At 46.1% G+C, this 72,089-nt stretch overlaps 1 protein-coding gene across 1 annotated transcript; it reads left to right on the top strand.

The window, feature by feature from the left end:
• The first annotated feature begins 12,824 nt into the window (after positions 1-12,824).
• On the top strand, positions 12,825-61,784 carry LOC124616721. Its single transcript, XM_047145081.1, has 4 exons — positions 12,825-12,920; positions 24,183-24,329; positions 33,796-33,945; positions 61,569-61,784. The coding sequence occupies exons 1-4, from the start codon at positions 12,837-12,839 to the stop codon at positions 61,731-61,733; spliced, it is 546 nt and encodes a 181-aa protein (XP_047001037.1). The 5' UTR covers positions 12,825-12,836; the 3' UTR covers positions 61,734-61,784.
• Positions 61,785-72,089: the final 10,305 nt, after the last annotated feature.

Raw genomic sequence — 72,089 nt, 5'->3', positions numbered from 1 at the left:
CAGGAACAGAGTAAGCCAAGTCCACAACTGCTGTTCCACAGCAGTTTTACACACGGCACCCACCCAGGTTCATGAAATCTCTCCAGATGCGCGCACGTCGAGGAGGCTCGCACCCCTTATCGGTATACAGTACATATGAGAGTATTGCGATGATGTAACAGGCGGTTACGAAGAAGAAATGGTGTGGTTTTATGCATGACGAATTCCCAGATGAACAGAGTTTGAAGCACTTTACGTAAATCAACTGTGCCACCATTTCAGTGGAACTGTTCTAGTTGCTGAGCTCATTACCAAGAAGGAAGAAATTAAATTGAATTTACAGTGAAATCCTGACCCTTAGCTGCTCACAGGGGTTGATAAATATCAACAGGGACAGTTCATATAGATAACGCTTACCGCCCAATGATCTTCTTCAGTGTAGATGCACTCACATTGCTCAAAAGTTTGCGGGAATCGGTAGATTGTCTGCTGCTAGTAATGAGTATAGTGGGCAGGGGCACTACAAATGTAGTGCGTGGACAGCAAGTCGGAAATGTGTGTCTCACGGGGAGCATGCTAGAGATAGTTCCCTGCAGTCCCACTATCCTCTGTGTCCCCGATGGCTCATTCAGAAGAGCGTCTGTCATGTAAGCAGGAGATCCCGGGTTCGCCTCCCAGTCGGAGCACACATCTTCAACTGTCCTCGTTGATATTTATCAATGCCTGTAAGCAGCTAATGGTCTGGATTTCATTGTAGTTTCATTCTTCGAGAGCTGCAAGATCACCAATGGTATCCATTCTTTCTGACATGTCCGGAAGAACAGATACCATCTTCATACATTACCAAGAAGGTATTGGTAAGAGAGAAATGATCATGGAACATAAACAGATGCATTCCTAAGGGAAAGGCACTTAAAACAAGCTATAAGATTTGAGCAGTGCGGCTTCCGACCTTTAGTCATGACGAATGGAATGCTGTTAATATTCCAATGTAAGAAATATATTCCCAGAGCATGACATACATTCTCCCTGGAAGTTTCCCCACGATAAACTATGGTGATAAACTGTAAAGTAATAAAACTACTACCTTGCACACCGAAGAAAACATAAACACTACATGGGTTTCCAGAGGTGTATGACGCCTGCTGTTTACGAAGTTCAAGCCTGATTACTGTTTGGAAATTATGGTATGTTGACAACAGCCCTATAATGATAGTCGACAGCCGAAAATGCATACAAAGGAACAGTGGCATCTTACTATGAAATAAACACCACAGTCAGTAGCATGAGATGTACAGTCTTATCACAGTTTACCACTGCCCCCTTAACCTCCCTCTTACACACACAGTAGTCACAGTAGTCATGGCCCAATGGCTAAATTGGTCATGTGCGGCATAATATTTCCGTTTCGCATTGACGTCACGTGTCTATAATGCCTCCTCTCTCACTATTAAGATGTGTATACGTAGCATCAGTCTATTCTCCTCCTCCAGAACACACAAAGTTATTGATTTTGCTCAATACTCTTTTTATAGTATTTGTCTGTAATTTTATGTATTCTCAGTCAATTTCCGCAATTTTACTCGGCTTTCCTCGAATTTTATCGATTTTATGTCATTTTCCATATTTTTTCACAGTTTTTCATATGTATATGGTCAAATTGCTGACATACCCATTTTATACGAGAATATTTGCCCTCTCCTAATGATCCACTTGCATGCATTTTGAATAGGACGAACGTGAAAAGTGTACTAACAGTCATTTCATGTCTATAAGAAACAGAAGACTCGATTTACATCCAAGATGTGGCAGGCGAAAGGACCACTCCACACACATCTTTATTCGTCTAGAGGAGGGTACTGAAACTCGTTTTTCATCGATGGACGTGTTTCATCACACGAAAGGTAGAAGTCCTCTTCCGACCGTCGTTAGGAGGCGTTTGCTGTTAGCGGTGGGAACTGGATACTGCTCTGAGTCCCACACAGAACACACGGTAATACACGATTAGATCACAGGCCATACCATACAACATATACATCCCAAGATAACAAGGGGAAGAAATGGTTAAATGCGTGAGAAACGGCCTGTGGCAACATCTCCCTCTCTTCCTTTCAACCGATCACCCCATCTACTTTCTACAGTTCTTTAACGAAGATCCATGTCAGTTTGGAGGCAGATAGCTGTCTTTTCCAGGAAAGCATCAAAGACAGCAGTCAGCTTGCATGTATCATTATTACTTCAACAGGCATACAGTAGACTGTTGTTATGAAAACCATACAGCAACTGTTTGTTTAGTCGACACCGCAAGGTTGTGATTGAGGGTGAGTACAGAGAAGCACTGTGTAAATACTGTTTTGAGGGTCTAAAGCACAAAAACATCCGTTCACAAGGTCAAACACGCGATCCATTTTGTAGTTGTATATTGCAGTCATCCCAGATAGTAATTCAACGCTCTTTAGCTAAGGACACTTTATAAAAGTCTATAACGTGGTTGCCGATAGCTTTGGGGTCACACCTGGGCTTGTGATCCACACATATTATTCTACGTTCGACGCTCAACCACGTTAAACATACTATTACAATCGTCCCACTGCTGGTGCCGAAAAAAATAACCGTTTCCCTGGTTCTCGGTGCTTCCATGCGAACTACAATCAGGCAGCAGTAGCTGACCAAGACACAAATAGCAACAGGTAAGTAACCGATATTGTAACTTTTACGAGTTCCCAATCAGGAGCGAATTTTATAATATCATCTGTGTGCTTTAATAGTTTAGTTTTTTGAGTTTCTGCATGTTAGTTTAATATCTAATAGCCATAGTTCCCACGTTTTCGTTTACGTCGGAAAGTAAACCGATTTTGCGACATATTACAAGTTTCCAAACAGGGACGAATTATTTAGTTTCACCTGAGTGCTTCTGTAGTTTGGTTTTTGAATCTCTGCGTATTAATCTAGTTTATTAGACACAGTTCCTGCGTTTTCGTCAGAGTCTGCAGTAGATTTCCGTAGCACGAGTCGATAGTCAGTTTATCAGCATAGTTTAGTTTTCCACGGTCTGTAGTATGGACAAGGACTGCGATTGTTGTGTACCGATGCGAGCCGAGTTTCACACTAATCTTCAGGCTGTGATGGCTTCGGTTACACAGCTTGAGGCTGCAGTGGATGGGCACCACTGTTGTGGGCCGGCCATGGGGATCAAACGGACGTCTAGCACGTCAGAGTCCTCCGATCGGTCCTCACCGATGGCCAACCCAGTTACTGCTCGCACTGAGGCTGACCCTCACCTGTGGTCGAGTGGGAGGTCGCCCTGGTGCGTAGCCGACGGCGAAAGACTTCCCACGCGGCCGCACGTAATGCCTCCCCGGTTTCTTTGACAAACAGGTTCCTGGTGCTGTATGTGGCTGACACTGTCGCTGAGCCAGATGCTGTTCATGTCCTGTCTCAGAGGAAACCTCTCAGCCTGCAAGATCTGGGCAATCACAGAGGGTGGGATTATTGGTAGTTGGGAGCTCCAACGTCAGGCGCGCTATGGGGCCCCTTAGGGACATGGCTGCCAAGAAGGGAATTAAACCAATGTGCACTCTGAGTGCATACCGGGTGGAGTCATTCCAGATGTGGAACGGGTCCTCCCAGATGCCATGAGGAGCACAGGATGCAGCCAACTGCAGGTGGTTGCTCACGTGGGGACCAATGATGTGTGTCACTTTGGATTCTCTCTGATTTCGAGCGGCTTTCAGAAGTGGTAAAGGCTGCCAGTCTTGCTTGCAAGTTGAAAGAATAGCAGGCCATATGCAGCATAGTCTACAGGACCGATTTCGGACCTCTGGTACATAGCCGAGTGGAGGGTCTGTATCAAGGGCTCAGACGGTTCTGCGACCGTGTAGGCTGCAGATTCCGTGACTTGAGCCAAAGGGTGGTTGGGTTTCGGGTTCCGTTGAATAGATCAGGTGTCCACTATATGCAGCAGGCGGCTACACGGGTAGCAGGTGCTGTGTGGCTTAGACTGGGCGGTTTTTTAGGTTAGAGAGTCTCGGGAAAACGCAAAAAGGGCTTCAGTCACAAAGGGTGCAGGCCAAACACAGGAAGAACGTAGATACGGGAACCATTGGTACAACAGTCGTAAATTGTCGTAGCTGTGTTGGGAAAGTACCAGAGCTCCAAGCGGTAATAGAAAGCACTGATGCTCAAATCGTTATAGGCTCTGAAAGATGGCTAAAGCCGGAGATAAAGCTCAGCCGAAATTTTTTGATAAAACCTAATGGTGTTGGGAAAGGATAGGATAAACACGGTTGGCGGTGGCGTGTTTGTTGCTGTTAGAAGTAGTTTATCTTGTCGCGAAATTGAAGTAGGTTGTTCCTGTGTGTTAGTATGAGGAGAGATCATTGTTGGCAACCGGAATAAAATTATAATTGGATCCTTTTACCGACCTCCATATACAGTTGCTGAACGGTTCAAAGAAAACTTGAGTTTGATTTCAAACACGTACCCGACTCATACGATTATAGTTGGTGGTAATTTTAATTTACCCTCGATATGTTGGAGAAAATACGTGTTTAATTCCGGAGATACGCATAAAACATCATCCGAAATTGTGCTAAACGCATTCTCTGAAAATTATTTCGAGCAATTAGTTCATGAGCCCACGCGAATAGTAAACGTTTGTGAAACACACTTGACCTCCTAGCAACAAATAATCCCGAGTTAATAACGAGCATCAAAACCGATATAGAGATTAGTGAACACAGGGTTGTCTTAGCGAGACTGTATATTGTAATCCCCAAATCCTCGAAAACTAAGCGAAAAATATACCTATTCAAAACAGAAGAAAAGAATTCACTTTACGCCTTCCTGAGACACAACCTCAATTCCTTTCAAATTAATAATATAAGTGTAGACCAGATGTGACTTGAATTCAAAAAAATAGTATCGGCAGCAATTAGGGATTTATACCAATTAAATTAACAAACGACGGAGCTGCTCTTCCTTGGTACAATTAACAGAACACTATTGCATGAAACAAACATTCCAAATTCAAACAGCCACAAAATCCCCAAGTTTGGCGATCTTATACAGAAGCTCGAAAATTAGCGCGGACTTCAATGCAAGATGCTTATAACAGTTTCCACAACGAAGCTTTGTCTCGAAACCTGGCAGGAAATCCAGAGAGATTCTGGTCGTATGTGAAGTATGTTAGCGAGAATAAACAATCAATGCCTTCTCTGCGCGACAGCAATGGAGATACTATCGAAGACAGTGCTGCCAATGCAGAGTTACTAAACACAGCCTTCCGAAATGCCTTCACAAAAGAAGACGTAGTAAATACTACAGAATTAGAAGTAAGAATAGCTGCCAACATGAGTAAAGTAGAAGTAAATATCCTCGGAGTAGTGTAGCAACTTAAGTCACTTAACAAAAGGAAGTTTTCTGGTCCAGACTGTATATCAATTAGGTTCCTTTCAGAGTATGCTGATGCATTAGCTCCATACTTGACAATCATATACAACCGTTCGCTCGACGAAAGATCCGTGCCCAAAGACCGCAAGGTTGCAAAGGTCACACCAATATTCAAGATAGGTGGTAGGAGTGATCCATTTAGTTACCGGCCTACATCATTAACGTCGATATGAAGCAGAATTTTGGAACTTATATTGTATTCGAACATTATGAATTACCTCGAAGGAAACTGTCTGCCGGCCGCGGTAGCCAAGCGGTTCTAGGCTCTTCAGTCCGGAACCGCACGTCTGATACGGTCGCAGGTTCGAATCCTGCCTCGGGCATGGATGTGTGTGATGTCCTTAGGTTAGTTAGGTTTAAGTAGCTCTGAGTTCTAGGGGACTGATGACCTCAGATGTTAAGTCCCACAGTGCTCAGAGCCATTTTGAAACCGTCTATTGACACACAGTCAACATGGATTTAGAAAACATCGTTCTTGTGAAACACATTTAGCTCTTTATTCGCATGAAGTGTTGAGTGGTATTGACAACGGATTTCAGACCGATTCCGTATTTCTGGATTTCCGGAATGATTTCGACACTGTACCACACAAGTGGCTTGTAGTAAAATTACGTGCTTATGGAATATCGGATGAGTTATGTGACTGGATTTGTGATTTTCTGTCAGAGGTCACAGTTCGTAGTAATCGACGAAAAGTCATCGAGTAAAACAGAAGCGATTTCTGGCATTCCCCAAGGTAATGCAATAGGCCTTTTGCTGTTCCTTATCTACATAAACGATTTGGGAGACAATCTGAGCAGCCGTCTTCGGTTGTTTGCAGATGACGCTGTCGTTTATCGGCTAATAAAGTCATCAGAAGATCAAAACAAATTTCAAAATGATTAAGAAAAGGTATCTGTATGGTGTAAGAATTGGCAGCTGACCCTAAATAACGAATAGTGTGAGGTCATCCACATGAGTGCTAAAAGGAATTCGTTAAAGTTCGGTTACACGACAAATCAGTCTAATCTCAAAGCCGTAAATTCAACTAAATACCTAGGTATTACAATTATGAACAACTTAAATTGGAAGGAACACTTAGAAAACGTTGAGGGGAAGGCTTACCAAAGACTGCGTTTTATTGGGAGAACACTCAGAAAATGTAACAGATCTAATAAGGAGACTGCCTACACTACGCTTTTCCGTCCTCTTTTAGAATACTGATAAGCGGTGTGGGATCCTTACCAGATAGGACTGACGGAGTACATCGAAAAAGTACAAATAAGGGAAGCACGTTATATAATATCACGAAATATGGGAGAGAGTGTCACTGAAATGATACAGTATTTGGGCTGGACATCATTAAAAGAAAGGTGTTTTTCGTTGCGACGGACTCTTCTCACGAAATTCCAATCACCAACTTTCTCCCCGAAAGCGAATTATTTTGTTGACACCGACCTACATAGGGAGAAACGATCACCACGGTAAAATAAGGGAAATCAGAGCTTGTACGTAAAGATACAGGTGTTCGTTCTATACGAGATTCGAATAATAGAGAATTTTGAAGGTGGTTCGAAGAACCAGGCACTTAAGTGTAATTTGCAGAGTATCCATATAGATGTACGTAGATGCGCATTTCCCATACGCCTCCTGCTGTCACATACTCGTTCCCATGTACAAGAATTGTCCTGGACCGAGCAGAAGACTTCCAAGTTCTCCCTCAATTTCCATGCATTTGGACACATTTTCCCTAAATTTGTATGTATTTTCTGTCATTTTTCGTAATTTTATAGATTTATTGACACTTCTTCTGCACATGCGATAATGACATCACTTCTTGCTCCATATCCTAAAATTGCGTGTAAATTTCGTACAGTTGCCAGCACCTAGCGTAAATTCACTATTTGTCAGGTTGATCGATCTTCAAGCCCTATTCCGGATGCGACATATTGTGGAACCACCTCTGATCATCGCTCTGGATATGCATCCCAACATCAGTCTGGTTAGAACACGTGGCGGATCCACCTTCAAACCCTATCCTGGACGTGGCATGCTATGGATAGCCTTCCCAACATCGCCCTGGATACAACTCATGGCGAATCCACACTCGAACAGTAACAAAAGAGTCATCTGCGATACATGCGCAGACACAAACATCTGTTTGTGTTAGAAATTTGATTACTTGATTCATATAATGTTTGCGTTTGACGCTCAAACGTTGAAAATATGTTGCATTATGAAGAAGGATGATCGTAAGGCGGAGCTGAGGGTTTTAAGTGATCTATTTGGCTCCTGTAAATTGTTAAGCAATTAATTTGATAGGTCAGTACAAATGGCTTATTTCGCTCTGTTTTTGATATCGAAATTGCATCTACTCTCCCTTTGTCTCCAGAATTAGCCCATTGGAACACTGTGTTCTGAGGAGAGATGAAACCCTCCATCTGCATGTTTGCGGAAGTTGATTCACACAGACGAACAGGGAGCAGCCTAGTCTGAAATTTCCTGATCAACAAAATTCCGGCACTTGGTGCTTTGTTTTGGAGCTGTGAGATCAAAGGAGGGTGATATGCATTCCGTAGACAGTGGTATTTAATAAGATGAGGTTAATTAGGACATTGGGCGGTTTTAACCTTCGTGGCGGTGCCCTGACGATAGACACATAAGTGGGAGGCCCCAAACGGTGGCTGCAATACCTTACTTCTTGCCATCCCTTGGTGATTACAGTTATTCCGTCGTAGGGGGTGACGGTGTGGGTTGCAGCTATAAAATCTACCCAAGCTGGAGATTCCTGTCTGATTAAATAAAGATGTTTCAAAGTATTATTGACTTTGATTTGAATTTCGTCTTTTGAGATCCTTCCTGTCCAGAACAGAGTGACTCTTTTTCCCACCAATTTTTTCTGGGAAGGTGAGGGAGGGGGCGAGGGATAGGGGGGTGGGACATCATCTGGTGATGGCACTGTGTACTAGGTCAATCGATCTCTGGATGTCAGCATGTGTGCACACACGAAAATTTTCCAATAAAGCGACACTTACAATCTGCAGCAGTGTAAACGTGTAATAAGCACATGTAGCTACTGGATGTGAGCTTTTCCCACAAATGAAAGACAGATCCAAGTCCTGCAAACTGAATCTTATAAATGAACAGTATAGCCTTTGCTATGTAATTGAACTTCCTGTCATGAGATCCTTCCTCTCCAGCACAGAGCTGCCACTTTCTAGGTGGAGAAGGGTAGGGGGAGGGCTGGGTGGTTTTCCAGAGGTGGTGGTGGGGGTAATTAATTCATCGATTTAAGTAATTAGTCAAGCAAATTGATATCAGAAAAGTGCATGTATTGGTGAGGGGAGTTCCCAAAGTGATGGGGGAACAGTAGGTTGATGACCTGTCTTTCAAAAGGAAGGATTACTCCCAGGGGGTCATAATCCTCTTAGCAGAATCATAGGTTAATTACTTGTCAATCAAAAGGGAAGTATAGGTTTGCCCCTGAATGTGTACTAGCTCCTGGTCTTGGCAATCCGAACTAACAAAACGCCCTGAAATGAACTTTGTCCCACTACTCACCTGATTTTACTGGCACTGGACTTTCTTCTCTCGACTACCGTCGAAAATGAGGTCGATGCACAAGTTGGTCCAAGGAGAATTTAAAACATGACATTCTAGGAGTACGTGCGATGATATCTGTGGAATCTGTTCAGTCTGTGGAGGAGTCCCTGCAGCAGCGAGTGCAGAGTGTATCGCAGGAGACAGAAGATACTTCAAACACTTGATGACTTGAATAGAGTGTAAACGAAGTGTTTGTAATAACGTTCTTTTGTTTTTTGTTTTGTCTTGTTGTTGCTGACGTATTTTTTCAATGCAAGTGTGTATTTTGACATTAGACTTGTGTTGTGAAATTATGGTGTGATAATATACACAGTTGCACTTCCTCTCACACATATCCATTCAATTTCGACGTGCTCTTTCCTTCTGCAGAAACAAGAGCATAACTGTCACGTAATTAACTGATGAGTCATCCTTAAATGCGATGTCAGTTGCCTACCAGTTGGTGTGTCAAATAGCTCTAAGCACTATGGGACTTAACATCTGAAGTCGTCGGTCCCCTAGAACTTAGAACTACTTAAAACTAACCAACCTAAGGACATCACACACATCCATGCCCGAGGCCAGATTCGAACCTGCGAACACTGAGCTGAGAAAAGTCATGGAACACCTTCTGATATCAAGTCGATCCTCGTTTCGCAAGGCATAGACTCAGCTAGTGGTGGAAGTCCCCTGCAGAAGTACTGAGCCATGCTGCCCCATTAGCCGTCCCTAATTGCGAAAGTGTTGACGGTGCCGGATTTTGTACACGAATTGACTTCTAATTTATGTCCCATAGATGTTCAATGGGATTCACGCAGGGCGATGTGTGTGGCCAAGTCATTCGCTCGAATTCTCCACAACGTTCTTCCAACCAACAGCAAACGACTGTGGCCCAGTGACACAGTGCAATTTTTTTTTTTTGGGAATGTGATGGCTGTAAAGGGTCTCCAAGTAACTGAACATAATCATTTCCAGTCAACTCCGTTATGTAGCCATCACCAGCTTGTACAGCGTCTTGTTGACAACTTCGATCCTTGCCTTCGTGAGGTCTGTACCACACTCGAACGCTCCATCGGCTCTTACCAACTGAAACTGGGACTCATCTGGCCAGGCTGCGGTTTGCCAGTCGCCTAGAGTCCAACTGCCCAGGGGAGGCGCTGCAAGTGGTGTCCTGCTGTAAGCAAAGGCAATCGCGTCGGCCGTTTGCTGCCACAGACCGTAACGCCAAATTTCGCCGCACTGCCCTAACGGATACATTGGTGTACGTCCGACATTGGTTTCTGCAACTATTTCACGAAGTGTTGCTTGTCTGTTAGCATTGACAGCTCTACGCAAACGCATCTGCTGTCGGTCGTTAAGTGAAGGCCGCTGGCCAATGCGTTGTTCGTGGTGAGAGGTATTCGGTATTCTCGTCACACTCTTGACACTGTGGATCTCGGAATACTGAATTCCCTAACGATTTCCGAAATGGAATATCCCATGCGTCTAAGCTCCTACTACCATTCCACGTTTGAAGTCTGTTAATTTCCACTGTGCGACCATAATCACGACGGGAACCTTTTCACCTGAATCATATCAGTACAAATGACAGCTTCGGCAGTGCAGTATCCTGTGTACACGATACAACAGCCACATGTGTATGTGAATATCGCTATCTCATGACCCCTGTCACCTCACTGTATCTAAATGTGTCGGGCTGGAATGCACCATCAGCCTGACGACATTTGCGGACAACACGGACTTGTATGTGCATATCACAGCAAAGGCATCGAATGTGCCATTTTTTAGAAATACATCGCAATTAACCCTGCCACTAGAAGAGACTACATGAAGCAAAAATGTATGACCAGTTACTTAAAAGCATGCTGGCCTACCTTTGGAACACAATTCAACAACGATTCTGCGTGCCATGGATTCAACAAGTCTTGATAGGCTTCCAGAGGTTTGTGGCACCAGATGCCCACACAAGGGTCACACACTTGTCGTAATTTGCGGGCAGTTGATTTGTCGGCGCGGAGCTGGCGTCCAATAGCGTCCCCGTTAGTTGGGTTTTATCGGATTCGGTCAAACCGTATATAATGGCCAAGACATCAACGTGAGTTCGTTATTATGCTCCTAAAACCATTGCAGCACGATTCTGGCATTGTGACACAGTCAATTACCCTCCTGGAAGATGCGATCGCTGTTGGGGAAGACATCAAGACTAAGGGGTTGGAAATGGTCCTTAGTAATGTTCACGAAGTCCATAGCTATCATGGTGCCTACGATTATTACCGCGGGTGTCCGCCCCAATAGCTGAATGGTCAGCGCGTTGGAATACCACGCACAGGGGCCCGGGTTCGATTCCCAGCTGGAGTGGGGGATTTTCTCCCCTCAGGGACTGGGTGTTGTGCTGTCCTCATCATCATTTCATCCCCATTGTGGACGCCCAAATCGCCCAATATGTCGGCCGAACTTTCCGCCTGTGAACTGCCGGCCACTGACTCCACACGCTCATTTCCATTACCGCGGGTCCCATGGAAGCCCAGGTGAATATCACCCATAACATAATACCGCGCACATCCGACTGCATCCATGGCGCACTGGATGTTTCGAGCAATAGTCCGCCTGGATGACGGCGTACCTGGACACGACCATCGACCTAGTTTAACAATGAAACAGATTCATCCGACCAGGTGGCAGAGTTCTATTGATATCGTGCCCACTGTAATCGTAATTGACGGTGTCATTGGGTCGACATGTGAACAAGTAGGTGTCCTCTGCTGCAGAATACAGTGTTCGACACTGTGCGCTGAACGGTGAGCTCCAAAACACTTGTGCCTGCGCCAGCACTGTACTCTGCCGTCAGACCTGCCACAGATCGCCGCCAACCCTGATTTAGAGAAGAGGCAGATCTCCGATCATACCGATGAGGTATGGACGGCCAAGTCCTTGTCATCTAGCCGGCCGCGGTGACCGAGCGGTTCTAGTCGCTTCAGTGCGGAACCGCGGGACTGCTACGGTCGCAGGTTGGAGTCCTGCCTCGAGCATCGATGGGTGCCATGTCCTTAGGTTAGTCAGGTTCTAAGTTCTAAGTTCTAGGGGACTGATGACCTCAGATGTTAAGTTACATAGCGCTCAGAGCCATTTGAACCATTTTTGAACCTTGTCACCTACTCGTGGTTTCAGCATTCTTCAACGACTTTCCATAGGTGCTCACGACAGGCCACCAGCTTCGCCGTTTCCGGGATACTCGCCCCGAGACACTGGACCATAACTATGCGGCTTCTGCAAAGTCTCTTAAGTCGCCGGATTTCCGCAAATGCGCCACTTATCACCGCTAGAATGATTCCCAGTTCGTCTCTGCTTCGCTCGTATAGTTCTCTTACCGCGTCACGTGCCCTCAGAGCCACCAGGCAGCATACAGCCTCGCGGTGGCAGTGATACTAATGTTTCGAACCGTCAGTGTATACGTCGTTTCAGAGAACGTCTCCACAGTTCATTCGGGTGGAAGCAGTATTACAGTATATTAAACGTTTCAGGAAATACCTTACGCGAACAGCGCAGCCGAATCGCTTTGTGACAATGTAGAGAGCAGTCAGAGAGACTAGGCAGCACGTGGGGGCGCACAGACAATTATATTTTTTCCCGTGCGAACAGAATAGCTGTGATACGCTACGACGAGTATTAATACCCCGTGCTATCCATTACACATTGTCCGCCGCAGCGTGAGATGCGGCAGCAGATAGCGGCCGCCAGCCGTCAGCCGGAAGCCGCGCCGCTATCTGGGCGGCCATCTGCCGCCCTCCAGCCGTTATAAGCGCGACGCAGCCCCCGACGCCACCCAGCCGCCCGCCGCAACCGCCATGGCCGCCCCCAGACACCTGCCGCTGCCTCTGCTGCTGCCGCTGCTCGCCGCCATCTGCACAGCGGCGCCCAACGCCCAGTCCGTGAGTCACCGCACCACGTGTCGTGGTCTCCCTCATGCCTGATGGCCTCACGCCCCCGGCTGTGCAACTGTTAGGGTTAGGGCTGTAAAATTAACTACTACAGCGAGGTGACACAAGTCGTGGGATAGCGATATGCACACATACAGACTGCGATATTAGTACACAAACTATGATTGGGCCGCAGGTGTCGTTTGTACTCGTGTGATTCACGTGAAAAGTTTTCCGTCGTGACATTGGTCGCACGACGGGAATTAAGAGGATTTGAGAGCGTAATAGTAGTTGGGGCTAGGAGCAGGGGAGATTCACTACGAAACAACGCAATGGCCGACGGCCTTCACTTAACGACCGAGGGAAGCGACGTTTCGTGGAGAAGTCAGTACTAACAGACAAGCAACACTGCGTGAAATAACCGCTGCAATCAATGTGCCACGTACGACGGACGTGCACGTTGGGGCAGTGCGGCAAAGTTTGGTTAAAATGGTTCAAATGGCTCTGAGCACTATGGTACTTAACTGCTGTGGTCATCAGTCCCCTAGAACTTAGAACTACTTAAACCTAACCAACCTAAGGACATCACATACATCCATGCCCGAGGCAGGATTCGAAGCTGCTACAGTAGCGGTCACGCGGTTCCAGACTGTAGCGCCTAGAACCGCACGGCCACTCCGGCCGGCCAAAATTTGGCGTTAATGGGCTACAGTAACGGACGCCCAAGACGAGTGCCTGCTAACAGCACATTATCTGCAGAGCCTCTTCTGGGCTCCTGAACATACCGGTTGGACCCTACACGGCTGGAAAACTGGCCTGAACTCCGAATTTCAGTTCAAATGGTTCAAATGGCTCTGAGCACTATGGGACTTAACATCTGATGTCAGCAGTCTCCTAGAACTTAGAACTACTTAAACCTAACTAACCTAAGGACATCACACACATCCATGTCCGACGCAGGATTCGAACCTGCGATCTTAGCGGTCGCGTGGTTCCAGACTGTAGCGCCTAGAACCGCTCGGCCACCACGGGCGGCTGAATTTCAGTTCGTAGGAGCTGATGGTACGGTTCGAGTGTGGCGCAGACCGCACGAGACCACGAACACAAGCTGTCACCAACGCACCGTGCAAGCTGGTGGTGGCTCTGTAATAGTGTGAGGTGTGTCTACATGGAATGGACTCTGTCCTCCGGTCCAACTGAACTCATCATTGACTGGAAATGGTTATGTTCGGCTACTTGGTGACCATTTGCACCAATCATCATATTCCCAAACAACGGTAGAACTTTTGTGAATGACAGTGTTCCGCGTAACTGTCCCACAATTTTTCGCGACTGGTTTGAAGAACATTTTGAACAGTTCGAGCTAATGATTTGGTCACTCATATCGCCTGACATGAATCCCATCGAACACTTACAGGGCATAATCGAGAGGTCACTTCCTGAACAAAATCCTGCACCGGCAACACTTTCACAATTATGAACAGCTATAGACGCAACATGGCTCACTGTTTCTGCACGGGCCCTAACGAATTGTTGAGTCCATGCCACGTCCACCAGATGCACTACGGCGAGCGAAAGGACGTCTATCACAATACTTGAAAGTATCCCACGATTTTTCACAACTCCGTGTAAAGTTTGCACCGTACAAGTTCGGTCGTTATTCCCGTGACACATAATCGTGAAGTACTCGTTACTTTTGTTACTGCACGTCGTAATGTACAGAGAGACTGAAACATGGTGTTACCGCTGAACAATGAGCGCGCTGCTGTTTGTCGACAAATGAATTGGGTGCCAGGTGACGTGGAGGGAACCGCAGATACACGGGTGCCGGTTGCCTATTTAGCGGTATCACACTTCGCGGTTAAAGATAATTTTCCATATCAGGCTTGAGTTCATAGTTGTTAAGCTAAAGAATGCTATCGGGCGGTAGCCTAACCCTGGTGCGATAAAAAATGCTGATTCTAGTCGCCGTCACATTGAATGTTTATCCAAAAAGCGGTGTTTTTGTACGACTGGTTAAAACCAAGTAAACTACTATTCAACACATACTGCGATCGAATCGTATTATTGGATTCCATTACGAGCTCGACAAAAACTGGAGTTTTACACAATAGGAAAAGGCTGGAGATCTCTGAGCATCAGTTTTACTACGAGACAATTTTTTTCGTGCCATACTCACACGTAATTTTACAAAGCCTGAGAGGGCCCTTCGCATTCACTTTTTCTTAGGAGGGCTTCCGGGACTACACAACACACCGCCCGGCACCACATTCCGGATCACTTTATGCTGCTGACTTCAAGGAGACAGGAATGGTAATGTAGATGTTGTAGCTCTGATACACGTAAACTATCATAATTAGGTCGACGTTTCGTTAGCTTTTTTTTCCAAAATTTCTCTCGGACCCTCCTCTTAGTGAATGTAGTTGTCGTCAGATATAACACTTTTATTTGTTTCCTGGCACTTCTTTGAGAAGAGCCTACAGTTTCCTTCTGTTCTGTTCCATGAGCATCGCACACACAATGAAGGAAAGCGCTAAACCACCATTATTGTGAAATCGTACAAATAGTACAACGAGTTCATAAAATAGGCTAATCTCTTTACTCACGGCAGATCTCAGTTTATTTTCGATAGCAAACTGAAGAGTTTGTAAAAACTGTACATAGGTCGAATAAGTGATGTTGGCGACTTACGCGCAGCGCGCCACGGACGCAGACTGGTGTAGCAGTACTGTGCTGTGCTATGGGAGACATTCTCCTGCGCTTCATGGGGTATGTGGCAGTACTCAAAGACACGCTGACAGCTGCGAGCCATTGCCATCCCTTCACGCTTAATGTCTTCCCCGACGACGATATCATCTTTCAGAAGTATAAATGTACGTGTTTCGGGGCCAGAAAGGTTCTACAGTGGTTTGAGGTGCATTATAGGGAACTCACATGGATGTGTCGGCAACCAAATTCACCTGACGTTAATTCTATGGAACGCATCTCGGTCGCTATCCAGCGTCATCACAGCATAAGCTAGTCAGCAGGCCATTATTTACGCTAAGTGCATGATCTGTGCGTAGACATCTAATGCCACGTACCTCCACAAACCTACCAACAAGCTGGCGGATCCCTCATACACAGAATCGGTGATGCACTTCGTTCTAAAGACGGACAAACAAGCTATGAAGCATGTGGTCATAATGTTTCGTCTCATCAGTGTATTTACGTAATTTTCCTTTTCAGGTGCGACTAAGTATTTTATTTTCACTCGTGTGAATGCATTTTACCTTTCAGTCAGTCTTCTTTCGAGCAGGACACACATATTGTTCACAACACTGATCTCCTCTCTTTTATGTAAATTTGTGCCGCTGGAGTAAGGACCTTTGTTTATCTGCAACGCAGTTGTATGTTCATCTGAAACGTTTGATGGAGTTTGAATTTTTGTCTCATCTCACCTTTTTGCACGTTGATAATGGATTCAACTTCTGTATTGTCTCATGAATCGGCCGGCCGAAGTGGTCGTGCGGTTAAAGGCGCTGCAGTCTGGAACCGCACGACCGCTACGGTCGCAGGTTCGAATCCTGCCTTGGGCATGGATGTTTGTGATATACTTAGGTTAGTTAGGTTTAACTAGTTCTAAGTTCTAGGGGACTAATGACCTCAGCAGTTGAGTCCCATAGTGCTCAGAGCCATTTGAACCATTTTTGTCTCATGAATCAGTCACAATGAATGGCGTAATACTGTCAGCTTTTTCTTTCGACTGAAACAGTCAAATATTGGAGAGAGATGTGCAACAAAATATTTCTTCTTCAGCCCGTGAAATGTATCAATACAGTGCTTGCAGCAAGTTTATTGGCACATGTAAATTTCGTTGAATCCTCATGGTATCAATTAACTAGTCGTCGTTTCACATCTTGTTATGATACCTAGCGTAACGGGAATAATTACAGATATTTCTATTGACTATGTCTTCGGTTTGCTTAGTACTTCCAAGTGCATGTGCCAAGAGCAAGCCACTAACGCTTACTTTCCCCTGAGCAGCAGTTCAGGTGCTCAAGGGTGGACACATGGACGCAAAACAGTTATTCTATACTGACTGGCATAATCCACTTAGCAGCGCAGTTTGGACCGTATAGGAAACATCAGGTCATACACTTTGTGATATATTGCGGGATGACTGTTCGATGCAGGGAAGAATCCAGCCAACACAGTATAAAAATATCTGCACTTACACTACGTTCATAGTTCATATTTCTCTGCTTTTCCGTTCTGTAAAAAGAATTAAAAAGTCCCTTTTTTCGACTAAAGTGTTTTCTTTCCCTATAACTGTTAATTTTACAGCTGTGAAATGTCGAATGATGCTTCATTACACCGTAGCAATCACAAAAATGATAGCACAACGTGGTAAATGAACTCCTGCTCATTTGACAACCTCTCAAACAAATATTTTCTCCCGGTAAATTCGGTGGCAAAATTGGCCGTTTCCTTCCTCGATAACTACCGACTGGCAACACTTTGACGAATTCTGATTGAGGAGTTGTCTTCTCCATGTCTTGTATGTGATGCATTCGCAGTCGGAATAGGTCTAAATGTTGCCAATCGGGAGTTATCGCGGAAAGAATCTCACCAATTTTGTCACCGACTTTAGCGGGGAGAAAAAAGTTTGTTTCAGAGGCAAACAAATGTGTAGAACCATTTTTCTCACATTCGTCTAGTATTCGTATGATTTATATACCGTAATAAACCAGCAGTAAAAATTGAATAGCTGAAGAACTAGCAGTTTTCAAGAAAGAAAACGTTTTACTCAGGAAAAGAGGATTTTAGAGATGTCTAGAAAACGGAAAAACATTTCATTTCCAAAAACATTAAAGCTAGAATCAAATTTTAACTTAATACATGTAACAATGCTGCCTAGCAACAATGTGTAAGACAGTAATTGATATGCTGCTACTTTAGCGATACATAAGGATTCAACGAAATTTTCACCTGTCCTCATATTTACTGCAAGCGCTGAAGTAAACCAAATTTGTTATTGCCAAAGGTACAGTAGTGGAAAATATTGACAGATGAAAGTAGAATACATAAAATCAACAACTTTACTTACTGCCTTCTGTGTTGAAATGTATCCATGAAAACCGATTATAAAGAACTCATTTCTCTGGTTTCTCTCTTCTATTTCTCCATCATGAGTGTCTTTAATGCTTCTCCGTATGTTTTTCAAAATGTCACTTAAAATACTATGAAATGTAGGTTTATTAAAAATAAAAGCATACTAGTTTCATTATAGTTTTTTCAGGTTCTTAGCAACAGGAGAATCTACAGTATTTTCCTTCCGAATCTCTACAGAATACATCAGCACAATTGTGGAAGATGTACTGTCCGCATTTGTTTACAGATTGTCCTCTATTTATTTCACAGTTCCTCGGACGGAAAAAGTTTTGGAATAACCGAAGGAATTTCCGACCAAATAAGTCTTCCAACTGCGATGGTGGTGAAATAAAACGACCTTGTGCATCTGATGCTTTGAATCACAGAGACATCGATGTTGAGAAATTCACACAGTATCTGTGGGTGAGTCATTGCAGTTTCCTTCGGGTAGAGATCACGCCACAACACCACACAGAACGCCACTGGGGCATGGCTTCCGTGGCAGCGTTGCTCGTCAACCACGAGTCGCACCCCAAACTCGAACTGCGAGTACGCGAGCAGGCAGCGCCCTGCAGCCGCGGCGGTCTTGTTGCCGCACACCATCGAGTATAAATGTACACTGAACATCATGACCCCTTACCTAACAGCCGGCATGTCCACGTTTGGCAAGACTAACAGTGGCGGCGCGTCGTTCCATGTACGCAGTGAGGCCTTGGTAGGTCACGGGCGCAAGTTGGCATCACACATGCACACGCAAATCACCTAATTCCCTAATTCTGGGGAGGGGCACAAGGGGCTCTGAGGCCACGTTCAATCACATCCCAGATGTGTGTGATCGGGTTCAGATCTGGCAGGCTGGGAGGCCAGTACCTCAATTGTAACTCGGCGCCGTGTTCCTCGAACCACTCCATTACACTCCAAGGCTTGTAATACAGAGAATTATCTTGATGAAAACCGCCACTGCCGTCTGGAAACATGATCGTCTGCAACCAGTGGACAATACACCATGGCCGTCATGTTGCCTTGCACAAGCTCCACTGGGTCACGCCCACACGGAAGTTGCAGAGGGGATAATGGAGCCCTACCAGCTTGTCTCCCTCCTGCATTACAGGTGTCAAGGAGCTGTTCCCCTGAAAGATGGAGGTTTCGCGCCCTACCGTCGGCTTGATGAGGAAAGTATCGGGAGTCATCGGACCATGCAACGCTCTGCCACTGTGCCACTGCCCAGTGGCAATGGTGACGTGCCCATTTCAGTCGTAGTTGCCGATGGTGTGATGTTAACATTGGCACATGTATGGGTTATCGGCTGCGGAGGCCCATCGTTAGGAGTATTCGGTGCACTGTGTGTTCGGACACACTTGTACTCTGCGCAGCATTAAACTCCGGTGTTAGTTCCGCCACAGTTCCCCGCCTGTCCTGTTTTACAAGTCTGCCCAGGTTACAACGTCCGACATGTGTATTGAGGGGTGACCGCTGAACCCCACGTTCGTCTAGACGTGGTTTCGCCACATGTTGAAGAGACTCACCACACAACTCCTCAACACACGACAAGTCTTGCAGTTTCCGAAATACTCGTTCCGAGCTTCCGGACCATTACAATCTGCCCTCGATCAAACTCAAATAGATCGCCCGCCATCCCCGTTCTGAGCACGGACACCACAGTCACTGCTACAACATGCATATGTCTGACTAGCAGACATTCCTCGCCAGGTGAGGCTGCGGTCGGCTGGACGGGTTTGTATCTTAGTGGGCGGATGGTCTTATTGTTCTGGCTCATCATTGTATGTGGAGTGAGTATTTGAAAGCGCAGAACGAGAATTCCGTCTGCAACAGGTCCTGCAGCTCAAGGACGGCGCGTCTTAGCCCATATACTGCTTACCGTATTTTGAGTATTATTACTTCGCTGCTACAGATAGATCACTTTCAGAACTACTATAAAACTTTGTATACGTGCTTTAGAGATATCCTAGCAATTATACTTATACGGATATGTCCGAAAGAGCAGATACCATATCCATATAAGAATATAGTTCCTGGAAACACTAGCCATAACCTTCTTCTTCTGTGCGGATGCACGCATATTCCCCGAACTCTTACGGGACTTGGAAAGAATGTCTTCCACGAGTAATGAGTGTGTTGGGGTGGGACACTACGATTGTAGTGTGTGGACATACATGGTGAGAATGTGGGTCTCGCTGGAGGCGTGCGCGAGATATTCCCTGCAGTCGCGCTATCCCCTGTGACCTCGGTGGCTCAGATGGAGCCGGCACGGTAACTCAGCGTGTTCGGTCAGAGGGTTAGTAGCCCTCTGTAAGAAAAAAAAAACTGAATTAATGGATCAACGACGAACCGAAACGGGTGTCTTGAGACGTCCGCCCCGAGAAGATACAACGATCAAAAACGAACAGAATGAGGTTAAAAAAAAAAAAAAAGGCCCGCCGTCTTGAACACGCTCTCTTGAAATTTTGTGCTGAATGCTGGCCAAGTGGAAATCAGTTTCATTCTGGGATACGGCAAGCGGAACTTGGAAAATTTAACCAGTGTATATCTCATGTTACCACGCTGTATCAAACCAGTCACCCCCTGCGCATCTGGAACTGGATAATCTCCATTGTATTTACTTTTGGAAGCAGCGTAGAACATGGGATGTCTCCCTCAAAGATTTTGGAAGCATCCTGAGAAAGTTACCTAACAGGTCCACTGAACTGGCCCCACTCTTACAACTGAAAAACACGAACCTTCCCAACAGAACCGGTGAACTGGTTAGGTATCCATCCACTAAATAAAGGAGGCACTAGGACGTTGTCGAGCTTGTTATCGCAAACATCTGTAAGGAAGCTGAGAAAAGAAAATGCCGGTAAAAGAGGACCATTGTGGAGAAGAAAGGATCCGGCAGTCGGTCAGCAGGTGTTGGCGAAGGCTCGCAGGTTGTCAAAGAACCAAATGCGGCAGAACGAGAAACCCTACGATCAAAGCGATCAAAAGGAGCATAGCACAGCACATATCGCACATAAAGTTGTACATAAAGAGGCGACAGGCGTAGGTGGCGAGACATTTGATTTTGTGGACTTGTAAATTTATTTTCGGAATCATCATTGGTATTTCATTTAGTGTTGATTTGTGCGATACTGTTTCTTAGGGTTGTTCTTGTCGCTGCTATTTTTTTTACTTGTATCATGCGGATGTTGCTGTTGATTAGAATGCCTTCACAATCCACTGATGTGTCATCGTCATTACTATGAGGATAAGTGTAGCGGGTTGATTAGAGAGCTTTTTCCGAACGACAGTGGAAAACGAAAGCCTTTTGTGTAGCGTGATGCCTTGCAGCGTGTTTCAGAATATTAAGGATCTGAAAATGTCAGCAGACGATGATTTTAGGAGTTTTGTTTATTGCCAGCTGGTGGTACAGGTGCTGTTGCTGAGGTTTCTTATTTGAGTTGCTGGATAAAGTGTCCTGTCGGTCGTACTACTATAAGTCCAAGAGAAATGTAACGTGAAGGTGAGATGATGCTGCGAATGATTGGACGTGGAAGTTCATAAAGAGAGAACACTCGAAGTTAAATTCTGTAATTGTTTATGAAATAATGATACTTTTTGCAAAAAATCCACGAGTCATAGAATGAACGCTAGCTGTTCCACCAGAAACAGAAAATGTACGTAATATGGATGAGTTTTTCGACGCAGATGGCCATAGGATGTGCTCACACTGAAGTGGCCAAACTCGTATAAGTGGAAGTAAAACGACCCATCATAACTATTATAACGTAATTAACACTGTAGAGGAATAGATGAGGGTAAAGTATGAAAACAGATACGCGTTTTGTCAGTGTCGGAACTAGAGTAAACAATGTATATAAAGTGTCTCGCCAGGTTCATGTCTTGTATATGTTTTATGTATTAATATCCATGTTGTGTGTTGTGCAGGCCTCTGGTAAGTGCTCTGTTAATTTTCTGTACAAAGGTCCGAGGCTGTTATGTGGCCTTACTCAATTTCGGTCTTCAAACTGTAGACTTCAGTTAACCTGTGTTAAATTTTCAACTGTGTAGGTTGTAAAACGTTTCGTGTGGACAGGTGTGTAAAATCTCGTAATTTTAACTAGTTTTGTTTGTAATCTCCCTCTCTGGTGTAGTGGCCTTCAGTCGACCACATGATCTTTGCTCTACGTTCTATGAGTGTAGAAGGCTTACAAAATTCTTGCGTGTGTTATGTTAAGCATGATGACATGTTATTTCCGTATCAATTTTCGTAATTTTATATAGTATTCTTCATTATCTCCATCATTGCTATTGTGGCGTTCAGGCAACCTCGTGGTCCTTAGTCTGTCCGTTGCCACTATAGAACAATTAGAAAATGATTGGATGTGTTGTAATAAGCTTGATCACATACAATTTGCGTGTGAAACTCAATTGATTCCGTATGTTATAATGATATGCAACTGCCAAGTGGAGTCTCATATTTTTGAACCATTTCCTTGTGACTGATGATGTAACTGTGGCCCATGATTGAACCAATGGTAGTCAGTTCATAACTAGATGGTTGTAGCTTTAGTGGAGAATTGCTGAGAATTTGTTTCAGCCGTACGTCAGCTGTTCAGATCTTTCAGTTTGAACCACTTTATCCATGTTTTCTTTTTCTACGCTAGGTATCGACATTAAGTTTGCAGATGCTGCATGCTGAGTACATACGATTTCAGAACCCGTCATCAGCTGTCGTGTCCCGGTATCTGGTGTATGTGAAAGCTGAGTGGTAATCTACCACTGGATGTTTGAGAAAATCAGTGTTTTCTGGTTTTTGAATCCACGGATACTTATCACTTCATGACCACTGACCAGTATCGTGCAAGGTTAAATGAATGAAAGTCTGTCTGTTTGAATTCAGCTTAAGACATCATTTTTATCATAAACGTTACAGCATTTGAAGTTTGATTTTTCTGTGGTACAGCCGACCATTGTGACAGAGCGGTTCTAAACGCTTCAGTCCGGAACCGCGCTGCTGCTACAGTCGCAGTTTCGAATCCTGCCTCGGGCATGGACGTGTGTAATATTTTAGGTTCAGTTAGTTCTAAGTCTCGGGGACTGATGACCTCAGATATTAAGTCGCATAGTGCTTAGAGCCATTTGAACCATCTTAGGTACAATTAAACAGTTCATGTAAATGAAGCCACTTTACATGCTACTTGGCCCAAATCACTTCTTTTCTCATCATGTCCTCCCTGTAAGCAACTTAAAAGCAGTATTTGTGATGATATTATGTGTAGTACAAATGACAGGACACTATTAGCTGTATTAAGAGAATGATAGAAAGTCTCCCACGTTTATGACACCACTTTCACCAATCCTTAAATTCCTCTAATTATTCATGTAGATAAACATCCACATTATCTGTTGAGTCATTAAATAATTCATTAATGTTCATTACACCATTATTTTTTTATGTAGCGAGACACTATGGGAGTTAACTTCTGAGGTCATCAGTCCCCTAGAACTTAGAACTACTTAAACCTAACCAAGCTAAGGACGTCACACACATCCATGCCCGAGGCAGGATTCGAACCTGCGACGTAGCGGTCGCGCGATGGGAGACTGAAGCGCCTAGAACCGCTCGGCCACACTGGTCGGCGAGACATTTGGTTTTTGAGCTAAAAGCTCAGCAGCGTATGTATCGAAAGTGGATCTGGCGTATATAAATGCAAAGAGGGCGATCGTAAGAGTATTTTGCTCGGAAATGTAACGAAATAAAAGTGAGTGTTCATATTCCTCATTTAGGCATTTAGGCGTGTACACTGGTGTCAAGGAAGGTACAGCGACCTTTCACTGCCAACCGATCCATTCTTCTACAGAAGTTCTGTCACAAATTACTTTTCATCCAGGTCATTTCCAAACTTTTCCCTCAGTTACTCGATCAACTATTTCAATCTGCAACATTGTGGTGTAGTAGGATATTTCTAAAACTTCACTTCTCATTTTGTCTGAAACGTTTTGTATCTCGAGTCCTTAATTTTTACACGTAAAGAAATGCGCCACAGCACCTCCTAGAGCGCATACTGTCCGCTTCTGCTGACGGTAGGGCGAAGCGCATTGCTGTGAAACCCGCGGGCTGTACGGCAGCGGCTGGTTAGCAGTGCGGCCACCTGTTGGCAGGGCGCGTACGTGGTGCAGCTGCGGTACGTCGACTCCTGCGGGGACGCCGGCTCGCTGGTCGACTTCGACCTCGGCGTGGAGGAGAGCGACGGCCGGTCCATCCTCGCGGGAACCTTCACCGTGAGCGAGCGCCTCGAGGACATCACCGTACGTATCTCGGCCAGCGGCCTGCGCCACGCCTCCCGCTAATTTTCCTGTTACAATTTACCGACACTATATAATGTTTCTGAACATGCAAATACCAGCGATAAACTCCCTATAAGAAACCTTATTACACGGATAAGACTCACGCCAATACGCAAACATCGTGGACTGAGATGATCTGGACTCTGGAGGAGACAAGTGATCTGAGCACCCAAATAGACCGTAGAGTCTACGGACCTGATCACATTTTAAGATTTTCTGGTCACATTAAAAACTTTGACGTAGTGGTTTCCTTTTGCATCAGTTTTCTTATGCCTGGTTCGACTACTTTCTCTCCTGTGCGCTCCTCTTCATTTGACAGTATTACGGGAAAGTTGGGTAAAGTGGCCACTCCAAGGAAGATGTCGTGTTTCCCTGATGTCATGCCATACAGAAGCAAATGAAATCCGATGGGTGTCCAATATGTAAGTTCCCTTATTTTACAAAAAACCAGTGCACACTATTTATCATTTTCAAATAATTTTATTCATTTTGTACAATGCTTGTGTTACTTTTCTAAACAGTCGCTATCTTTTTGCAAGCATTTTTGGCAACGTGACACAACCTTTTCCAAATCATTGTTTTACCATGTTGGGTCCTGTGCTTATAACCAGCTGTTGATGTGACTTTATCATCAGTGTTGAAGTGCTTGCCTCCAAGATGACCCTTGACTTGGGGGAACATGTGAAAAACTTGGGGAAAGATATGGTGAGTATAGGGGATTCGTTGATACTTCCCAGGATGAACCTTCAGAGCTCCGCCTCGGTCGTTCCACCTGTATAATGTCGAGCTTTCTCATGAAGAAAGAGAACTCTGCGTCACGAAAATTCAGGGCGTTTTCTTTTGATGGCAGCTTAGAGATTTCTACAGACATTACAGTGCCTCGCTACATTCACTTTGGTGTTTCGAGGCAAGTAGTGAAGGATCAAAACCCGCTGACAGTCCCAAAAGATGGTTGCTATAACTTTCTCTACCGACTGTATGACCCTTGCCTTTTCTGGGGCACTCTCGACAGGTTTCTTCCACACCGTGTCCCGAGGTTTCGTCCCAGCAGTAGAATGATGCAGCCAGATCTCATCCCCTTTGAACAGCAGATCTCCCTTTCTCTGATGGATTTCAGAAACATTCTGGCCGAATCCACCCGTTTCCGTTTGTGGACATCACTCAGCAAACGTATCATCCATCTTTCACAGACTTTATGGTACTGAAGATGGCCTGCACTGTGGCACGCCTACCCATAGTAAACCAGCGTGAATGTTGTCAACATTTACCAGTCTAACTCGTCAGCCCTCACATGTCACGAGCACACTTTACTTTGTAGAGAAATAAAATAGGGAAACCTACTTACTCGACAATCTTCGTATAACTCTGTAAATAGTACACATTCCGTAACCATAAAGCAATTGTATTATTATTCAACTCCTTCTTTTGTACTAGAAAGGCGGGCTTAACTGAAAGTAGATCAAAACTGAAGAAATTTCAAAGCGGTAGGAAATTAAGGAGATGGAACATGGATAAGTCAAAAGAACCAGACGCTGATGACAGTGTCAGAGGGAGCATTGGGTACCATTTCACTAGCACAGGGGAAAGGAATACCGCAGAAGACGAATGGTAGCCTTTGAGAGACGAAATAATGAAGGCAGCAGAGGATCAAGTAGGTAAAGAGATAACGCCTAGTGGAAATCGTTGGTATGACAGAAGATGTTGAATTTAATTGATGAAAGGAGAAAAAATAAAAATGCAGCAAATGAATCAGGAGAAAGGGAACACAAACACATAAAAAATGAGATTGACAGGATGTGCAGAATGGCTAAGAAGAAATAGCTAGAGGGCTAATGTATCGACTTAGAAGCGTATTGCACGTGAGGAAGGATCATTACCGCCTACAGGAAAATTAAGGAGGCCTTTGAAGAAGAAAGAAGTAACTATACGAATATCAAGAGCTCTTATGGAAAATCAGTACAAAGCAAAGAAGGGAAAGCTGAAAGGTAGAAGGGATATACAGAAGATCTATAAAAAGGAGATGAACTTGAAAGCAGTATTATAGAAATGGGGGAGCACATACAATGTAAATACTTTAGAATTAAAGTAGACGACTCAACGAAAAGCAGCAGCGTTCAGCTGTCGACAGGTGCACAAAAGAACGACTTAGAGTAAAATACGCATACACATACATACGTGAGAATGCCTCTGTGTGTGAGTCTGTATGTCTGTGTAATATGCTCGAGCTCAGTCAAAGGATAACAGCGAAAGTTAACAAGTCGTCTTTCTTTTGTGTGTGTTTATCAAAAACTCAACGTTTCTGCTTTTCGGTGAGTGGTCTCTTTTTATCCTAAAGTATTTACATTCTGTAACAACGCGGAGAAGACATAAATGAATATGAGATGGGAGATTTGACAAAACGAGAAGAATTTAACAGAGCACAGAAAGACCTATCCCAAACAACGTCCCAGACGACATTCCGTCGAAGCTACAGATTGCGCCGAAAGTACCAGCCGTGAAAAAACTATTCCATCTGGTCTGCAAGATGTATGGGACAGGCGAACTATTTGTTTAACAAATCATGTCAGCAAAATACCTACACGAATTCCTTACAGAAGAATGGAGAAACAGCTAGAAGCAGACCTCGGGGAAGATCAGTCTGGATTCCGGAGAAATGAAGGAACACGCGCAACAATACTGACCATACTAATTGTCTTCGAAGATAGATAAAGGAAAGGCAAACATTTTTATACTTAGAGAAAGTTTTGACAACGTTGACCGGAATACACTGAAATCCTGAAGGTAGCTGGGGCAAAATACAGGAAGTGAAGGCTATTTACAACTTGTAGAGAAAACAGGCGGCGGTTATAAGAGTCGAGGGGCATGCAAGGAAAGCAATAGTTGGGAAGGGATTGAGACAGTGTTGTAGCCTATCCCCAGTGTTATTCAATCTGTACATTAAGCAAGCAGTAAAGAAGACCAAAGAAAAATTTGGAGTAGGAAATACGAAGGAGGGAGAAGCTATAAAATACTTGGTCGTTTGCCAATGAGATAGTCATTCCATCAGAGACAGCAAAGGCGTTGGAAGATCAGATGAACGGAATGGACAGCGTCTAGAAAGGAGCATATAAGACACACATTAAAAATGCAAACCGAGGATATGGATAGTAGTCAAGTTAAATCAAATGATGCTGAGGGAATTGATTAGGAAACGAGACACTAGAAATACTAGATGAGTTTTGCCATTTGGGCAGCAAAATAACTGATGATGGCTTAAATATGGGGGATATAGAATGCAGACTGGTAATGAAAAGATAAATTAGTTAACATGAAATATAGGAGATCTTTTCTGGAGATATTTGTTTGGAGCTTAACCATGTATGGAAGTGAAACGTGGCCTACATAACACGTTAGACAAGTAGACAATAGGGGCTTTAGGAATGTGATGCTACAGGAAATAGCTGAAGATTAGATGGGTAGATGACATTACTAATGAAGAGGTACTGAACAGAAGGGGGAGCCAAAAAATTAGTGGTACAATTTGACTAAAAGAAGGGTTCAGTTGACACGACATATTCTGAGACAACATGGGATCACATATTTAGTAGCGGAGGGAGCTGTGGGAAGTGAAAAGAGGGGGGGGGGGGGGGATGAAAATCGTAGGTGAACACCGTGAGCAGATTGTGAAGGATGTAGGGCGCAGTAGTTACTCAGAGATGAGGCTTGCACAAGACTGAGTATCATGTAGATCTGCATCAAACCAGTCATGGAACTAAAAATCATAATAACAGAAAACCTGCAAAACAACCAAATAGCCCAGTAGGCAAGCTGAAGTTGCCAGAGACAGAAAAAAGGAAAAGACTCAAATGAAGTACGCTTTGGCTTACGTTTGCACGTCTCTTCCAAAACTGTGTTTTCCACTCACTGCCTGCTATCTTTTCTCTTTGTTGATTGGATGTGGTGGATTATCCCACTCAGCAAGCTGAAATGCTATTGGTGTATTTCAGCTGCTAATATCTTCATACATTTGAAGAACATGGCTAAAGAGTATTCGTCTTTCTGTTACTTGAATACAAGTCTGAAGAAGCAAAGATTCTTCTTGTCTTCAATTATGTCAATGCCTTTTATTTTTAAGAACTCTTCTTTTAATCGTGTATCTTGATACACTAAGAGATCAGCTGTTGTAGCAAATTGCATTTCTCGTTTTCCTTACAGCATCCATCGACTCTTGCATAGCTTTGGAATCCCATGATTTCTGTACTGAGTTTCTTAAGTGATATGATGACATGTGATATGATGACATCTTAACATATATGTGTGGTAAGAGAACATTTGTTTTCACCAAGATGTTAATGCTTTAGTATAATTATTTTACGAAATACTTTCGTATTATTGTCAAGTCAGTTATCTCGAAACAAGATAAATACTTTACAACAGGTTGGCCACTACGACCGACTGGACACAATTGCACTAAGGGTTGTGTGAATACGAAATTACGTTCCCTACGCAATTTCATCCGTGGTCTATGGGACGCCGGCAAGGTGGCTCAGCGCGTAAAAAAAAAAAAAAAAAAAAAAAAAAAAAAAAAAAAAAACTGAGTGAATGGATGAACGATGTATTGAACAAGCGTCATGGGACGACCACTAACGAACAAAATGAGATTGGAATAAAAAGATATGGATGGCGTCTTTGATTAATAACCCAGACGTTGTCGTGTTCGGGTTCGAAACTCGCCACCAATTATATTTTGATTAATAATCAGAATTGGCAGCCGAAGACTTCCAGCATAAGAAGTCACCCTCATTCTAGAAGTCACCCTCATTCTAGAAGTCACCCTCATTCTGCCAACGGCCTTGTCGAAGAGGGCGGAAGAGTGGACAGAAGTTCAGGGCACTCCTTTGTCCTAGGGATGAGAATTTGCCCCTGAAAGCAGAAGAACAAGCAGCTGTCAACGGCATGAGGATGCAGAAGACAATGGAAACAACCGCAATAAAGACAAATCTCGTACATCTACAGGACATGGAGCCTGTCACTGAAAAACTGCCATAATGATCTCTCCATTGGCAAAAGGTTCCGGGGCAGTCCCCCATTCGGATATCCAGGAAGGGACTGCCAAATACTGAGGTGGCCATGAGAAAAATATTGAATAACCGACGGAAGGACAACGTTCTACGAGTCGAGGCGTGGAATGTCGGAAGTTTGAATGTGATAGGCACGCTATAAAATCTGAAAAGGGAAATGCAAAGGCTCAATCTAGATATAGTAGGGGTCAGTGAAGTAAAATGGAAAGAAGACAAGGATTTCTGGACAGATGAGTATACGGTAGTATAAACAGCAGCAGGAAATGCTATAACAGGAGTAGAATTCGTTATGAATAGGATGGTATGGCGGAGAGTTTGTTACTGTGAACAGATTAGTGATAGAGTTGCTTTATCAGAATCGACAACAAATCAACACCAACAGCGATAGTTCAGATATACATGCCGACGTCGCAAGCTGAAGATGAAGAGATACAGAAAATATATGAGGATATTGAAGGGGTAATACAGCACTTGAAGGGAGATGAAAAACTAATAGTCATGAAGGACTGGAATGCAGTTGTAGGGGAAGGAGCAGAAGAAAAGGTTACAGAAGAATATGGGCTTGGGGCAAGGATTAAGAGAGGAGAAAGACTAATTGAGTTCTGTACTAAATTTCAGTTAATAATAGCTATTACTCTGTTCAAGAATCACAAGAAGAGGAGGTATACTTGGAAAAGGCCAGATGGAACGGGAAAATTTCTGTTAGATTACTTCATAGTCAGGCAGAGATTCCGAAATCACATACTGGATTGCAAGGCGTACCCAGTAGCAGATATAGACACAGATCACAATGTAGTAGCGAAGAAGAGTAGGCTGAAGGTTAAGAGGTTAGGCAGGAAGAATCAATACGCGAAGAAGTGGGATGCGGAAGTAGTAAGGAATACATGTTGCCGAGGAATGAAATAAGTACGAAGTGTAGGAAAACTAGGACGAAATGGCTGCATGAAAAATGTGAAGAAATTGAGAAAGATATGATGGTCGCAGGGACTGACTCAGCATATAGGAAACGCAAAACAACCTTCGGTGAAATTGAAAACATAGGTGGTAGCATTAAGAGCTCAATGGGAATTCCACTGTTAAATGCAGCGGAGAGATGCGAATAGGTGGAAAGAGTACATTGAAGGCCTCTATGATAGGAAGATTTGTCTGATGTGATAGAAGAAGAAACAGGAGTCGATTTAGAAGAGATACGGGATCCTGTATTAGAATCAGAATTTAAGAGAGCTTTGAAGGACTTACGATGAAATAAGACAGAATGGATAGATAACACTCCATCAGAATTCCTAAAATCCTTAAGGGAAGTGGCAACAAAACGACTACTCACGTTGGCGTGCGGAATGTATGAGTCCGGCAATATACCATGTGAATCTCGGAAAAATATCATCCATAGAATTCCGAAGACAGCAACAGATCACAAGAGCAAGAACTATCGTACAGTCAGCTTAACAGCTCATGCATCCAAGTTGCGCAGAAGAATAACGTAAAGAAGAATTGAAACAGAAAATTGAGAGTGTGTTAGATGACGATCGGTTATGCTTTAGGAAAGGTAAAGGCACCAGAGAAGCACTTCTGAGTTGCGGTTAATAATGGAAGCAAGACTAAAGAAAAATCAGAACACTTTCATACGATTTGTTGACCTCTAAAAGCGTTCGACAATGTAACATGGTGCAAGATGTTCGAAATTCTGAGAAAAATAAGGCTAAGCTGTAGGGAGAGACGGGTAATGTACAATATGTACAAGTGCCAAGAGGAAATAATAAGAGTGGACGATCAAGAACGAAATGTTCGGATTAAAAAGGGTGTAAGACAGGGATGTAGTCTTTCGCCTCTACTGTTCAATCTGTACATCGTAGAAGCAATGATGGAAATAAAAGTTCAGTTGTGGCTAGCGCAGCGACGTAGGGTGTTTGCGACTGAGGGCAGTTATGTCATTTGTCATATGTCATTATAGCTATTAGGATTAGTATGTTTTTCGGTTGGTTAGTACCTGCAAGTAAATGTGGCAAGAGAAAGCCATTAATGCCTATTTTTCCCTGGGGAAGAGTTCAGGTGTTGCAGCGTGGATGTGTGGACGCAAAACGCTGAGTCGATACTGACACGAGTAGGCCACTTAGTGGCGCAGTTACGACAGATCAGGAAACATCAGGTAGTGAATTACGCGACGTCAAGATTGTTAGACAAAAGAAGGAGCAACTAACTCGCTGAAGTGGGTGTATATAAAAGTGCCAATGATCACAGTATCTGGACTTATACTTCTAACATCCTGTACTGTGTGGGAAGACAAATGCCCTCTTCGGCTCTGCTAGACTGTTTCATATATCATAATAGCTACGTGGTTAATGAGCAGTTTTACTTTCAAGGAAGCAAAAGTTCTTCATTTCGTGTAAAAAGTAGACCTCGAATTGCCTTTTTGTAGACTTCATTACATACTAAAAAAATTAATTTCTTTGCACCTACACGTACTCTTGTGCCGTTGCCCTTTCTAAGGTCTGATGATTGTTATAACGTCTAAATAAGCGGAAATGTGACAAAGAAGGCGAATTCTAAAATTTACGTAAAAGACAAATGACTAGGATAACACAACCTCACACAATATCAGACTGACATGTCTACAACAGCCCGTTAGAAGAATTACAAACCTCATATGATATCTGCCTTTCAGAAAGCAGTATGGTCTGACGTTCCCTGAGTTGTAAAAAAATTCTGTAGTTCTTGTAGCATGATGATACAGGAGTCCTGGATATCATCACTGTTTGGTTTTCGGAGTCTAAATATCAGATGTGTTTGCAAGCAAGATTATGGAAGTTCAGGTTCGCCTATTGTGTAAACAAACTCGCCTCAGCACATTTGTGTCATCATCAGTGGGTGTTGTTATTCAGGTCTGTATTATATAAACCACGTTGTAAGTAGTACTAATTGCAGCGAAAATTAGGCGAGAAAATATTTTTTTGCCTGTTACAATTAGTGCCTTATTCTGTAAAATGTTAGGTTATGTAGGACATCCTTGACAATATTGTATAGTTTGACGTCTGCAACGAAAAGATATTTTAGTGAGGTTGGTTGACCACTTAGCAAATCTCTTTATTTTTAAACACAATTTTGCTAGGTGAAAGTATTTAGCAGTTATTTACTGTCTATCTCTTGGTTTCCGTCGTCATCTGCATGGCCATCCGCTCCAGAAATACGCACGGAAAAACGCACATTTTTTTAAATGAATAACTTGCAAGTTCCAATAAATACTATTTGAAACGTAGGTTACATTTTACAGACTTGAATAATATCGCCCGCTGACGATAGGACAAATGTGCCGAAAGATATTTCAGCACAAGCAGTAGTAGTCGTTTGTGTAATAGGTGGATGTGAATATCCGTAATTAAATCCTGGACATGTTCCTGCGTGCTGTCAACAGTGTCAGTAACTGTAATGTATTCATGATACAATAAGTCTGCCCTTGCTCAGATACGTCCCACACAATCATCACCTTCACCAACAACACCCCCACCTCCGCTAACCATCATCATAATCATTATCACCCATTTGGCATTAAATACTGGATAAAAGTATCATTTACAATTCTCGTGCATTAAGATCTTCGATGGTGTAATTTGTCCTGCATGTTTTGCAGTGCCGACTATTGACTACATTTAAATCTCCTTCCCTGTCCTTTCACACGACTTGGACTACAGCAAAGTGCTTCGTCGATGTACCTGTCCTCGGCTTTCCCGGGCACACGCTCTCTTTCTAAGACCTGAAGGGAAACACCAAAGACACGACACATTACCATCTTTAATACGATGCGGGAAGCCACTGGCGTTCAAAACAGCTTCCAGACGTATCGGAATAGATAAATACAGGGCCTATGTGGTTTTTAAATGAAAGTTATAACTTTCATCCTGCAATATTTTGGGAAGTCCAGGTAGTGATGATGGGGGTGGATATCGGTCACGCGCCATTCTCTCCAAGCTAGACCACCGAGCCTCAGTAATATTTAGATCTGGGGACTCTGGTGGCACAATTCATCCTCGTGCTCTCAAAACTAGTGCTGTGTGAACAGGAGCCTCGTGATCTTGGACCACAAATATTGCATCAAGGGCTGTACTTGCAATATAAAGCTTCGATACAGTGAGTCTTGGAACAGCAAACACTCGTGCTATCTCGGTTACGGAAGGACACACCATACGAGCAGCAGAAATTTGCCATTCGGATGCACTTAACTCCAACGCAGTGGACTCACAGCTGCATAGAACACTACTGACACTCACAGCGTGCTGCAGGGCGGCGTGCAGGTGCGGTCGCGCGGCCACACACAGCGGCGCAGCTCGCACGCTCGGCCAGCTTCTGCAGCCTCCGGCGCCGCGCTGTTGCAGGGCACCATCAACTGCAGCATCCGCGGCGACGCGGGCTGGCGGGAGAACGCGGTGAACTACCGGATCCGCGACTGGTGCCACGAGGGCGTCATCCGGCGCATCCTGGCCGCCACCAACCTCACGCTGGAGGAGGAGTGCGCCGTGCCGGCCGTAAGTCCGCTCGCTGCAGGGGACCGTAGCGGTCTGACAGCCCAACGACCAGCGTGCGTCGGAGGAACGCTTTGTGGATGGATGAATGGATGTGAATTTTCCTCTCACGTTTTGTACCTGTGTTTCTGTATAGGGCCAAGCGAGACGGTGATTATAATGTTACTCTGCTGCGGCTGAGAGTAATTTAGATAATAGAGATACACTGGACAGGAGAATCGCTATCACTGGATCACATTTGTTACTGAGAACTTATTCGAAGCGAAATGCGCTATAGATGACTCTGCACTTACCTGACGTGCTAAGCTACGAAATTCAAATCTGCTGCAGAAACAGACGATCTATCACAGTTTCGCGCACTCGGAGTAAAATCCAAAGTATATCTGCCGAACAGAAACCCTAGCAAAAACGGCCAAGGCGCTAAGATATGCTGCGTCAGTGGTCTCCGAGAATCTCTGTCTGAAAACTGAAAACAACTGTTATTTCGTTCCAGTTGGACAGTGGTTTCGAAACTGGCTCTTTATGGTACAACACATTTACTTTAAAACAATTACCTATGTCAGTCACATTTACTTTTGTCCTCAAGGAATTCCGATGCCTCACTTCGTCGCTTTGAAGTGTGCAGTGATCTAAATGAACAACTCACTGTATACGCAAATCTATCTTTCGCTAAATTTGTGAGGATAAGTTTCAAGAAATATTTATAAATCACAAAAGGAAAGTATTCTGCATCTATAATGACTCCTTTTAATGAGACTGAAGAAAAACTCCAAGTAGCATGAACAATACCTTTCTCTCAACATTGTCGTACCATCATAAAAATTACTTTTTTCGCATTCCTTTCACTTTTAAGTGAAATACTTTCTATTAACAGTGGTTGGAGGAAACTAAATATTACACTAAACTGATCTCTGATAAATCACCCTGGACACCGACAGTTGGACATTGTTACACAATGAAATCTTTACACTACAATAATGACTCATCTAGACTTTGCAGAAAAATTAACTCAAGAATATGAAACTTCCTGGCAGATTAAAACTGTGTGTCCGACCGAGACTCGAACTCGTGACCTTTGCCTTTCGCGGGCAAGTGCTCTACCAACTTGTTTTTTTCTTTTTTTTTTGTTTTCTTCATAGTTTTTCATAAACCGAAAATAAAAAGTTAAACTTTTTACTCAAGGGAAGACTTTTTTTTTTTTTTTTTTTTTTTTTTTTTTTTTTTTTTTTTTTTTTTTTTTTTGGACCGGTGGGGGCTCGGGGGGCAAAGCGGGCAGGGGTCGAAACCTGAGGCCTGGCCACAGTGTCCCCCGCACCACCACCGAGCCTGTGGTGCTTAGGGAAGTGGGAGAAACAGGAATCAACAGTAGTGGAAGGCGTTGTTATTTATTTATTTGCATGTGTTTTTGTAATATTCACTAATAGCATGAAATTATGGGAACACATATGCGAAAGATAAAAGAAATATAAATTCTAGGTAAAGAAAAAGAAAGGAAAAAGGAAAAGCAAAAAGAAATAAAATCCGCGCAATCTGCGACGCGCTCTCCCATCCGCGGAGGTCAGAAGTAGAATAGATCGTAGGCGGTTGAAACTTAGACACCGCCGGGGGAGGAGGGGTGGGTGCCCTCTGTGCCAGGCACCCCCCAACTCAGTGGAGGTCTAACAAAGACCGCTCGAAGATAGTTAGCAAATAATGTTCGGTAACGTGGCGTGTTTTCGAGAGCTGCATGGGCTGTTCGTAAATAGGTCCAGAAGTCGAGGCGGGATTTAGGTCCCTCATGAAAGAGATAAGCGACCGCCCACCCTGTGACCCACGTAATGGCATGACATTTGGCGGCGGGAAAATGTCGGTCCTCCGGGTATAGAAACATTCGAGGCTCGACTGTGTCTGGTGGCACCCGGAGATAGCAGGCAATGATTTGCTGCACGAAGCGCCATACATCTTGCGATGAGGCGCATGTCAGACGGTGTTCATCAGTGTCCAGTTGCTGGCAAAGGAGACAAAGAGGGGATTCTGACAAGCCAATGTTGTGCAGGCGCTGCTTCGTGGCAAATTTCCTGTTGACTATGTGATACCACAGCGCCCGGACGTTCGTAGGGAGGAAGGGCTGGTGGACGGTAGTCCACACTATGGGCCACTGGATGGAGGGGTGTTTGGTCTCCATCACATTCCGGGGAACACAGCGCAGCAACAGGCTGTAAAAATCCTTAGTCCTAGGTGGGCGTGTATCTGGGAGACTGGTATGTATATAACTGTAGTCGACGAAAAAGGTCGAAAGATGGGACAAATGAGGCACGATATGGCCGACAGACACTGGTGGTGAGGTGGAAGCTGGTAGGAGGACCTCAAGCAAGCTGCGTGTTAGAGATGTACCCTGGCCCATCCACTGTTTTCTCATGGTACTCATGTACAAGGCTGCAGATCGCATACGGACATTGACGAGCCCGACGCCACCATACCGTGTGGGCAGGGTAAGTGTCTCATAACGGACTTTAAACATTGAACCAGCCGTGAGGTAATAGCCAAAAGCCGCCTGAAGGTTGCGCCCAATTGCAGTTGGCAGAGGGAGAACTTGCGCGATGTGAACCAATTTTGATGCCACATAAAGATTAATAAACGCAACCCTTTGAAGTGTGTCCTGGCGGCGCAAGAGGTTCTGGCGGACGTCGTTGCGGATGACGTGTAACAGGCGACGGAAATTCGTTGCCGCCGTGCGTGTGACCGTGGGGGTAAAGGTAATGCCCAGGTACCGGAAAGTCCGCACAAGCGGCAGTGGTGCCACTTCACCCTCCTGGAGGCCTCGTCCAATGTGCATTGCAGAAGATTTGGCGACATTCATGGCACTGCCAGCGGCAGCCCCAAAACGGGTAATCAAGTCGAGGACATCCCTAATCTCAGAGCCGGAGCGAATGAGAAGGAGGAGGTCATCAGCATATGCCCGACAGCGAAAAGTGTGTTGGCGTAGGGTGAGGCCAGAAAGCTTGGTCGTCAAGCCCCCAATAAGGGGCTCAAGGGCAATAGCATACAGGAGGGTAGAGAGAGGGCACCCCTGCCGTATCGAACGGCAGATAGGTACCGGCCCTGCTATACGTCCATTGACTTGGACTCGTGAACTGGCACTGTCGTAAAGACGCCGGATGACGTCGAGAAACGGAGGGGGGATGCCCATTCGGGCTGCCACCGAAAACAGGAAACGATGACGCACTTTATCGAAGGCGCTGTCGAAGTCTATAGCGACGACCGCTGCCCGGAGCCTGCAGGCCGCCGCTATCGCAATTAAGTCGCGGCATTCCCCTGTGGCAGTCTGTATGTTAATCTGTCCGCCAGGCGTCGTTTGTTCTGGCGAGAGGATATGAGGGAGTGTAGTTCGGAGCCGCATTGCCAGTAAGCGCGCGAAAATCTTGTAATCGGTATTGAGGAGGGTGAGCGGTCTGTAACTCGTGACCATCGAACCACGGGCTGGTTTGTGGACTGGTATAATGATGCCCTCAGCAAAGGCGGGTGGGATTGCTTGGTCAGATGTTATCAGTTCTTGATACATAGTCGTCCACCGTGGGGCCATGAGGTCCCGAAAGGTACGGTAAAACTCAATCGGTAAGCCGTCAATGCCGGGCGATCTGTTGACTGCACCCTTGGCGATTGCGTTGTTGACTTCGTCTAGCGTTACCGCCACTGTCAAAGCATCCGCCTCCGTGTGGGGGAGGGTGCGCGTGACGTAATTCAAAATGGAGTCGTCTGCTGCAGTTTCAGCGTCGTCATCACTATAAGTAGGACGGTAGTGCTCGACGAATGCGCGGACGATGTCATTCTGAGTGGTCACCTGCGTTCCATGAGGCGTTGTCAAAGTGCTGATGATCTGCCGACGACGCCTTCGGTTGTCGGACACTATATCATGCATGGATGGAATTTCTAAACCCGCGTGTTCGTGGCGCCGCGTCCGTATCACGACCCCTTGCAACGTCCGGCGTGCCAGCGCAATTATCTTCGCCTTAGTTCTTTGCCGTTCCAACTGGTTGTCCGGGGTTGGCGGTTGAGCATCCAGATCTCGGAGAATCGCGTAATAGAAGTCAACAGTGGTGCGATGCCAGTCGGCCATGTCCTTCCCGTATCTCATCAGTGTCCTCCGGATCGCCGGCTTGGCGCAGTCCAACCACCATGTCAATGTCGAGCGGTAGCGGGGAAGGCGTCGTTCGCAGGCTGTCCACGTGTCAGTGACTTGTTGGCGACACGCCTGGTCATGCAAGTGTGAGGTATTGAGTTTCCATGGCGCACGGCTGCGCCATACTGATTGCGGCGGAAGGAGGACCGTACAGATGTAAGCGCAATGGTCCGAAAAGGCCAGCGGCCAGCGTTCGGCGCCCCGTATCGCAGATCTAAGAGTTTGTGAGACATATATCCTGTCTAGTCGGCTTGCGGAATGACTTGTAAGAAAGGTATGGCCAGAAAGGTCGCCGTGTTGTACTTCCCAGGTATCGTGAAGCAGGAGGTCTCGCACCACTATACGTAGCTCCTGGCATGTAGTATAGTGGGGAATCTGATCTTTAGGATGCAGAACGCTGTTAAAGTCACCTCCTAGTAGGCAATGGTCATAACGCCCTAAAAACAGGGGAGCGATTTCCTCGGAATAAAACTGGGCTCTTTCATGCCGTCGTTCGGTGCCTGAGGGAGCGTAGACATTAATGATGCGTGTCCCCATGGCAGTGAGTGCCATGCCCCGAGCTGATGGAAGGAAGGCGACATCGGTCACAGAAATCCCGTGGCGGACGTAGATGGCCACCCCGCGGCCCATAGGATCACTCGCGGAGGCGTGGGCGGTATAGCCATTAATATCCGGGAGACTAGCCAAGTGAACTTCCTGCAGAAGGGCGAAATCAATATCCGAAGCCCAGAACATCTCCTGCATAAGGCGGATTTTCACCCTGGAACGGATGTTGTTGGTGTTGATGGTTGCTATCCGGTAGGCCTGGTGTCGGATTGCTGGTGGCTGGTCCACTCCGCCGTCCGCGCAAGGGTGTGGGCGTCGCAGCGGAACGTTATCCCGCTGGGCCGCAGGGGAGTCTGGGGAGAGTATGATTAGTGGTGCGGCCGTGACGGCGCAGGGTCCCGTAACGGCTCCTGCTCCGTGACCCCCTCCTCGTGCCACGCCGTGGAAGCGGAAACTGGTGTATCGACCATTTTGTCTTCAGAAGATGTTGTAATTGTGCGTGGTGTCGTGTCGCCTGTGAGACGTTCATGATTTAGTTCAGCGTCAGCACGGGGCGCAGGCACACCGATAGATGTCTCCGCGCTCATGACGTCTTCGTCAGCAGTAGCGGGTTCTGAGGCTTCGTGCTGGTCGACGGGTACGTCCTCCTCGACTTGTAACGTCTCCTCTTGGTCGGAAACGGTGCGACGTCTTCGCTTGCGACGTTTCGGGGAACGTTGTTTCCTTGTGCGACCCTCCGTGTCCGACGACGGAAGGGAGTCACGTCGTTCTGGCAGAAAGGCCGCTGTAGGAACGATGAGCGAGTCGATCTCCATCGTGTTTCCGAGATCAGGGTCAGCGTCTGGTTGCGTCGGCATCTTCGGAGCGGCGTCAATGGCCGGCCGAGGCGGCGGGTCGTCCGAGGCGCTCTCCGTCAGTGTCTGGTCGGGCTCGTTGGTGGCGTCGTTTGTGGTGACCGGGCGACGTTGCAAAGTGGTAGGAGAAGCCAGAGCAGCGGCATAGGTCACCGGCAGCACTGTAGGTTGCGACGTGGCTGGTTTTTCGGCAGCTGGAAGTTGCGTAATACGCCGTTGTAGGCATTCGGATCTAAGGTGGCCTTCTTTGCCGCACCCGGAACAGGTCCGAGGCTGGCCGTCGTATATAATTATTGCACGGCATCCGCCGATCTGTAAGTAGGACGGGACGTGGCTTCGGAGATCTATGGTGACCTGTCGGACCCCGTTTAGGACAGGATACGTCCGAAACTGTGTCCACTTCTCCGCAGTGTGGCCGTGGACTGTGCCGTATGGGCGTAGTGCCGCGACGACTTCCTCTGCTGGAAGTTCGAATGGCAATTCGAAAATGCGTATCGTTCGCATACCTAAGCCTGCGTGGTCGACGGTTACCTCTCCCACATTGCCATCAGCGTGACAGAAGCGGAGCCCCTGTTTGGTCTCACGTAGTATGCGTTCGCACGCCGCGTCGTTAATGATTTTCACATAGACCGTGCTGCTCACGATGGACAAATGTATGCCTATAATATCGGTCGCCGGGATCTTCACTTCCTCTCGCAGAAAACGCTCCACCTCAAGTGCTTTGGGTCGGGCATAATCGTTGCAGAAAGTAAATCGGAGTGTTGATTTACGGTAACGGTTCGCCATGGATCGTACAGGGTAAGCCGGCACTTAAGCAACGGCCGTCGGAAAGTAAACAAGGCGAGCTCGCGCGCCGCACGAAGTCAACACGTACGCGTCCGCTCTTTTGCCCTGCCGAAGGCAGACTGCCAACTGAGCTACCGAAGCACGACTCACGCCCGGTACTCACAGCTTTACTTCTGCCAGTACCTCGTCTCCTACCTTCCAAACTTTACAGAAGCTCTCCTGCGAACCTTGCAGAAACTAGCACTCCTGAAAGAAAGGATGTTGCGGAGACGTAGCTTAGCCACAGTCTGGGGGATGTTTCCAGAATGAGATTTTCACTCTGCAGCGGAGTGTGCGCTGATATGAAACTTCCTGGCAGATTAAAACTGTGTGCCCGACCGAGACTCGAACTCGGGACCTTTGCCTTTCGCGGGCAAGTGCTCTACCAACTGAGCTACCGAAGCACGACTCACGCCCGGTACTCACAGCTGTACTTCTGCCAGTACCTCGTCTCCTACCTTCTGCCAGGAAGTTTCATATCAGCGCACACTCCGCTGCAGAGTGAAAATCTCATTCTGGAAACATCCCCCAGGCTGTGGCTAAGCCATGTCTCCGCAATATCCTTTCTTTCAGGAGTGCTAGTTCTGCAAGGTTCGCAGGAGAGCTTCTGTAAAGTTTGGAAGGTAGGAGACGAGGTACTGGCAGAAGTAAAGCTGTGAGTACCGGGCGTGAGTCGTGCTTCGGTAGCTCAGTTGGTAGAGCACTTGCCCGCGAAAGACAAAGGTCCCGAGTTCGAGTCTCGGTCGGACACACAGTTTTAATCTGCCAGGAAGTTTCATATCAGCGCACACTCCGCTGCAAAGTGAATATCTCATTCTGGGAACTCAAGAATAGTTACGTTTTCCCAAATCTGTTGTCTCTTAAAGATCATTTCGAATTATCGTTTATCCTTAATCCTCAGTTACAGAGCATGGAGCATCTTGTGATGCCCATATCATTTTATTTGCTATTAAACTTGACCGTGTAGCACCAGACTATGGTAGAAGCATATGAGAATAATGATTGCACAGTATTATTACCAACACTTAGCTATCACACGGTAACTTATAAATGGTAATTATGTAATGGACTATAATGCGGATTGATGGTGAACTAAAACTTGAATAGTCACCATGAGATGACTGAGAAAAGGGAGAAATCTCAAGAGCTTTCAAACACAAATAAATTTTGCAAGTCAACACTCATGATAACGCCTAAATACAAAACTTCTAATACACAGAATAATGTAGAATATTATTGCAGGAAATACTGTGAAACGTTGTAATGTCAATAAAGTTTACAGTAGTATTTGGTTTGTAATGTGATGAAGGCACGAGAACAGTCTGTAATTTTACTAGAAGTATTTTTCATGAAACTATTACTGCATGAGTTTAAGTGAGCTCATTGCTCCGATTGTAATAGTCAAACTCAGTGAAAAAGTGATTAATTACTCTTCATTGTGTTGAAGACACTGTGATGGCTGTAAACTGTACGAACTGAACATAACAATCCATTTTACAATCTGTTTCCAATTATAAAAATGCAGCCTAGAAATATTATGCTTACTGTCATTGCACTGATGTCACGCCCTTTTTAACAGTTGGCTGAATTATCCGGAAAGGCACCTTGCAAATTCTGAATAGTATAAATATTGGCACAATAGCTGTAGTCTTCGGTATGCAGCGATTCTGTCTGTCTCGTTGACAGAGTCTGTGTCAAATGATAAGATGACGTTAATTCATCTTTCAGAACCAAATTATTATTCAGTAACATAAACTGGAGAAAACTTGGCTGCACAATTTAAAATAAATTCTGTCCAAAGTCATCTCGTATGTAATGGCGTCTCTGTTACATCTGATACCAGAACAGGTGTCATATGACATCTGCCCCTACGAACAGAGGCTCCTGGCACTCTCTTGTCCCTGGGGTGTGAAACTGCCCCTAAAGGCGGAAGAATCAGCAATTATCAATGACATGAGGATGCAGAAGTCAATGGAAACCACTGCATTATAGACACATAATGTGTATCCACCACACATGTGGCCTGTAATTGAAAATGTCTCATTATGATCTCCCCATTGGTAAAAGATTCCTGAATAGGCGCCCATTCGCACTTTCGGGAGGGGACAGTCGAGGGGGAGGTGACCATGAGAAAAAGATTGAATAACCGTAGACATGAAAACGTTCTACAAGTCGTCACATGAAATGTCAGACGTTTTAATGTGGCAGAAAAGCTAGAAAATCGGAAAAGGGGAATGCTAAGGCTCAATCTAGATATAGTGGGGGACTGTGAAGCGAACTGGAATGAGACGAAGATTTCTGGTCACATGAGTATGGGGTAGATATCAACAGCAGCAGAAAATGGTATAACGGGAGTAGGATTCGTTATGAATAGGAAGGTAGGGTAGAGAGTGAGTTACTGTCAACAGTTCAGTGACATGGTTGTTCTCATCAGAACTGACAGCAAACAAATCCTACAACGATAGTTCAGGTACACATGCCGATGTCGCAAGCAGAAGATGAAGCGCTAGAGAAATTATATGACGATACAGAAATGGTAATTTAGCAGGTAAAGGGAGGTGAAACTGCAATACTCAGGGGGACTGTAATACATTTGTAGGGGAAGGAGTACGAGAAAGGGTTATGGGAGAATACGGGCTTGGTGCTAGATATGATAGAGAAGAATGACTAATCCAGTTCTTCAATTAATTCCAGTTAGTAACAGCGAATACTGTGTTCAAGAATCACAAGATGAGGAGATATACTTGGATAAACTCGGAAGATACTGGAAGACTTCAGTTATATTACATCATTCTCAGACAAAAATTTCGAAATCAGATACTGGACAGTAAGGCGTGCCCAGGAGCTGTTATATACTCAGATCACAGTTTATTAGTGATGAAGAGTAAACTGAAGTTTAAGAGAATAGTCATGAAGAATCAGTACCCAAGGAACTGGGATAAAGAGGTACTGAGGAATGAAGTGATACACTTGAAGTCCTCTAAGGCTATAGAGAGCGCCTTAAAGAATAGCTCAGTAGGCAGTTCAATAGCAGAGGAATAGACATATCTGAAAACACCAGTCACAGAAGCTAGAAAGGAAAACGTAATAAAAAGAACGAATCTGCGAAGAAACCATGGGAAACAAAAGAAATACTTCAGCTGAACAATTAAAGAAGGAAGTACAAAAATTTTAAGGGAAATTCAGGAATGCAGAAATAAAAGTCGCTGAGGAATGAAATCAATATGAACTGCAAGAAGCTAACAAGAAATGGCTCCGTGAAAAATGTGAAGAAATCGAGAAAGAAATTACTGTCAGAAGGGCTGACTCAACACGTAGAAAAGGCAAACCAACCATCCACGAAATTAAGAACAAGGGTGGTAACATAAGAGGGGAATGAGAGTTCCACTGTTAAATACAGAGGAGAGAGCAGATAGTTGGATAGAGTATATTGAGAACCTTTATGAGTGGGAAGATTTGTCTGATGTGATAGAAGAAGAAGAAGAAGAAGAAGAAGCAAAAGTCGGTTTATAAGAGCTAGAGCATACTGTATTACAAACAGAATTTGAAAGAGCATTGGATAACTTTAGATCAAATAAAGTAGAAGGGACTGATAACATTTCATCAGAATTTCTAAAATCATTGGGGGAAGTTGCAACAAAACACGATGGTGTGTAGAATGCATGAGACTGGCGATATACCAAGTGACTTTCGAAAAAATATTAACCACACAGCAAGAGCTGAATCAGTTTAACAGTTCATGTATCCAAGATGCCGACAAGACTAATGCACAGAAGATTGGAAAAGACAATGAGGATTTATTAGATTACTATCAGTTTGACTTTAGGAATGGTAAACAAGGAGGACTTCAAAAGCTAAGTAGCACTGCAAAAACGGCATTCCTGGATAAGCAGAATCTACTAGTATCAAACATAGGTCTCTATCTGAACAAGAAATTTCTGAGAATGTTCGTTTGGAGCACAGCATTGTATCGTAGTGAAACATGGACTGTGTGACACTCAAAACAGAAGAGAATCGAAGCGTTTGAGGTATGGTGCTACAGCCGAATGCTGAAAATTACGTGGAGTGATAAGGTAAGGAATGAGGATGCTCTCCTCAGAATCGGCAGGAAAGGAACATGTGGGAAACAATGACAAGAAGGAGGGGCAGGATGGTAGGACATCTGTTAAAACGTCAGGGAATAACTTCCATGTTACTAGAGGGAGCTGTATAGGGTAAAAACTGTAGAGGAAAACAGAGCCTGGAATACATCCAGCAAGTAGCTGAGGGCGAGTGAATGTTTGGTTGCAAGTGCCACTCTGAGATGAAGAGGTTGACACATATCCCTAGATACTATAGTCTTCCTCAACAAGAACATCTCACTTACTAATTCTAAGGTAGAAATTTTTTTCTTACATTTATGTGCAATTACACTTTGAGTCATTCAGTGAATGGTTTTATGTTAGCCACATTATGGAGACCTCGTAAGTTGTGAGTCCTTAAAGTTTCCACATCTGCAGCGTTCACATGCGCAATTCGTCGAATTCCTGCTCTATTAGTGAAATTATCGCAGTATGAATGTAGAATTTTAAAAAGGTTTAGTTTGTCTGTCTCAGGAGAACCGTCAAATTTGCCTAATATAATTTCTTGTGTCTTAGCATACTCTTCACTTTCATAATGAGATGCCTTTACATTACTCATCTTAATACAGAAGGACTTATACGAAGTTTGTGAGTTGAGTGGAGAAAGAAACTTTAAACAATTCTCGTCCTCCTCTTCCTTTGAAATTCAATCCTCAAACTTCAAACACACTAAGATACCATTAATTGGCAGTTTTCTCTTCGTACTACTGAAGTTTGAAATCGCTTTATGTTTACTCAATAAATCAACACCCAAAGTTGTTTCTATAGTAAGTAGTGGGAATATTATAGAATTTCCCGAAAACTCATGTCCTTGCCACGCAAAATAGCCGAGTTTGGTTCCTCACATCAGCCCTCTTTCCTGTAATTACCTTCTTACGTTGCAGTGGTAATCTCAGACAGACAGCTACTTTCTCACATTTACTGAATACACATCACTAATACCATAAAAGGGACTCGCTGAATCTAGAACGCAGGTAACAATATCTTTCAAACCTGGACGGTGATGATAAGGTGAGCTGAAGTGTTCTGCTTATTGTCATTCTCCTCTAAATGGACTATATTTGCTCTGATGGATGAACTGTTTGCTATGTAGGCGAACATGTCGGTTGCCGGCTGCATCACACCTCACTGTTATGACGCATCGTCTCGATCCTATTATTAAGCAGGTCTGTTGATCTCAGTAACACTCGCATTCCGATCTGCACTAAACTTCTTTGATCTCTCCAGTTTCGATTAGATCTTTAGTCATAATTATTACGGATGAAATGATTTTCGTATTCGTATCTTCTTCGATTCCACAAGCCGCGTTCAATATCTCTGTCTCGGTAATCGCAATTGTGAAAGCTACCCCTGGAAGTCCAATCGTTTTCTCGGAATAAATGGTGTCCCACTGAATGACTCCTATCTTCCTAATTGCTGTTAAACTGACCTCTCTAATTCCAGTGGTGAGGCTGATCACTCTATGGGCAGTAATTTTGTCTGAGGTTAACATAGTTGTTGATGAACGAGGTGGCTGTTCATCGTTATCGAATTCTAGCTTTCACAACAAACCTTTAAATGCTTCCGCGTCGTTCTTGCAATGACCCGCCAAAACTATGTATCTGAGTCGAACTGGTAATTGCGTCAGAAAAATTCGTATTAGTTTCTTACGCATCATGTGCTCGAAAAAGCACGCAGAACTTGAGAAGTCAGACTTTATAAAGTTCTTAATTCTTGACTCATTAAGTAACTTTTCTGTAACGTATACCTACGTTTAAACCGAGATTTAAAGCGCAAAGCATTTGAAATTGTAAATTTAAGTTGTACAAGATTTGTTTTTACGACTCCAGAGTGTTGTTTAAATACTTCTTGTTGATTTAATTGCACTAAATAAATCCTGCAGTATTTTACATTTTATCACACAAAATCTCTTATTTTTGTGCTTCTTTTTATATAGTACACATAAACGAACTGTTTGAGGTCTCAATTTCACATTCTGAAAAGTTATAGTCTCCCTGTGTCAAGTAAATTTTCAGGGTAAATTTTCATATAAAAGTAAATTCCAGAGTTTAAGCTTGTACATCAAAGTTTCGCTGCATAGATACAAAGTCTGCAAAATTGGCATTCAGTGCTGGCATCTACACTTTTCTTTGTCAACACACAGAACGCATGTCATTTTAAGTAACATGTGACGTGTTTTATTGGAGAAGTGCAAATGTCACCATCACAACTGTCACTAAGTTCCTTCTTTGTGTGATCCTCTGCTAGTCGAACTGTGATCCCTGGCTTCTGAAAAACTGTGTCCTTTTTATCTGTTTCTGATACCTTCCTCCATCCAACGACAAACAATTCCGCTACACTTAGGATCGTTGACATTGGCGCATTCCTACGAACACATTTTGTACCATACTGAAGAAAACAGGTATTTAGTTCACGACGCACGGTCTAGAAGACTCCAACATGTCTCAGTATGACGTGTCAACAACAAAAAAAAGAAGGCGATAATGCAACCAACAAAAAAACATTGGAGGGTTGGCGATTTAAGGAAGGTGGGGAGGATATAGAAGCATTCTGCGGGAAATGACCTTAGAGAACGAGTTCGAAAGTTTTCTCGCGGCCTGAGAGACCACACCTCGTGAGTTAAGGGTTGAGCATAATAACGCTGTAGTTACGCGGTAATGTGTTGTCTCTGACCAGTAAGATGACAAGGATGCGTAACAAAAACGTTCTCCAGCTTACGCATGTATTCTTGCGGCTGATTCTGCCTTGAGATAATTGCACATAAATTCTAATTTCTGACCAACAGGTCATATAGGGGGAAGGGAATAATCAAATTGTAGGAACCACTCCATTGAGTGAATCTCGTTCCCAACATTTCAGAAAATTTTAAATTTCCTAATACTGAGAAAATGTTTGTTATCAAAACCATAATTATTGTGTGAGCATGTATTTTTCCTCGCACTACAGGTTGTTTCCCAGCTCTCTTGTGTGTGAAAACAGTCACGATGACGGATGAACTCTTCCCACCTGCTACGTCTTTGCTTGCTCATCAGTATTTCTAAAATGAAAATTGTCTCGCCTATTGACATGACCCGCTTCATTGATTTTCTTTCCGATATGACAAAGCTATTAATGAGTATTCTTAACTTCTTGTTTATGATGCTGGTTAATGGGCATTTGACCTTGTTCGGAACAGAGCAACGATTGAAATTCTTCCGAATCGAGAAAAGGGACTGTTTGACTATCATCAGTTGTTTATTGGAATTGCGACCTTTGAACATATATTCAAGCCTGGGCTCTATTTACGTTAGACTTCAAATCATCACACATCTCTTTCCTAATCTGAATGGATAATTCGCTAAAATTAACCAAAAGTTTATCTCTGAAATTTTTATTACTCACTTCAAGCCTCCTAGAAATGTTTTCGTCCTGTGTTTTATTAGTTTCTTTACTCTTTACAACTTCTTTATTACTTCCTTCCTTCCTTTTAACAATATGCTCTTCCAGTTTTTTGTTATATTCCTTAACAACTTTCACATGTTTAATGAACTATGACGCACAGCATCAGAATTTAAAAGAAAAGAGTTTACATGAGTCGCTGTAAGATTGGGAATGATCCTCCCTGTCAATTTTAACATTACTTTACATTGGTGTTTTAACAAATAAAAATAAAATAATATATAATAATAATTAATTTGTAATAATACTAATTACTGTTTGTTTTGGTTGGATAAGTAATTGAGAGATTAAAATTTACGCCGTGAATTTATCGAGCTTCGCACGTCCGAAGATGTACGGAACGTAGCAAGGGCTCATTATATATTTTTTGTAGACAAAGTATGATATCTGACCTCAGCTTCAATCATGAAAATGGAGTTACTAAAACTACTAAAATAAAGAAAAGCATACGATTAAATAAAACATATATTCATTTTAACATATACATTACGATACAAATGACACTTACGTAAAATTCTAAGTAAATAATTGCAGATAATTCACAAATGAGAGCGACTTATTAATTCCGCGCCTCTTTTCTGCACATAAATATCAATATGGCTAACTGTGGAGCCGCACAAAATATTACGTCCTTCTAGGACAACGAATGACATAAGAGAGTGAAGATGCCTACTGGCTGCGACAAGAGAGCGGTGTTAATTCCTCTATTTTGCATTCTCTTGTCTTAAAAAATCGATACATATAATCTAAGTTAAATAAATTAAATATTGTCTGTGCTCGAGTGCAGATGGTTCCTTAAAGTGTGGTACAAACGTGAACTAAATGTTCATTAGCTAGACTACTGTAGCAAGTCACATTCTAGAGATTTATTTTCTAGTATAACTGTTGCTGATTTCATCTCAGGTTTGTTAGGCCCTACAATTGTTTTTTATCTCGAAGCGCGTATCTCGTCTCTGCTCTGCGTGTACACTGCAAAAATGTGACGTTCTGAACTGCATGTTCGCAAAATAAATCATCTGCTCGGAAAAGTGCCTTGTCTTTTTTTACTACGTTGCTTTCCTGAATTAAACTGTTGTTCTTCTTCTGAAAATACAGTTCACTGTCGATGCAGCAGCGCAAGGCGTGACACTGCAGCTTCTGTCAAATCTACTTTCATAGCATGTGTGAGGGTAAGCTTCAAGAAATATTTATAAATGACAAAAGGAAAGTATTCTGGAATTATGCTGAATCCTTGTAATGAAATTCCATCTAGGATGAAGCGTAACTTTTTCTCAGATACAATCTTCATATCGTTAAGGCTAACCGGCCATTGACCTTCTTCTTTTGTACTGGATGCACACGCATTGGCCGAGCGGTTCTAGGCGCTTCAGTCTGGAACCGCGCGACCGCTACGGTCGCAGGTTCGAATCCTGCTTCGGGCGTGGATGTGTGTGATGTCCTTAGGTTAGTTAGGTTTAAGTAGTTCTACGTTCTAGGGGACTGATCACCTCAGATATTAAGTCCCATAGTGCTCAGAGCCATTTGAACCATTTTTGAACCACACGGATTGCCCGAACTCTTACGGGACTCGGTAATATTGTCTGCCGCGAGTAATGGGCAGGGGCACTACAAATGTAGTGCGTGGACATTAAGCTGGGAATGTGGGTCTCACGGGGAGCGTGGAAGGGATAAGTCCCTGCAGTCACACTATCCTCTGTGCCCTCGGTGGCTCAGATGGATGCCGGCACGGTAGCTCAGCGTGTTCGGTCAGAGGGTTTAGCTACCCTCTATAATAAAAAAAAAACTGAGTGAACGGATCAACGAACAACCTGAACGGTTGTCATCGGACGTCCGCCACGAACAAATTCAATGAACAATATAGAACAAAATGAGATCAACAAAAAAGAAAAAAGATGGATAGAGTGTCTGCCATGTAAGCAGGAGATCCCGGGGTCGAGTCTTGGTCGGGGCACACATTTTCAACTGTCCCTGTTGATGTATATCAACGCCTGTCGACAGCGTAGGTTCTTGATTTAATTATCATTTCATTTTTTCTCAGCGGTCATATCATCATAAAATTACTTTCACACATAATATTTAAATTCTTAAAATTACTCTTCGCCATTTTAAATGATACCCTTTTAACGAACAATGGTGAGAGGAAACTAAATCATACATAACAGATGACTGATAATTCACCCCGGATACCAACATGTAGGTATGGTTAGACACAATGAATTTTTAAACTGTAATAATTACTTGCCTAGAGCCTGCAGCAAAATAAATTCAATAGCAATGATCTTTTCCAAAGTATTGTCTCTATAAAATGATCGCAGATCATCTTTTATCCTTAATCCTCAATTACAGATCATGCAGCATCTCAAAAAAAAAAAAAATCATTCTCTGTGTTCCGTCATCCAAGCCCGTCTCCGTGCCGTAACTGCATCCGACTACCTCGATCGAGCTGGTTCAACTAAATAACGCTACAGCCTCTACTAGCCAGAGAATACGTATCACTCATGTGGCGTGACTTGCGAAGATACACATAGTGGTAAACATTCCAAATAAACTGTCAAAAAGACGAAACCACGTGTCATTTCTCGTGGCATGTACACGCTTTATGAGCATTTCTCCTAATGATACACTGATGAGCCAGAACGTTACGACCGCCTCCTTAATACCTCGTCATCCATATTTGGAACGAAATACATCAGTAATTGTTCGTATGAGAGATGTGACAGTTTATTCATAGGTTTGTAGAGGTATGCGGCATTAGATATCGCCGCACAGGTCATGTATTTCGCGTAAATAACGGGCCGCTGATTTGCATGCGCGCTGAAGGCACCCGATAGCGACCCAGACGGGTTCCGTGGGCTTTACACCAGGCTAATTTTGACGCCGCGACATCAGCGTGACTTCGCTATAATGCTCCTCAAACCCCTGAGCATGGATCTGGCTCCGAGTCACGGACGACTGTGTTCTGCTGAAAGGTGACATCGCCGTCGGGGAAGACATCCAACACGAAGGGATGGAGGTGGTTCGCACCTGTCAGCTGGTCTTCGATTACTACCACAAGTCCCATGCAAGCACAGGAGAACGTCTCCCGTAGCATAATACTACTCCCGCCAGCCTGCGTCCGTGGCGCGCTGCACGATTCGAGCCGCCGTTCACATCGATGATGGCGCTTGTGGGAACGACCGTCGACCTAGTGTAGCAATAACGTTATTCACTGGAAGAACCATTGATCGACGGTCGAATGCCGACGGTTCCAGTCCCACTGTAACTGTATTGACGATGTCGTTGGGTCATAATGTCTGCACATGGGGATGGTCGGCTGCGGAGCTTCATTATCAACAATGTACGATGAACATTGTGCTCTGAAACACTTGTGCGTGCACCAGCATAGTGTTCTTTCAGCAGAGATGCCACAGGTCATAATCTATCCAACTTTACAGAGTAGACAAGCCTCCGAACCCCACATTCTGTGAAGAGCCGTGGACGTCCGACAATTTAGCGCCTGGTGGTAGTTTCGCTGTCCTTGTACCTTTTCCAGTAGATGCTCACAGCATGTGAAGATCCGACCAGCTTCGCCGTTTTCGAGATACTCGTTCACAGGCTCTGCATAATAATAATTTGCCCTTTGTCAGAGCCGCTTGTCTCAATGGATTTCCCGTATGTTTGCTAGGGTGATCCGCCGTCCGTAGCTGCTCCGCTTACACACTTTTGTTACGGCGTCGCGTGACCGCAACGCCACAAGGCGGCATCGAGCGCCGCGGTGGGGTGCGGCCATAATGTTTTGGCTCATCAGCGTGACGTAAGCGGTGGTCCTCTGCTGTGCACGGCGCTCCCTCGCCGCACTGAGTACACGGTACTGTGTACTCGGGACGCCGAGGTGGCTGCACAACCACGTGCGCTTCTCAGCTCTAATGACCCTCCCTTGGCCACTAGAAAAATTATTAGGTATTCCTGAAAAGAGCAAAAAGACAAACACACAGGCAGCCTCTAAACTTTCAGCTGCAAAATTGATTGTAACTTTGGCGTTACTTTTGAATATCAAAATTGAAATTGACTTTTTCATCAAAAATAAAATATTTAGTCCTATGGATCCTAATTACTGTCTTCTTGGCTGAGAAAGAGTAAATTATTAATTTTGCAGCAAGGCGCGGCGTCTCCGGAGTGTAATCGAGCGCACGCAAGGTTAAAGTTCTTCCTAGCAGCCGGCGTACAGCTTTTTAAGATCTGCGTCGTAATGTAGCTCTTAAAAATTCTTGACGTTGTTATTGAAGAGCAACTCAGGCGGATACGATTCTGAACTACTGTGACAGTCTGTGACGGTAGGGCAAGTTCGACAAATATTCGCTTTTCACAAAAGAGAATGTGTTCATTTCAAAAGACAGTGTTATTAAACAGGGATCGCACAGTACTACCTAGCATTCAAAATACAAAGTCTTCTGCTTGCTTGCACTTTGTATCGTAATTACTAGGAGAGGAAAGATGAGTATAATATCCACTTCAGAAATGAGAAAAATTTTACCTTTAGAGATAACAATACCTATTTCACAAAAAAAGTTCTTCTCGGTGCTCAACTATTACAGTATATACTCAGCTTCTTACAAGTGGGGGGGGGGGGGGGGGTATACTGACAAAAATTAATATTTGCTGATATCTCGCAGCAATGGCGGCTGTCGTTTCTTTTTTAACAATAGGGGTACACCTCCTTTGAAAATACGCCCTTCGGTGTTCCAGTGCAGTATCAGGGAAAAAAAATCATTGTAAAGTCACGGAATACAGAAGTTTCTTAAAAATCATAGAACACTAACAAGCCAACGATGTTATTTACAATGCTGCGCTCTCGCAGGCGTAAGCGATAATTCAGGTTATTTATAAATGACAGTATTTTATTAGCGTTCTTTTGCACAAATCATTTTGTTATTTATTGTTATTTTTCGCTCTTGTCCCCCATAATTGAGTTAGAAGAGAAAGTGGCATTGCTGTTCAAGATACTCTCACCGTAGCAGCCACTGCCCAGTCGCGGGTGTGCTATGAGTCGGCCTCTGAGAATCGGCGAAGGAACGCAAGGCCGACGGCGATATCAGTGAGTGAGAAAGCCAGAAAGTCGTGGCATACTATCCACAAGTTTACCAGGGCACTTTTGTTCCAGATTGTCCCATTCCTCAGCGGCGATTCGGCGCACATCCCTCAGAGTGGCTGGTGGGTCACGTCGACCATAGATAGCCGTTTTCAATCTATCCCAGGCATTTTCAATAGGCTTCATGTATGGTGGACATGCTGGCCACTTTAGTCGAGTGATGTCGTTATCCTGAAGGAAGTCATTCATAAGATGTCCACGATGGGTACGCGAATTGTCGTCCATGAAGACGACTGTCTCGCCAATATCCAGCCGATAAGGTTGCACTATCGGTCGGAGGATGACATTTACGTATCATACAGCCTTTACGCCGCCTTCCATGACCACCAGCGGCGTACGTCGGCACACATAATGCAACCCCAAAACAGCAAGGAGCCTCCACCTTGCTGCACTCGCTGTTCAGCGTGTCTAAGACGTTCAGCCTAGCCGGGTTGCCTCCAAACACGTCTCCGACGATTGTCAGGTTGAAGGCACATGCGACACTCATCGGTGAAGAAAACGTGATGCCAATCCTGAGCAGTCCATTCGACATGTTGCTGGGCCCATCTGCACCGCGCTGCCTGGTGTCGTGGTTGCAAAGATGGACCACGCCATGGACGTCCGGAGTGAAGTTGGGCATTATGCAGCCTATTGCACACAGTTTGATTCGTAACACGACGTCCTGTGGTTGCAGGAAAAGCATTATTCGACACGGTGGCGTTGCTGTCAGGATTCCTACGAGCCATGATCCATAGGTAGCGGTCATCCACTGCAGTAGTAGCCTTTGGGAAGCCTGAGAAAGGCATGTCATCGACAGTTACTGTCTCTCTGTATCTCCTCCTTATCCGAAGAACGTCGCTTTGGTTCACTCCGAGACGCCTAGGGACTTACCTTGTTGAGAGCTCTTCTTGGCACAAAGTAACAATGCGGACGCGATCGAACGGCAGTATTGACCGCCTACGCATGGTTGAACTACGGGCAACACGAGCCGTGTGCCTCCTTCCTGGTGGAATGACTGGAACTGATCGGCTGTCGGACCCCCTCCGTCTAATAGGCGCTGCTCATACATGGTTGTTTACATCTCTGGGCGGATTTAGTGACATCTCTGGAAAAGGAACTGTGTCTGTAATACAGTATCCACACTCAACGTCTGTCTTCAGGATTTCTGGGAACTGGGGTGATGCGAAATTTTTTTTATGTGTGTATAATAACGCGATAACTCAAACCAATGCAAATTTTACGAATAAAAATATTCCTTTTTTAAAAACGAAAAATTTTAGCTCTTCTGTTATGGCTAACTGATATTTCTCTCTTTACTTGGTTATCGCAAAAAAATAAGAAATACTTATAACCGAGACCAAACAAACACCGGAAAATACCGGTTATTCAGAACTGAAGTACAGGTATCGGTTATAACCGGTCGGTTTTTCCTGTCCCTACTAACCATCAGCTCACGCGACCGCCACGTCGCCCGCGGCACCGACGCGAACCCGGGCAGCTCTGTTGGCCCCATGCCGGGACTCCTGTCTCCGTCTCGAGGTCCGAGATCTGCGAGTATACTCGACTTGTAGTGATCTTTATCCCGCAATCATTCTGAAAGAAATGAAAGTCTTTCTTGACATATATATTTATTCAACTTCATAAAAGAAAATTTATTTTCCAGCATATTTTGAGATCTTAGCTATTTTTCTGCTGATCTACCGTCCAAATTGAAGCATCTGCGGGAGCAGCCCTCATACTTTCCCATGCATTCCGCGTCCTGAGTGGCTGCCAGGCTGTTGAACCATTCACTAACTTCCTCTTACAAATCGCCGTCATTTCCGCAGTGGTTTCCGTCTAAAGAGCGCCTTCAGTTTCTGAACTATGACGGTAATCATTCTGAACGAAATACAGGAATAAGGCGGACTTTGCAAAGCTTCCCATTTTAACTGCCGATAAAATGCCCTGTCAGTGCAACGGAACGGAACGTGGGCGAGCGTAACAGTGAAACAGCACAGTACCACTGGAGACTGGACAACAGTCCACGCCTTTTGTCGTGGAGGACTCAGCGCTCTCGCGGCCGCTGGGTGCGGCGTTCTGTCCAGCTCACTGCGGCCGTGGCCTTTTGGCGCTCGGAATTTAACCTTATTTGCTTTACTGGCGATCGTGAAAGATGTCATTCTATTGACTTTCTGGACTTTCATGTGCAAACCGATTGTAAACAGCATGTGGCTAAAAGAACTCACCCCACCATTTCGTATCGAGTAAGGAAAATAGTGGAGCTCCCGTTCATTGTACTTTGTGTTCGTCCTTCCAACTTACAGAAATCCACCTCGCACACACTTTTCTATAACACAATTCACTACTAACAATTTCTTAAAGAACTGATCTTGAAATAGTAATATCACAAATTGAGTCCACCTTGATGCAAAACACCGTGTCATTTGTTTATTTCTTTATTATCCCAAACTAGTTTCGGCGGCAAATATCACCATCATTAGTGGAGTTTTTTTAATCTAAAACATGCAGAAAATTGTATGGTTGTACAAACACAGTAAAACATTATTACATTTTTACAAATCGTCTTTGAAATATAGTTTTATATTGATACTTTTGTACTACCTTATTTATTGTATGCTACAGCATGTTTTAAGCTATTATTGGCGCTGTTTGTGACATATTTTCTGTGCTTTTTTTCTGTGGCGGCGTTTTAGTTAGCGAACATCATGTCATCTGCAACCATATGTGCTGCTGTTAGTAAAAAAAATACTCAAAGGTGTACTTCGTATGTCAGCAGTATATAGTTGGGGTTGTGGTAGTGTTGTGGAAACCAGTTATTTTGGTGAGTATTTAGCTGTTGCTAAGCTATTCGTGTACTCACATTCGTTGGATGGTGCTTTAGCACTGGATCAGAAACAAAGTGCTAAATATAAATATAAATATAAAACTATATTTCAAAAGACGATTTGTAAAAATGTAATAATGTTTTACTGTGCTTGTACAACCATACAATTTTCTGCATGTTTTAGATTTAAAAAAACTCCACTAATGATGGTGATATTTGTCGCCGAAACTAGTTTGGGATAATAAAGAAATAAACAAATAACACGGTGTTTTGCATCAAGGCTGACTCAATTTGTGATATTACTGTTTTTCTATGCAAACACGGACCAAATGGAAGAGTTCCAGGATAATATTATTGATCCTGAAATTTCGTCCATCGACAGTGAAGCGGAGACTATCCCGCCGAATTTTTCGTCAGAACTTGAGTCCGTCAGTCGCAACTGGAGGTAGGGTATATCGTTATTCCTGATAAATATTCGTTTGTCCGCCGTAACACGTAATGCACCATTTCAGTATTGAAGCTTGTGCATTACATTTTCACAATTTAAAAACAATACAAATAAACGGTTAACGACCGTTCGTACTCGCTGTTAAGAGTCGTACTGGTGCCAACGAGTGAAAGCTCCCTCTGACGTTTTGGTATGGGAGAAGAATTATGAGGACCGTCAGACCAAATCCTTCTTAAATTTTAGAATTATTCTTGTATTTAAAATTTTCAACTGATAGGTTTACGTTAGATTAAAAATGTTTCCTTTCGATTATTTACTATAAAATATCGTGTCGCACATTGTGGGCGTTGCTAAAGAGATGATGATGGCGATGCGACGATGACGACGACGACGACGATGGTGAAATGTCTGACAGCGTAGAGACCAGCTCCCAGCAGATGCTGCGTCGGCAGGATGGAAGGGTCGCTGAAGCAGGGGAGGAAACACAGTAGGCTGCGTCTGGAATGATGTTGGGACGCCAGAGCACCAAGATGGATGTGGGAGGTGAGATGGAGGCTTGATACAAGCGTACACTGCGGTAACAGAAGTCGTGGCCTGCCTCACAACATAACGCCAGACCTCCCTCTCCACGGTGTAGCGCAGCAACTCGACGTGGCGCGGACTCAACCAGTCGCTGGAAGTTCCCTGCATAAATACCGAGGCATGCTGCCTCCACAGCCGTCCACAATACCACACTACTGGCCATTAAAATTGCTACACCAAGAGGAAATGTAGATGATAAACGGGTATTCATTGGACAAATGTATTATACTAGAACTGACAAGTGATTACATTTTCACGCAATTTGGGTGCATAGATCCTGAGAAATCAGTACCCAGAACAACCACCTCTGGCCGTAACAACGCCCTTGATACGCCTGGGCATGGAGTCAAACAGAGCTTGGATGGCGTGTACAGATACAGCTGCCCATGCAGCTTCAACACGATACCACAGTTCATCACGAGAAGTGACTGGCGTATTGTGACGAGCCAGTTGCTCGGCCACCATTGACCACACGTTTTCAGTTGGTGAGGGATCTGGAGAATGTGCTGGCCACGGCAGCAGTCGAAGATTTTCTGAATCCAGAAAGGCCCGTACAAGACCTGCAACATGGGGTCGTGCGTTATCCTGCTGAAATGTAGGCTTTGGCAGGGATCGAATGAAGGGTAGAGCCACGCGTCGTAACACATCTGAAATGTAACGTCCACTGTTCAAAGTGCCGTCAATCCGAACAAGAGGTGATCGAGACGTGTAACCAATGGCACCCCATACTATCACGCCAGGTGATACGCCAGTATGGCGATGACGAATACACGCTTCCATTTTCCGTTTTCAAATGGCTCTGAGCACTATGGGACTTAACTGCTGAGGTCATCAGTCCCCTACAACTTAGAACTACTTAAGCCTAACTAACCTAAGGACATCACACACATCCATGCCCGAGGCAGGATTCGAACCTGCGACCGTAGCGGTCGCGAGGTTCCAGACTGTAGCGCCTAGAACCGCTCGGCCACTCCGGCCGCCTACCGCGATGTCGCCAAACACGGATGCGGCCATCATGATGTTGTAAATAGAACCTGGATTCATCCGAAAAAATGACGTTTTGCCTTTCGTAGACCCAAGTTAGTCGTCGAGTACACCATCGCAGCCGCTGCTGTCTGTGATGCAGCGTCAAGACTAACCGCAGCCATAGCCTCCGAGCTGATAGTCCATGCGGCTGCAAACGTCGTCGAACTGTTCTTGGAGATGGTTGTTGTCTTGCAAACGTCCCCATCTGTTGACTCAGGGATCGAGACGTGGCTGCATGATCCGTTACAGCCATGCGGGTAAGATGCCTGTGAGCTCGACGGCTAGTGATACGAGGCAGTTGGGATCCTGGACGGTGTTTCGTATTACCCTCCTGAACCTACAGATTCCATGTTCTGCTAACAGTCATTGGATCTCGACCAACACGAGCAGCAATGTCGCGATACGATGAACCGCAATCGCGATAGGCTACAATCCGACCTTTATCAAAGTTGGAAACGTGATGGTACGCATTTCTCCTCCTTACACGAGGCATCGCAACGATGTTTCACGAGGCAACTCCGGTCAACTGCTGTTTGTGTTTGAGAAATCGGTTGGAAACTTTCCTCATGTCAGAACGTTGTAGGTGTCACCACCGGCGCCAACCTTGTGTGAATGCTCTGAAAAGCTAATCATTTGCATATCACAGCATCTTCTTCCTGTCGGTTAAATTTCGCATCTGTAGCACGTCATGTTCGTGGTGTAGCAATTTTAATGGCCAGTAGTATAGAAGTGTTGCAAGTGCACGATGTTATGCACGAACAGACCTCTTCACTGTGTCAGACAAATGTTAGATGAGATTTATGTAGGGAGATGGGGATGGCCAACTCATTCGCTAGAAATGTCCAGAATGCTCTTCAAACCAGCTGCGAACAATTGTGACCCATTGACATAGTGCACTGTCATCCACAAAAATTCCATCGTCATTTGGAAACTTAAAGTCCTTGTATGGCTGCGAATAGTCTCCAACCTCCAGTCCATTCCACATAAAGACAGCCCACGCCATTATGGAGTCGCCACCAGGTTGCACAGTGCCTGATTGATATCTTGCGTCCATAGCTTCGTAGGATCTACACCACACTCGAACCCTACCGTGAGCTTTTACCAACTGAAATAGGGACTCATCCGACCAGGCGGCCATTTTCCAGTCGTCTACGGTCCAATCAGTGTGGTCACTAGACCAGGAGAGGGGCTGCAGGCGGCGTCGTGCTGTTAGCGAATGCACTCCCGTCTGCTGCCATTGCCCATTAACGCCAGATTTCGCCATACTGTCGTAACGGTTGCGTTTGTTTCTGCAGTTCTTTCGTGCAGTGTTGCTTGTCTGTTAGCAATGATTGCAACTCTACGCTAACGCCGCTACTTTCGGTTGTTAAGGTCGTCAGCCACAGCATTATCCGTGGTGAGAAGCATTACCCTAAATGTGGTATTCTCGGCACATTCTTGACAGTGTGCAATGTCCCATGCGTCCTGCTCAAACTACCATTCCGCGTTCTAAGTCTTTTAATTCTCGTCATGTGGCCATAATTACGTCGGAAACCTATTCACATGACGCCTGAGTACAAATAAAGCTCCGCCAATGCACTGCCCTTTTATACCTCGTGTACGACATACTCCAGCCATCTGTATGAGCGGATTTCGCTACCCCACTAGTTTTGTCATCCCAGTGTAAGTGGTAGGATGGCTAATATTTTCCGGGTCAGGAATAGGGAATTCGTAGAAGTTCCCTTGAGATGGGATATAGAGGGTGTTGAGGTGGAGCGGCAGTACGACGAGTTGGAGCAGGGGCAACACAGAGGAGGCCTCACGTACACGTCTGGGTTACGGTGGACGAGGCTGCGGGATGCGACTGCAGTCTTTCTCGACGTATTCCACTGATGAATTCTTCTCGGGTTATCAGTCGAGTGGTGGCGTCGTCTTGTCGCAGCGTTTCGTACCCATCATCTTCTGGCGAAGTGTCGGGATGCTGTGTTCTGCATATCAATACAGGTGTTTGGACAGCCACCGGGTCTCGTCGCCGGCCACCACCACCGACGGGGTATCCCCTTCCGGAGGAACGTGATTGGTCGGCCTACAGAAGCGGACGGCGGCCAAACATCTGTATAGATGTGCAGAACACAGCATCCCGACACTTCGCCAGAAGATGATGGGTACGAAACTCATCCAAACGTTGCGGCAAGACGACACCACCAGTCGGCCGATAACCCGAGAAGAATCCATCAGGACGGATCATCCTCAAATTTACAGACCAATATCCTTAATATCGGTTTGTTGCAGGATTATCGAACATATTCTCAGTTCGAATATAATGAATTTCATTGAGACAGAGAAGTTGCTGTCCATGCATCAGCACGGCTTTAGAAAGCATCGCTCCTGCGAAACTCATTTCGCCCTTTTTTCACATGATATCTTGCGAACCATGGATGAAGAGTATCAGACGGACGCAATATTCCTTGATTTCCGGAAAGCGTTTGACTCGGTGCCGCACTGCAGACTCCTAACTAAGGTACGAGCATATGCGATTGGTTCCCAAATATGTGAGTGTCCCGAAGACATCTTATGTAATAGAATCCAGTACGCTCTACTCGATGGTGAGTGGTCATCGGAGGTGAGGGTATCATCTGGAGTGCCCCAGGGAAGTGCGGTAGGTCCGCTGTTGTTTTCTATCTACATAAATGATCTTTTGTATAGGGTGGATTGCAATGTGTGGCTGTTTGCTGATGATGCTGTTGTGTACGGGAAAATGTCATCGTTGAGTGACTGTAGGAGGATACAAGATGACTTAGGATTTGTGATTGGTGTAAGGAATGACAGCTGACTCTAAATATAGATAAATGTAAATTAATGCACATGAATAAGAAAAAGAGTCGTGTATGTTTGAATACTCCATTAGTAGTGTAGCGCTTGACACAGTCACGTCGATTAAATATTTGGGCGTAACATTGGAGAGCGATATGAAGTGGAATAAGCATGTAATGGCAGTTGTTGGGAAGGCGGATAGTCGTCTTCAGTTCATTGGTAGAATTTTGGGAAGATGTGATTCATCTGGAAAGGAGACCGCTAATAAAACAGTAATACGACCTATTCTCGAGTACTGCTCGAGCGTTTGGGATCCCTATCAGGTCGGATTGAGGGAGGACATACAAGCAATTCAGAGGCGGGCTGCTAGATTTGTTACTGGTAGGTTTGATCATCACGCGAGTGTTACGGAAATGCTTCAGGAACTCGGGTGGGAGCCTCTAGAGGAAAGGAGGCGTTCTTTTCGTGAATCGCTACTGGGGAAAATTAGAGAACCAGCATTTGAGGCAGACTGCAGTACAAATTTACTGCCGCCAACTTATATTTCGCACAAAGATAAGAGAGATTAGGGCTCGTACAGAGGCATATAGGCAGTGATTTTTCCCTCGTTCTGTTTGGGAATGGAACAGGGAGAGAAGATGCTAGTTGTGGTACGAGGTACCCTGCGCCACGCACCGTATGGTGGATTGCGGCGTATGTATGTAGATGTAGATGTAGACTGCGGGCAATTTTCGAAGACGTCGGATGAATTTGCTCATAGGTGGCAATCTCATCAACTGGTTGAGGATACCTGTAGTAGACACTAGACGCATATGGAAGACTAGGCGGGTTGGACGGTTTCGCACAGTAAGCTGGCGCTTCGTTTACTGGCCCAGCTAAGCTGCGGCGGCGCTGTTGTTGCAGGGCACGTACGCGGTGCTGGGGCTGGACCTGGACGAGCCGGTGCACGCGGCGGCCGGCGACTCTGCGCCGCTGGGCCAGTACCGCGCGCGCCTCGCCCTGGAGGCCGGCCAGGGGGCGGCGCTGTGCTCCGCCGCCGAGCTCGAGTTCGCCTCGCCGGACGACTAGGCGGCGCGACCGCCCCCAAGCTGAACACCAATAAAGCACCCTGAACGCGCAGACGAGTCTCTCTCTCTTTTTAATCACTCACCTGCTCCTTCCATCCCATACATTTGCACTGATCAGCCAGAACTGATATGTCTGCGTAAGCAGAAGAAACTACTATCAAAGTCCGAAACAATTTATTGGACTGTTCAATTAACCAAAACAAATTCTCCAGTATAACACCAACACAAAGCAGTCATCCGTCTTCGAATTACAACTACATACAAGAATAAGATAGAAAACAACTGAAATAATTTCCTACTAGTCTCCGCCAGAGACTTCTCCGATATACCAAGCCTAATCCAGAGATCAGCGAGAAGACCCAAGTCAGGCTGCCGCCCCGGCAGCTATCCGAGTCTGCTGGCGGTCGATGAACTGCCGATGCGTGGTTTTTTTTTTTTTTTTTTTTTTTTTTTACTTTATTGTTATTTTAAAACCTGTACAACAGGCAGGCTGCCAGCAGCACACGACGCTGCTCTTCAGCCAGAGAAGACACAAGCAGCAAAAACAGTGAGAAGACACAAGTCACAGAGCGGTGGGCAATAAACCGGGAGACACATAGAGACAATCACGGAGCCGTTCACACTCGTCGATAATCCACACTGCTAGCTGATGAGACGACGCACAACCACTGAAGATGATGATGGCACTGGTGAACGATGGAGGGGACGGTGAACACTAAACACTAAACACACAAAACACACAAAACACTGATGGCGGCGACCTCCGGCGCGCGAATGTCCACGTAACGTGTGCGAGTCCGGGGACCTGCCAAGAGGGGTAGAAGGGGGAGGTGGGGGAGAGGGGAGAAAAAGGATGCCAATGGCTGAGGAGTCGGGGGCAGGAGGAGAGGAACAGGGGAGGGGAGGCCCGGGGGAGGAGGGGGGGAGAAAAGGAGGAGGGAGGGAAAAGGGAGAGGAGGGAGGGAGGGTGCCCGGAGGAATAAGTACAGGAGGAGGGCGGGAGGATCAAATTTGGTAGGAGGGGTAGATGGAAGGGAGGAGGGCATCATCAGGGAGGGGGAGCTGGCGGAAGCCACCTTGGGAGAGGGTAAGGAGGGTGGAGAGATGGAGACCGGGTGGGACGTGCGAATACAGGCACGGCAGCGGGCAGGGGTGGGAGAGAATCGGGGAGACGAGCGGGTGAGGAGGATCGAGTTTGCGGGAGGTGTACAGGATCCGTATCCTCTCAAGGATAAGGAGGAGGTGGGGGAAGGGGATGAGATCGTAGAGGATCCGCGTGGGGGAGGGGAGACGGATGCGATAGGCGAGGCGGAGAGCATGGCGTTCAAGAATTTGGAGGGATTTATAAAAGGTAGGGGGAGCGGAGATCCATGCTGGATGGGCATAACAAAGGATGGGGCGGATGAGGGATTTATAGGTGTGGAGGATGGTGGAGGGGTCCAGACCCCACGTACGGCCGGAAAGGAGCTTGAGGAGACGGAGGCGGGAACGTGCCTTGGCTTGGATTGTCTGGAGATGGGGAGTCCAGGAGAGGCGACGGTCGAGGGTGACGCCAAGGTACTTAAGGGTGGGAGTGAGGGCGATGGGACGGCCATAGACGGTGAGATAGAAATCAAGGAGGCGGAAGGAAGGGGTGGTTTTGCCTACAATGATCGCCTGGGTTTTGGAAGGATTGACCTTGAGCAACCACTGGTTGCACCAAGCGGTGAACCGGTCAAGATGGGACTGGAGAAGGCGTTGGAAGCGCTGTAGGGTGGGGGCAAGGGCAAGGAAGGCGGTGTCATCGGCAAACTGGAGAAGGTGGACGGGGGGTGACGGCGGCGGCATGTCCGCCGTGTACAACAGGTACAGAAGGGGGGAGAGGACGGAGCCTTGGGGCACACCGGCGGAGGGGAAAAAGGTGTAAGAATCGGTGTTATGGATGGTGACATAGGAAGGACGGCGGGAGAGAAAGGAGCCGATCAGACGGACGTAGTTGACGGGAAGGGCGAAGGTTTGGAGCTTGAAGAGGAGACCGGAATGCCAAACGCGGTCATATGCACGTTCGAGGTCCAGGGAGAGGAAGATTGCGGAGCGACGGGAATTAAGCTGTTCGGAAAGGAGATGAGTGAGGTGAAGAAGAAGGTCGTCGGAAGAGAAGGACGGCCGAAAGCCACACTGGGTGACGGGAAGGAGGCGGTGCTGGCGGAGATGCTGGTGGATGCGACGGGTGAGGATAGATTCCAGGACCTTGCTGAAGACCGAGGTAAGGCTGATGGGACGGTAGGAAGAGACGGCGGACGGCGGTTTGCCAGGTTTAAGGAACATGAGGATACGGGAGGTTTTCCACAGGTCGGGGTAGTAACCAGTGGACAGGACTACATTGTAGAGCCTGGCCAGGGTGGAGAGGAAAGAGACAGGAGCTTCACGAAGGTGACGGTAGGTGACACGATCGTCACCAGGAGCGGTGTTGCGTTTGGTGCGGAGTGTAACAATGAGATCCTGTGTAGTGATAGGGGCATTGAGTTCCGTGTGTGTAATGTTGTCCAAGTACTGGAAACCAGGAGCGAGGGGAGGGACAGAGGTGTCAGTTCGATCACTGATATCCGGGAAGAGGGAGTAATCGAACTGGGGATCGTCGGGGATGGAGAAGACATCGGAGAGGTAGGAGGCAAAGTGATTGGCCTTACTAAGGGTGTCAGGGAAGGGGTGATCATCGTGGAGAAGAGGATAGTAGGGGGAGGGTTTAGTTCCGGTAAGGCGACGGAAGGCCGTCCAGAACTTGGACGAGTTGATTGGTAGGGTTGCATTTAAACGGGTGCATGTCTGTCGCCAGTCCCGGCGTTTCTTAGCCGCGAGCAAATTACGAACGTGTCGCTGGAGTTGCCGGTGGCGTCGTAATGTGTCCGGGTCACGCGTGCAGAGGAAGGCACGGTAGAGACGACGGGATTCACGGAGGAGGAGAACGGCCTGTGGGGGTAAGGTAGGACGGTGGGGGTGGATGGCGACAGTAGGAACGTGGGCCTCCATGGCCTCAGACAAGGACTGCTGGAGAAAGGAGGCGGCATGGGTGACATCGTCAAGGTGGTGGTAGGTGAGAGGGTGGCTATCGACCTGGGTGGAAAGGGTATCCATTCCAGTCGGCTCGGGAATAGTCGTGGACATACTTAGGGGGAGGGTCAAAACAAGGGTTGGGGCGAGGGCGACGACCGTCTGAAACAGTGAGGAGGACAGGGAGATGGTCGCTACCAATAGGCTCCAGGACATCCGCCGTTATGCGGCCAAGGAGGTTGGGGGAGGAGAGGATAACATCAGGAGTGGAGTTGGATTCAGGACGGGTATGCCGGAGGATGGGGACAAGGTCACCTTGAAGGGTGGAGAGGAACCGATGCCATCGCCGTAACTGGGCGGCGGAACGACTATGGATGTTGAGGTCGGCGGCGATCACGTAGGAGGAAAAGGTACGATCGACATGGGAGAGGAAGTCGAAGGGAATAGGAGCGTTGGGGCGGACATAGATGGTGGCGCAGGTAACGGTAAGGCCGGGGAAGAAGAGACTAAGGATTAGGTGTTCGGTGGGGTCGGGAAGGAGAGGTTGGAGCCGAACGGGGATCTGGCGGTGGTGACCAATGGCAACTCCGCCACGCGCAATTGGGAGGGGATTATCGGAGCGGTGGAGGAGGTAGGGCGAAGTGTGAATGGTGTGGTGGGGTCGGAGGAAGGTTTCATTAAGGAGGAAGGCATCCACGTGGTGGGTGGCAAGGGTGTGCAGGAAGAGGTTCCTGTTGGTGGGTAGGGAGCGGATGTTGTTGAAAAGGATACATTGCTGTCGCGCCATGATAGGGATTTAGACGAGGGTGTCGAGGCGGGAGAAGGTGAAATGGGCCTGGTTGTTGGAGTAGGTGGCATACATCTTGAGTTGGAATATGGAACGGGCGGCGAGGGAGATCTGTTGGAGGGTGTGTGGGCGCTGAAAGGGATGAACATTCTGGAGGACGATGGTAAGGAACCTGATGATGTCCTCAGCGGTGGGGGGGGGGGGGGACGAAGGGAATTGCCAGGAGGGGTGGGGGCGTCCAGGAGACGGACAGGGACGGTGAGTTCAGGAGTGGTTGGAGGGGGTCGGGCTTTACACTTTTGGGAGTAGGTGGGATGGGGGAGATTGCAGGTATTGCAGGAAGGAGGGGATTGGAGGTTAGGGCACTGTCTGAGGAAGTGCGCTTGCCGACAATGCGGGCAGGTGGGGGCCTCGCGGCACTCAGCTGTGGGGTGCGCGTTATAGCGCAGACACCTCTGGCAGCGCAGGGATTGAGGAGGGGAACGGGAGGGGTCGACCTTGTACCGCTGGTTAAAAAGGAGGGCACCCTCCTTCAGGAGACGGTCAATGGAGGGGGCGTGCTCAGAAAAAACCCGCATAAGGCGGGTGGGGCCGGCAGCGTTATGTATGCGGCGAACCGCACGCACCTCCAAATGGGGATGCGCCTTGAGCTCCGCCAACACCTCCTCCTCCGTGATCACTGGACTAAGCCGAGTGATCACGGCGGTGAGAGTTGGCGGGCGACGCGGAGGTTGGGGTTGGCGGGAGGGAGGTGGTGAAGGAGCAGGGGTGAGAGAGGCATGAGAGCCAAAGCGGGTGACAGGGATGCGGGAAAGGAGGTAGGTGTGGAGGGTTGGGCTGGGGGAGGAGATGAGGACCGAATCTCGGCGAGGAGTGAGGAGGGAGATGGGGGCACCAGGACAATGCTGGCGAAGGAAGAGGGTGAGGTTCCGGGCTTCAAGGAGAGAGGGATCAGGACGGGAGAGGAGGTAGCGGTAGGAGGAAGGGGGAGAGGAGGAGGATGAGGGGGCAGGGACAGGCGAGGAGACTTCCATGGCATCATGGGTGGGGGAAGGAGGACGAGGCGCAGCCTTTTTGGAAGCAGAGGAAGCAGGAGTGCCACCGGGGCGCTTGACGGCGGTGGAGGAGGTGTGGGGGATGGGAACAACGGGAATGTGGCGGGGAGTGGCAGGTCCCGGGGCCGGAGTCGGCGCCGGAGATGGTGACGGTGACGGTGAAGGCGAAGGCGACGGCGGCGATGACGATGACGGTGGCAGCGGCGGCGGTGATGGCGAAGGTGACGGGGAGAGCTGGGCGTGGGCAGTGGCCCGACGGGCCACCATCCGAGCCGGAGCTGCAGTGACAGGCTGGGGGAGTGGGGGGAAGGGATCAGAACGAGAGGAGCGGGAGGAAGAAGCGGGAGAGGGGGCGACAAAGATAGAGGGTGAAGGGAGAGTGAGGAGAGGCGGAATGGAAGGAGGGGGGTGGGACTGGGCACACCAAGTTATAGTGGTGGAGGCGGCGGAAGGGGAGGTATAGACAATGGCGGTAGTGGTAGTAGTGACAGTGGTGGTGGGGGCGGACATGACGGGAGAGAGAAACAAGAACGAACAGAACGAAGAGGAGAGGACAGAAACTGGGGACAGACAAAGACGAAGACGGATGAAGACGGCCGTAGACCAGGGTCAGGACGGCGGCGACCAGGCGGCACCGGATGGCGGCGGCGGCGGCGGCGGGCACCGGCTGGCGGCAGCGGCGGGCACCGGCAGGCGGCGAGCACCGGCAGGCGGCGACCAGGCGGGGGCGGCGAGCCCCGGCAGGCGGCGAGGACCGGAAGGCGGCGGCCAAGCGGCGGCGGCGGCGGCGAGCACCGGCAGGCAGTATGGACGGCAAGCAGACGACACGGCAGGGAAACGGCGGGGTTCTTCCACGTCGAAGGTGCACCCTGAGAGTAGCCCAGGCAGTGAAACTCTTCGATGAAGAAGAGAGGGAATCCAACCCTCGAATGCCGATGCGTGGCTGAGCGCCGGCCTTTATAGCGCTTCGGCGGATGAGTACCTCGGAACTATTTTCCATCACGTGGTTTGAAGTGTGAAAATAGTTCCGGAATCTGCAGCGACCTCTTACTTATGTTTATGTGGGCCGGTAGTGGCCCCTGGTGGCCGCTGGTGTCTTTGCTGTGGTGTTGTTGTTGTGATTGTTGCTGTGGCCGTTCATTAATATTGCCTGTCGGTTGTGTAGTGCTTCGGTGTGCCTGCGAGGCGGGCAACCCGCTGCTGCAGGCTGTCAGTTTGGTTGCTGATACTGTAGGCGCCCTGATGTCTGGTGGAGAATGCCACAGCAAGAAAATTACGACCACCTACCTAATAGACAGTACCTCCACCTTTGGCACAGATAACAACGGCGACTCGTCGCGGCACGGAAGTAATGGGGCTTTGCTAGATCACTGGAGGGAGTTTGCACCACATCTACAAACAAAAGTCACCTAATTCCTCTAAATTGCAGGAATGGTGTCCACGAGGTCTAAGGCTACGTTCACTCAAGTCCCAGATGCGTCCAATCGGTTTCAGATCTGGCGCGTTGGAACTCGCCACTGTGTGCCTCGAACCGCTCCACCATACTACTGGCCCTGTGGCATGGTACATTATCTTACTGAAAAATGCCTCTGCCGTCTGGAAACATAATCATAAAGGGATTACGTGGTCTGCAAACAGTTTACGAAACTTCTTGGCTGTCACGGTGTCTTTCACGATCCCCACTGGACCCCAGGATGCCAATGTGAATGTTCCCCAAAGCATAATGGAGCCGTCGCCAGCTTGTCTCCGCCATGCAGTACACGTGTACCCTGGAAGACTATGGTTCGCGCCCGCCCATCAGCATGATCAGCAATGCATCGTGACTCATGAGGCCGTGCAACGCTCTGCGACTGGGCCAGCGTCCAGCGTCGACGGTCATCTGCTGATTCCAGTCGTAGCTGCCGATGTTGTGGCGTTAACTCTGCCCGCAATTCTGATTTTAGTTCCGCCACAGTCCGCCGCCTGTCCTGTTTTACCAGTCTGCCCAGTTCACAACGCCGGACATCTGTAACGAGGGGTGGCCGCAGAAACCTACGTTTGTCTGGACGTGGTTTGACCTCGGTTTGGCCACGTGTTGAACACACTCACCACAGCATTCCTCCAATACCCGACGAGTTGTGCAGTTCCGCAAATGCTCGTGCCGAGGCTCCAGGCCGTCACAATTTGCTCTCGGTCAAACACGGTCAAGACCATTCTAAACACGGACAGCACGCTCACTGATATTATAGGCACCGTGTGTGTGACGCTGCTATCGCCCGGTTAGATTTATATCGATAGTAGGTCGATGATGATAATGTTCTAGCTGATCGGGATACACAGCATTTATAGGTATATACAGCACTGACTGCACTACATGCTTTAAAATTCTGAACCTGGCAGAGGTAATGTATCTGAATGGAAAGCTTATTTACAACTCGTACACAAACAGAACTGGAGTTACAGTAGTCAAAGGACATCAAACAGAATGAGTAGGCGAGAGGACAGCGAGACGGGGTTGTGCCTAGCTCCAACGTTATTCAGTCTATATAGTGAGCTAGCAGTAAAGGTAACGAAGAAGGAATTTGGAGAGAGAATTAAGTTCAGAGAAAATAAATAAAAACAGTTAAATTTGACAACTGTCGGAGGCGGCAAAGAGCTCCTGGTGGGAAGTTGATCGCGGTGGATAATGCCTCGAAAAGAGATTATAAGAAGGACATCGACAAAAGTAATAAGATGATCATGCAAAGTAGTTCAGTTAAATGAGGCAATGTTGAGGGAATTAGATACCGAAAGTAGACTCCTAAAAGTAGTTTTCTAACAAGCAAAATACGAAGCCTATTCGGAAAGGAAAGAACAATCGGTCACGAAATGGGAACCACAGTGAGAATCAAAACTGTTTAACTTGCAGCAGTTCGCTACACAGTCGCCGCTCCGCCTTTTCCCAGCACCCTCTTCGTAACGGCAGCCTCCTGCGCTTCTCACATCCACGCTGGATTGCAGCTCCTCGTCTGTGACAAAATGCCGTACTCATAGCCAGCAGTTCATTTATGCAAAGATGCGAGCAATGTCCGCACTGTATGGTGGGTGATCAAGCTCTTCACATCCCAAACGCTGCTGATGCGTCCTGGTTGTCACTGAAGTGCGCGGCATGACTGTTACGTTATGTGAGATTCCGTGAAATCGGGCGAAATCTCTCGGCAGACACCCTTACTTGGCCGGAGACACTGCTTTCTAGGCATCTTTGCGGGCTCTGTGTTCATCCAGAGGTGAGAAGAGTGACGTCACACTGTCTACAGACATCCTACAGACTGTGCCCAGTACATCACTGTGATTTCCATTTCTCGACAGACCGTTCGAGCGACCGAGGTAGCGCAGTGGCTAGCACACTGAACTCGCATTTGGGAGGACGACAGTTCAAACCCGTGCCCGGCCATCCTGATTTGGGTGTCCCGTGATTTCCCTAAATCGCTTCGCGGCCGCTTTCCTTCGTCATCCTTTCCTAATCCGAGTTTGCGCTCCTTCTCTAATAACCTCGTTGTTTCCGGAACGTTAAACACAAATATCATCCTCGTACACCGATCGTTCCCTACTTTCCGAATAGCCATCGTAACTGATGATCCAAAATATATAATATCTAAAGTATAAACAATTTACACTGATAATAACACTAGAAGAAAACGGAACTTCTCAACACTTAATGTAAAATTTAAGTGTTACGCAGTGCTTCCTGAAGGTATTTGGAGTGTAACATGCTAAGGGAGTGAAATGTGGACGGTAAACATTTCAGGTAAGAAGAGAATGTAACATTTTTAAATTTGACGCTAGGGAAGAATGCTGAAGATTAAATGTGTAGCTGGAATATCAGATAAGCAGGTACTGAATCTAACGGGGGGAAGATATTACGGGAAAACATTAGTAAGAGAATACATCCGTTTGTAAAACACAAGAAATTATCAATTGTTTAACGGAAGGAAATCAAAGGGATAGAACTTCAGACCGAGACCGAAGCAAGTTCAGATAAATGTAGGTATGTAGACTAGTTCTTCAAACCAACCTTCGGGCCGAACGGGAGAACTTTACAACACACTTGCTTTAAAGACATATTTGTCCAGTACCGTACTGCAAACATACTGTGTGGAAATGGGTAGGCGAGCCGCAATAGGAGAACTGACAATGTGCAGAAAAGTAGGTCGAATTCTGGCAAAGGTAACACGTCAACTGCAGAAGGGCCCGTCGTGTTTGTGCATTTTCAAAAATGTTCAAATGTATGTGAAATCTTATGGGACTTAACTGCTAAGGTCATCAGTCCCTAAGCTTACATACTACTTAACCTAAATTATCCTAAGAACAAACACACACACCCATGTCCGAGGGAGGACTCGAACCTCCGCCGGGACCAGCCGCACAATCGAGGACTGCAGCGCCCGGGACCGCTCTGCTATTCCCGCGCGGCTTTGTGCATTTTCGCCACTGTATCACGGAGAGGCAGTGTACGCAGCGGCACGCTGGCGCCAGCCGGGGTGCGGTTCGCTATCGGAGCAGACACGGGCCGCAGCCTGCGAGCGGGCGTCGCCTCGCCCAGCACGAATGCGCCGACACGGATGTGGGTGCAGGGGGGACGTGTGGTGGCAGCAGGCTCCACAGACCGCGCCTGTGGCAGGGACCGCCTGAGAGGACTACGTGCTGTCACTGCTGTACCCAGTGCGGCCGCTGAACGCACCGCTGTCAGCACACCTGGCTCTGCCGCAGCGTCCAGCAAACAGCAGGGACGGTCGCCCGCTGACAGTCCGTGATGTTCCAGGCAACTGCGGTAGGAAATGACAGCTGAAGTTTGTCCAGCATATAAACTGTCCCCGGAGTCGGAGGCAGGGACAGCCTCCAGCACAGAGTCGGCGCAGGGTACGCTGGCCGGTGGGCAGTGACCTGATTTCGTCCAAAGCTCTGGGCCAGGTCATTCATTAATTGTTTGGGAGGGGAGGCCGACATTCTTTTCCGATTTCAGCCAGGTGCGAAGACAGAATCGAGGCGCACGCCTAATAATCTTTGTCAAACGATTTTACGGCAATTTTTCGATAAAAAAGAACATTTTTGCGTTAGTTATAGCTTTGTGTACCAGCTGCATAGTAAACTGCCCATCATTTGTGGTATTTGCATTTAAGTAAGCCACTGCGTGAGAAACAGGAGTCGCTAGGATTTTGCGTTTGACTCGTATTGCACAATGTATTCCGCCTTATGGAATTTAGTTAACATATTTAATTTTTCTTTAGACTTGGGTGGAGGTCTCTGTCACCATTCTCGAGAAAATTGATCTTACGTAGCTAGCACATTTGCAATCGCGATGAAGCCAGAACCAATATCCACAACATTTCTCATATCTCATAAACGGTTTGAGATATCGAAACGAGATTTTGGCAAATGATGATATGCAAAGAAGAGAGTATTTTGTTATATAATTATTACGATAAACTTCATTATCTACAGTGTTATTTCTCTAACTTCAGTGGTC

This window comes from Schistocerca americana, chromosome 5, assembly GCF_021461395.2.
Source record: "Schistocerca americana isolate TAMUIC-IGC-003095 chromosome 5, iqSchAmer2.1, whole genome shotgun sequence".
In the NCBI taxonomy this organism is placed as follows: Eukaryota; Metazoa; Arthropoda; class Insecta; order Orthoptera; family Acrididae; genus Schistocerca; species Schistocerca americana.
Note: the sequence above shows the minus strand (reverse complement) of the source record. Positions and strands in the feature narration are given on the sequence as shown.

What these genes read in the sequence shown, in the direction of transcription:
- LOC124616721 (XM_047145081.1), top strand. Translation starts at nt 12,837, where the DNA reads ATGGCCGCCCCCAGACACCTGCCGCTGCCTCTGCTGCTGCCGCTGCTC. An exon ending in CGGCGCCCAACGCCCAGTCC is followed by an intron (nt 12,921 to 24,182) that starts GTGAGTCACCGC and finishes ACCTGTTGGCAG; the next exon opens with GGCGCGTACGTGGTGCAGCT. An exon ending in AGCGCCTCGAGGACATCACC is followed by an intron (nt 24,330 to 33,795) that starts GTACGTATCTCG and finishes GCGCTGTTGCAG; the next exon opens with GGCACCATCAACTGCAGCAT.